The sequence below is a fragment of the Lates calcarifer genome, linkage group LG3, assembly GCF_001640805.2.
Source record: "Lates calcarifer isolate ASB-BC8 linkage group LG3, TLL_Latcal_v3, whole genome shotgun sequence".
Lineage (NCBI taxonomy): Eukaryota > Metazoa > Chordata > Actinopteri > Centropomidae > Lates > Lates calcarifer.
In genome coordinates this window covers 13,864,592-13,936,680 of record NC_066835.1, presented here as the reverse complement: position 1 = coordinate 13,936,680, position 72,089 = coordinate 13,864,592, and the positions used below count along the sequence as shown (strand labels likewise).

General features: G+C 40.0%; 4 protein-coding genes and 1 pseudogene across 4 annotated transcripts; 2 read left to right on the top strand and 3 right to left on the bottom strand.

Moving 5' to 3' along the window:
* LOC108879449 (kelch-like protein 10) overlaps positions 1 to 2,898 on the bottom strand; it is a 3,824-nt pseudogene extending 926 nt beyond the window's left edge.
* Positions 2,899 to 5,809: 2,911 nt separating this feature from the next.
* On the top strand, positions 5,810 to 8,769 carry LOC108879446 (E3 ubiquitin-protein ligase TRIM39). The gene is given in 3 exon segments (XM_018670723.2): positions 5,810 to 5,881; positions 6,571 to 7,702; positions 7,704 to 8,769. Coding segments are annotated over 3 exon segments (1,674 nt in total). The 5' UTR covers positions 5,810 to 5,867; the 3' UTR covers positions 8,232 to 8,769.
* Positions 8,770 to 38,602: 29,833 nt separating this feature from the next.
* On the bottom strand, positions 38,603 to 53,889 carry zgc:63863 (uncharacterized protein LOC393372 homolog). The gene is made up of 10 exons (XM_018670754.2): positions 53,332 to 53,889; positions 52,533 to 52,587; positions 51,459 to 51,589; positions 51,284 to 51,364; positions 50,311 to 50,497; positions 50,049 to 50,150; positions 47,444 to 47,585; positions 46,409 to 46,593; positions 45,018 to 45,127; positions 38,603 to 43,034 (listed from the first exon to the last, which is right to left on the bottom strand). The coding sequence occupies exons 1-10, from the start codon at positions 53,399 to 53,401 to the stop codon at positions 42,853 to 42,855; spliced, it is 1,245 nt and encodes a 414-aa protein (XP_018526270.1). The 5' UTR covers positions 53,402 to 53,889; the 3' UTR covers positions 38,603 to 42,852.
* A 946-nt stretch (positions 53,890 to 54,835) lies between these two features.
* On the top strand, positions 54,836 to 68,923 carry dgat1a (diacylglycerol O-acyltransferase 1a). Its single transcript, XM_018670739.2, has 17 exons — positions 54,836 to 55,315; positions 56,666 to 56,753; positions 61,456 to 61,496; positions 61,848 to 61,933; positions 62,131 to 62,183; positions 62,814 to 62,919; positions 63,202 to 63,330; positions 63,824 to 63,898; positions 63,983 to 64,086; positions 64,214 to 64,252; positions 64,447 to 64,488; positions 64,754 to 64,798; positions 64,990 to 65,102; positions 65,189 to 65,254; positions 65,485 to 65,572; positions 65,676 to 65,738; positions 65,895 to 68,923. The coding sequence occupies exons 1-17, from the start codon at positions 55,020 to 55,022 to the stop codon at positions 66,039 to 66,041; spliced, it is 1,581 nt and encodes a 526-aa protein (XP_018526255.1). The 5' UTR covers positions 54,836 to 55,019; the 3' UTR covers positions 66,042 to 68,923.
* A 104-nt stretch (positions 68,924 to 69,027) lies between these two features.
* Positions 69,028 to 71,508, bottom strand: cfap20 (cilia and flagella associated protein 20). Its single transcript, XM_018670740.2, is given in 7 exon segments — positions 69,028 to 69,202; positions 69,319 to 69,432; positions 69,554 to 69,721; positions 69,723 to 69,743; positions 69,888 to 69,999; positions 70,086 to 70,165; positions 71,097 to 71,508. Coding segments are annotated over 7 exon segments (585 nt in total). The 5' UTR covers positions 71,181 to 71,508; the 3' UTR covers positions 69,028 to 69,196.
* Between the last annotated feature and the right edge of the window lie 581 nt (positions 71,509 to 72,089).

Genomic DNA, 72,089 nt, shown 5'->3' with positions numbered 1-72,089 from the left:
CCACGTGTGCGTAGTACAGTATAAAGTGGAAGACAGTTGGACTCTGCTGACTGACTAAATCTCAGACAGTTTGTGTGATATGTGAATCTCAGCAGTGTTTTATGCACTTACAGCGTAGACATGGTCTGCATACGCAATAACTCCAATTCCACTGCGCCTGCTGGTCATAGGGGTGATCATTGTCCACTGGTTGGTCCCTGGATTGTAAAATTCAGCCGTTTGCAGGCACTCATTCCCATTGAAGCCACCACAAATGTAAACCTGAGGAGAGAAGGAGGGCCTGTAAGTAAACTAGCACTTTTATTGGTTTCAATGACTGTGTTTTCTGTATTGATACAAATAGTTCAGGAATATTTTGACATCATTGCAAGGTAATTACAGCTGAGATCCGAACAGAAGCATCCAGTGAAGAATGTACCAGTCCAACCAGTGGACCAATAAATTACATGGCCGATATCATCTGCCTGTGTTATCTCTATCACTAAGACATCAAGACATTGATAAGTGTCAGCTGATAAGTAAAAATTAATTGGACTATGGAAATACTAAATATGTGTTTGAAGTAATTTACAACTAGTATCACCATTACATAGTTGTTGGCAGTTTTTTTTTTTACAACTGCAAAAGATCAAAATCTGATGGTGAGCCTTGACTTTTATGTAATAGGTTTCCGTTTTGTTATTTTACAATGAGCCTGGACATAACACCAGGGCCACTGGCATGTCCAGTTTCCAGTAATAATTTCCAGATGCTCTCGTAATCCACCAACCTTGTCATGTAGTGTTGTGCAGCTGGCATCACTCCTCTGCTCGTGCATGGGCGCAATAAGACTCCACTGGTTGATTTCGGGCCTGTAGCGCTCTGCAGAGCTGAGTCTAGTATGCCCATCATAACCTCCCATGGCATAGATGTACCCATTCAGCACTGTTACGCTCACATAGCAGCGACGACAGTGCATGGGTGCCACCTCATGCCAGGTGTGCGTGTTCAGGTCAAACCTGCGCACACTGTTGAAATGCTCCACCCTGTCAAAACCACCAACACAGTACACATATCCCTTGAGGAAGGCAGCGCCATGATAGGCACGAGCACGCTCCAGATTGTTAGTCACGTTGAGCCAGCGGTCAGCGCGCACATCGTACGCCTCGATGCCGTTAGTCGGATCACCGCCGCTCCAGCCTCCAATGGCCAACAGGATGGCATCAGGCAGACGAGGGCGGGCAAGAGGGCTGCAGAGACCAGACACTGAGGGGCTGTTTGTGATGATGTGAGTTATGGCTTGCATGGCATCATGGGCCATTTGCAGGCACTCAGTGTTCTTTTTCACCAGCTCGTTGGACATTACATTGATCCTTACGTACTCTAAACTTGTCAGGGCAAGTCTGACCTAAGCAAGGACGAGAGGATAGTACAAAGTAGTAGAACAATTGATGGGGACTATTTTCCAGACCCAGAATTAAAGGCAACAATGTACAATGATTTTTATCCTCTGTCCTTCCTGTTAGGGTCTAATACTCAATCAGTCAACACCATCAGCTAAATACAGAGGATGTTAATCTAAACTAAATGCAGTGACAGAAAGTTATTGTACCTTAGAAAGAAGCACAGCGATGTGTCCTTCTCGTTCTTCAGGTACGTGGGCGATCCAGTGAAGGATGGCCTCAAACACAGTACTCTCCTTCTTCACATTAAGATCATCTCTACCAAGGATTTCAGCGAGTTCCTGCTCAGAGAGCTGCAGAAACTCCTCGCAAAGAACAACCTCCTCAAAGTGATCAATGATGTGGCGGAAGGCCTTGCAGTGCAGGTCAGGGCTGAGGCAGATATTTGTGAAGTGCCAGATGCCTGATGCAGTTGTCTGGGCAGATCTGCTCACTGAGGAAGTTGGAGCAAATTTGTACGAGGTCCATTACATTGAGCATATCGGCTGCTAGCATTAGGTCCTGTACGTTGTCCTCCGTCACAGACACAGAGTCGGTGTATGCAAACTCGATGATGACCTGCATCATGTCAGGAGACAGGCTGGGTATGTTAAAGACCTTCTTGTCTGCGGCTGACCAGCGTCTGAAGAGAGCTCTAAGGGTCAGGATAGAGGCACATGAAAAAGAGCAGCCATTTCAAGTGTGTGTGAGCAGATTTCAGATAAGACTAAATACCCAAAATCTACTTAAAGTTACTTACAGCCAAAATTCATTACCATGTGACTAATATTTGAAAAGTAATGTTATCAAACTTTATAAATGTAACTTAGAAAAAATCAGCATTCAGTGTACAACACCCTCAAATATGTGTGGAAGTTGTTTTAACTACATGGCACTTTATCTAAATCAATATCTGCAACTGCTGTCTGTGTGGAGACAGACAGGAATCCGCACCTTTAGTAAACTTCTGAAACAGCCCTAAACATCATTTGAAGTGTGTGATTTTCTCTTCCATCAGGTCTTTAATATCTCCTCTTGTTTCATACAGTTCTATGTGACAAACCTGTCTTTCTTTTTTCAGAAACACTCTATGAATAAATGTAACTCTGTTGAGATTGAGACGTTTCTCAGACTCAGATCATTAACCAAAACAAAACTATCTGTTTTTCTGCTTATTAAGGGACATAAACTCATCAGCCTCCCACTGAGATCAGATAACCAACTCACCGGAAGTACGGGCTGCATTTACAGAGGATGATCTTGTGGATTTGAAATTCAACATCCTCAACTTTGATGACTGCATCACAAAATTCTCCCTCCAGACGGAGATCATTATACACTGAGTTGGACTTTTGTGAAGAACTGACTTGGATACTCATCTTGGTTTGAAAACACGAGACCTTCCTCTCAGCTTTGCGGTGGTTGTTTTGTCTCAGCATGTGAACTCAGTGGACAGAGAATTGTGAACACTGACACATCACTGTGAGGTTCTAGAATAGAATCTTATTACAACATAATGACAAATGAACTGACTATTTAAACCTATGGACAAATATATTTTCAGGAAAAAAGTATTCTCATGTATTATTTACTCATTATAATTTTGTCTTTGTGTAATGTAAATCAGTCCAACAGTAGGTAAATGATATAAACTGGGCCCTTGAGTAGGGTGAAAGAATCCAACATACAGTTGTACACCAGCATTTGGGCAAATAACATATTTTGTTAATTTTTGACTTCACTGAAAATGACTGCATAGATCTTAAACATGCTGTGAGAGCAAGACAGCATAAAAATATCTTAGAATTTGAAGAGATACGCAAGGAAAATTCCTAAATCAAGAAGAGAGAGACTCTTAGCTGCTGCAAAAATCATTTGCAGGCTGTGATATCTGCCATAGGGGGGTTATAAAGTATTGACTTAGTAGAAGAAAGTAAAACAAAGCTTTATAATTATGTTGATGCTTTGTATAAATGCTACCCACATTGGAAACAGTCAAAGAAGTGAAATACACTTATGTACATCTTGAATATTATAAATTATAAGGTCAAGGCAGGGGGCCACCCACACTGATCCTGGTTCTGCTTCAGGTTTCTGCCTCTTTAAAGGACATTTTTCCTTGCCACTGTTGCCAAGTGCTTACTCATGGTGGGAAATGTTGGATCTCTGCTGAATAATACTACAAAGTGTATGGTCTAGACCATCTTTGTATAAAAATTGCCCATGAGATAACTTCTGTTATGAAGTATACAAATAAAATTGACTTGACTTGACTATAAGTTTGTCTGAAGCTATTTCACATGCACACTCTATGGCCTTCTCTTTACTTAGCCTCTGTATCTCCTCTCCCAGTTTATCTCACAGTCCTCCAGGGAAATGGAGCAATTCTTTTGACAACAGAGCAGTGACAAGATGTGACAACATTTCTATGGCTGGTGTCTGAAATCACTCACTCATTCAGTCAAAACCAAAACATAACTCAGTAGTGGGCATTAAATAGCTTTCTCTGTGCTTTAGCTCTTAATGGAGGTAAATGATGAATGAAGCTATGACTTGGAAGGAGGATTAAGGTGAAGTGCTTTGATGTATGACTTCTAGTATTTCACCATCAAAAGATTTCAATTACCAACTTCCTTTCATTGAAAGGGATACAGAATTAGGCTTTGTCCTTTGTGGGACTTTCTCACTTCTTTTGGAGGCTGTTAAACATACAGAGAGATGCAGTTTTTCATGTAAAGCTCAGACAATGCACCCACAGTATCACTGTAAAAATGGGGATAAGTGAAATCAGGTAAACAAATCACTGTCTATCAGGCTGTTTACTACTAAATTGGGTGATAAGTAAATTACAAATTTCATTTTCAGCAAGAACAGAACCCTGAATACATTGATATTGTATTACCTTAAATGGTAAGTGATGAGCACTTTATTCCATTAGCATTAAATGCAAAGTAAGGTTTAGCAAATTGTTAACTTTAGGATATGAAAACCCAGCCTTCTTTCCTTTTTTTTTTTTTTTTTTAATAAAAAAAACAACCCTTACACACACACAAAGACGCAGACAGTTACACACCAAATGACACATACATTCTCCTAAACACATGCATGTGCAAAGTGGCAAATTGCAAAAACACACAGATGCAGGCAGGCATTCATGTACACACAGAGTCAAACACACAGTTATTAGCCCACAAATCTGCACTCAGTGTGTTATTAAACCACTGCCTTCCTCAAGGGCAAACACAGCAGGTAGCCTGAGATCTAATTAGCTAGTTAGCCTTTGGTTGACTGAGTAAAGACTCCATCCAAAAGAAATCTGAACTCAGTTCACGACATTTTGCTCTGATAAAGAGGAAATGTGTGCGGCAGTGAACAGTAGGAGAGAGCATTGTGTTGATGAATGGCTGCTAAATACAGCAGCTTCTGATTAAACAGTATCTGAGGAGGTGTTCATCACAAAAGAGGCAGTGGAAAAGAATGACTGTAATCAAACAGATTTCATCAAACTGCTTGAACTTATTTACTGAGGTCACTGTGCTTGTTTTCAAATCACTGGCCCGCTAATCTGTCTTGAAGGCAAAACAACTCAGGAGTGAGATGTCAAAACATTCAGACACACAGCATGAGCAGAATATTTAAAAGGGAAATAAGTTTTTCTCTCCCCCAAAAGCAAAAACTGTGACTATAAATAACTGTGTGGGGCTGATAGAGCTGGTCATCAATACCAATGACTGAAAGAGCACTTCAACATGTGCTGAGATTCATGAGTTTCAAAAACTTAATTTCCAGATTTGGAATTACAATATTCTCTCTTTACTGCAGCCATTTGAATTTTTAATCACTGAAAAATGGATGATAGAGCAACTGGTCTATGTGTCACCCCCAGTTCGTCATATATGGACACTTGGTCAGGGCCGCTTGGCGTCACTTTTTGTGCCTAAACGTTGAAAAATGAGGCTGAATTAGTACCCAGTGAGTTAAAAAGTGACGCCAAGGGTCGAGTTTCTGAGTAAGAACATGTCAGGAAGACATGCCACGCTAGCACTGGAATTTAGCTTAAAGCACAGCTGTGTACAGCCTCATCGAACCACTAACATAACTGTATTTATATTTACTTGTTGGATATTTAAGGACCCATTTATTGACCCAATATTTCTGTTGGTTTATTGACTGATAGAGCCGTGCTGCCAGCAGGGCTAAAAGTGTAGTTTCAGGCAATGTGGCTGAACTTGAGAAAAGTTTCAGGTGAGGTGAATTTGGGCAGTCTGGCACATTACACCTGAACTCCAGGGTGTTTATTTTCTGCCTCTAACAAAATCTAGCCAACAGGCCTTTTACTATCGGTTTGACATGGATGTCATGTGACTGAAATCACATGACTTCATGAAAAGGTGAAGTCACAGAGCGGGGCAGGGAACTTGTCAGTCAGGAAGTTCCCCTGAGTGCATGTGCAAGACGAGGTCAGTAACATAAGATTCTGATAAGTTTAATCTTAAGGATAGAGTAGTTGGATAATGCTCATATGTAAGAAAACATTCCTAGTTATGTTTGTGATCTATTAAAGCAACAAAATAAGTGTTGAAAATGTGTTTTAGTTTTGTTCATTCAGGTTCTTTAAAATGGCAGTGGCAAGTGCAAAGTATGCACTCAGGCACTTCCTGAAGTAGCACACAAGGTATAGGTCTAATGCTGGTAGAGCCTGGGATATTGACCCTTCAGTGAAGAGTCAAAGGCACGGTAGACCACAATCACACATAAATCTCTCCTCTGCAAGAACTGTCTGTTCCCCGAGTAGCCCCAATTTTAATAGAATGGGGAAGTGAAATGAATAATCTGCCAGTCTGACTGTTGCTTACTGTTGCTTGCATTTCAGATGATTAGATGAGTTATACAGTTTTGAATAGAATGTTTTAAATGAATTTAAATGAATTAACATGGTAGATCTGTTAATCCTGTGCAGAGAGTATTTTTCCTGATATTTTAGTTCTTATATAATATGAAATAAAAAAATATGTTTTTCTTATATATTTAATTAATGAAATTCCTATGAATAGTATACATTTTCTAACTGAAATGAGTTACAGTCAAAAAGTAAAGAAATTAGTAAAGAAATAATAACAGTTTTGCTTTTTGATATTTGTGTTCTCAGTGTACATATGGCTGCTGCTATTTGTCTGCTGACTGAAGATCAGTTTTTGTGTCCCATCTGTCTGGATGTGTTCACTGATCCAGTTACCACACCATGTGGACACAACTTCTGCAAAAACTGCATCAATCAGCACTGGGAAAATGATGTCCAGCACAAGTGTCCCATGTGTAAGAAGATTTTCTACACAAGACCTGAGCTGCAAGTCAATATTTTCATCTCTGAGATGGCTGCTCAGTTCAGACAATCAGCTAAAAAGAAAGACAACAGCAGATCAGAGCAACAGTGTGCCAGAACAGAAGTTCCCTGTGACATCTGTGCTGAAACCAAACTCAAGGCTGTAAAGTCCTGTCTGGTGTGCCTGGCTTCCTACTGTGAGACGCACCTAGAGCCTCATCTGACAGCAATGGCCCTAAAACGTCATCAGCTGATCGACCCCGTTAAGAACCTGGAAGCCCGGATCTGTAAGAAACACAATAAACCTCTGGAGCTGTTCTGCAAGAACGACCAGATGTGTGTCTGCATTCTCTGTGCAGTTTTAGACCATAAGCCACACACTGTTGTTCCTCTGAAAGACGAATGTGAAGGAAAGAAGGCAGAGCTGGGGGAGAAAGAGGCTAACATTGAGGAGATGATTCAGATGAGACAAAAGAAGATTCAGGATATCAAACATTCAGTGGAGCTGAGCGATGAAGACGCACACAGAGAGAAAGCAGCTGGTCTTCAGGTCTACAACATTTTGAGGCAGCTTCTGGAAAGAGGCCTGAGTGAGATCACTGAGTCAGTTGAGGAGAAGCAGAGAAAAACCCAAGAACAGGCCAAAGGTTTCATCACAGAGCTGGAACAGGAGCTCTTTGCGCTGATGAAGAGAAGTGATGAACTGAAGCAGCTCTCGCACTCTGAAGATGACCTAGACTTCCTCCAAACCTTTCCACTCCTGACTACGTTGTTACCCACCAAGGACTGGACAAATGTCAGCATACCTCTACCAATATATGAAGGGAGTGTCAGGAAAGCTATGGAGACTGGTTTTGAACAATTGGAGAAGACTGAGGCCCTCAGGAAAGAGAAACGTAAGTTGTCTGAGGCTGAACTGAGGAAGGTTCAGCAGTATGCCGTGAATGTGACTCTCAATCCCTGACACAGCAAATCGTTACCTTGTCCTGTCTAATGATGAAAAACAAGTTAGGTGTGTGGATTTACGGAACCATCTCCCAGACAATACAGAGAGATTTTCTTATTGGGGTAATGTCTTAGGAAGGCATGGTTACTCTTCGGGGAGATTTTATTATGAGGTTCAGGTGACAGGGAAGACTGAGTGGTATTTAGGTGTGGCCAGAAAGTCAGTGGACAGGAAGGCAAGCAGCCCAATGAGTCCTCAGAATGGTTACTGGAAGGTGCATTTGAAGGATAATGAGTACAAGGCTTCTGATGACCCTCCAGTCTCTCTCTCTCTTAAGTCAAAGCCAAAGAAGGTGGGGGTGTTTGTGGATTACGAGGAGGGTCTGGTTTCCTTTTATGACACCGATGCCATTGATCTTATCTACTCCTTCACTGGCTGCTCCTTCACTGAGAGACTCTACCCATTCTTAAATCCCTGCATTTATGATGGTGGTAAAAACTCTGCTCCCCTGATCATTACTTCTGTTACGTCCACCAAGTAGAGCAGTATTCATCAGGCTCAGTGGCAATGTGCAAGGATTAAATCCAGAAACAACTGGTTTGTCTATTGTCTGAGTTGTAAATGTTTTTTCATCTTTTTTTAATTTATTTTTTTTTTATCAATAATAGATCAATAAGTCTTAAATAATTTTTGTGCAGAACTCATTTACCATGACATTACCAGACTGTATGTGTTACTAAAACGTTCTGGGATTATTATATTCTCTATGGGGAATTATTTTTTAAATTATTATCACAAAATGGTGATTGACAGCTATTGACAGTAAAATGTGTTTCTTTTTTAAGGAAATATGAAGTTTTCAGGGAAGATAATGTCACAGTCCTCATCTGCTAGTTTATCCTTCACCTCCAGTACCTTTCTTCAAGAGGTGAAAAGACTTTTTGTCTTCTTAGCAGATCATATTTACAGAGATCATATTTTTGTTTTATGCTTGAGCTATCTGCCTTCAAACTTGGCATCACTCAGGAAAAATTGTTGCCATAAATTTTACTCATTGCAATAAAATGGAAATAGAGTCATATTTGTCATTCGTGCCTCTTTCTTTCTTTCTTTCTTTCTCTGTTTCTCTCTCTCTCGGGAATGTTTCCTGCGTGAGGTTAAGCAAGCATATCCATGATTAACTGGAAATTTGACTATACAATCCTCTGAGCGTCTCTCAGTCATTATGCCTAAATATGACAGAGTGTTAATACTCAGAGATTTTAACATTCATGAGGGAGAAACAAAGAAACTGGAGCCACAAAGTGAGAGAAGAACAGAGATATGGCTGGACACTAATGAAGATGTATGATGTCAATACACATCACTGTGTATATGTGTGTGTGTGTGGTGTGTGTGTGCTCTTGGAGAAAGGACTTCATTGGGATCTAAATTGCCTCTAAAATAACATGATAAATGCAAGTAGAAAAAAAATAAATTACACTTGTCAGTTGCAATTTATTTAAATGGTAAAACCTCTATTGCTCTACCATCCATGTCATCTCATGTCATCTATCTGCCATTACTACATCCTACTGATTCAAAAATGATCCCCCACTGACTTTTATTTTTATCTCTTCTCTGTGTTATTGTAGATTTAAAGTGTAAGTTAAAATAAAATATATCAAATATTACAGAAAAACAATGTCCATACAGATTCTTTTATGTGTGATAATACAGCAAACTCTGCAAATACTCTCACTTCTGTCCTATCCCTGCTGCCTGTCACTAAAATTTGGACACTAACGTGAAAGCTCTTGTGACCTCTGACCTTTGTGTGCTTTGTGTGAGGAACAGCCTGCAGCCAGACTTGACTCTTTGTCCGCAACAAAGTCAAATTTAAACTGAGGCATAGTGAAAAATGTTGCCAAATATTTGAAAGAATATAAAGTCACATTTAAACAACAGCTTAGAGAAGTTGCTAAAAGAAGCAGAGTTTTAGCAACAAGTCATAAAAAAGGAAATTTCCTCTAACAAACTAAAGATAATGAGGCAAAATGCGACTTGTTTTCTAAAGAAAATCAACAGCATCGAATGTGCCAGCAAATATCCCAAAATAACATGTTTACATTTAGCAGCCCCAGAAATTATTATATATTGTGATGTTTGTGAAGTCTGTAAATGAAAAACACTGGAGACAGACACAGGAAACTGCTGTTCCTATTTCCAACTAAAACTCAACATTTTAAACAGGATTGTTCCCCAACCTTAGCCAAGTATTTACACAGATGTTGTCATCCTGCCAACAGGGGCATCAGATTGCCTCTGGAGGTTAATTACAAATGATTTATTTTGTCATTTCATTTGGTCGACCATAACAGAGAGAAACAAAAGCATTGAACCAGGACAAGGCAACACAAACAGGTGTGTGACAGTTGCAACCGAGGTTATATATCTTAAACCAGTCACATCAATTTAGCCATGAAATGTAGCAAACTGCAAAGCCTGAAGCCAAGTCAGCAGGAATGTCCTAGAAAATTTAGTTTCTCCTTTTTGAAACAAATGTAAAGATTTGATTCACCAATGACTGGAAAGTCCTTGGTAAAAGAAACAAACAAACAAACAAACAACAACAACAAAAAAACTGGAATACCAATGTTTATTTATATGAGTATATCTGTGCTCAGAGCAGTTTTACATGTGTCTAAAGGCTCTGGTGCAATATGCAGGGGTAGGAGAGTAAAAGTAGGTCTGTAGTGCTGCAATGCCTCTTTAAAAAAAAGAAAGAAAAGCTGATGGGGCAGAAAAAGCAGCACTCTGATCCATATTCATAATTCCATTCATTTTACCGAGAACTCTCCACAACTGTTGATTCATTTTGAAGAATCACTCGTTCGTTTTCAGGAGCGTGTGCAGCCGGGTTCTTTTGCATAATTATACAGTTACCTTACAGGGGTTTCCTGTGGTGGTGTGGGTGTGAGAGTGTGGCAAACATAGAAACACACACACATACACACACACACACACACACAGGTGAGGTGTGTTTCTGTACTGTGCTACACACACACGCTCCATAGCCTCCTGCAGAAATTACACATTCAGTTTAAGGGCCCGTTTTTCATTAACCTTTATTTGTCTGGGTTAAGCTGGCTGAGCAAACGTGCTGTTTTTCATTACTTTCTGTTCACACACATTCACACTGGCGAGCCTCGCTAAAAGAAATCCTCAGATGTATTCATTTCCAGCAACAGATTTATTCTCAGGTTTAGGAAGTCTAAAACACAGTGAGGATGAATTTGGTGACTTTAGCAGATGAGGTGCATCATAGTTTTTATTCAAAAATACTGAAAAGATCAACAACTCCAGTTAAAAGCAGCCCTTTAAATAAAGAACATTTTAAACTAAGTTTGAAGAGCTACAACCCTAAAAGGTTATTAAAGCCATTTATTGAGGCAACCAGTTAGCTGGTGGTTTTCCCTGCTTTCTCCTTTAATGTGTTCATATGGTATGTACATTCCACTGGGGAAACCCTTGCACTGACAGTCCTGATGGGTTGAATTTCAGAAAAGCTCTTTGAGGTTCCTCTTAGTTACCGTTGCTACACCTGGGTTCGGGGGTTGAAAACACCATCTCTGGCTAGCTTTTTAATGTTTCCAGTTTCCACTCATTTTGGAACAAAGATCTTACATAAATCTTAAATATGCACCTAATGGCTACATATATGACTATGCTACATGTCAAAGGAAAAAGGTTTGCATCCTCACCACTTCATGTTAAAGACTTGTAAGGCTGTATTGTTCATGTAGCATAGTGTCCTAGTGTGATGATGAAAAATGTAGGATCAGACTTATTTTCTTGTAGCATAACCATGGCTGCTTAGCTTACAGATATTGTTTTAGCATGCTTTCAGTTTTAACATCACAAGAGTTTTCCAGAAGACTTGTCAGTGTGTTTGGGAAATGTAATATAAATTATGCTGCTATTGGCGTCAACAACGTGTCCTCCTTCCGAGCCACAGCACGCTAACAATTACACCTTATGCAAGAGCAAATTTTAATACACTTTTGCTGTTGTGATTTTGGTTTCGGAAATGTCTAAAAAAAGATACGTCCCTACATTTTTTTTAATGCTATCAACCACTTCAGCTTGTGGAAAAGCGTAAAGCTGGACAGACTCGGCCTCTGCCTCAGTTATGTGGGGAAATGTGTGACTTAAGCATTTTAAATGGCGTAAACGATGCAAGTACACACCAAAGTATGTGAATCACATAGACATCTTGCTTAATTTTACAGAAATGCAGCTTGAAACATACAAAGCATACATTCATTCATTCTTTCCTGAAGCTTTTAGCTAAATAAAATCCTGCTGACTCATCATAAATCAAAATGCCGCCCTGGCCTCCAAAGGAAACGGCGGCAAGCTTTTTCCTCTGAACGGATCAATAACACTGTAATGAATTGCACTCAAACACACACAGGTATTTTTCATTATTCCTGCTCTGTGTTGCCTTTTGAAGTGTAACAGAGAGCTAATTTAGCTACACTGATGAGAGGAAAAAACCAAACAACAAACATTTGTAAAGGGTGATCTCTACTGATTTGAGCGCAGGGTTGTGCAAGGTTAAAAGGAAAGAGTCGGAGAGGCTGAGGTATGAGTGTGTGTGTGTGTGTCATGTGCACAGTCAGCAAAGTGTGTATGTGCAGGTGTGTTCTCACAGGTGTGTGTGTGTGTCAGATGAGGCTCGAGGGGATGGAGCAGCAGTTTCCTGCCTCTCTCCGTCGCTCCCTGAGAAATCAATTCCAGCTGCCGCAGAGCCTCTCTTTCCTCCTTATGTCCTTTCTCTTTCGCCCTCTTTTTTCTCCCTCCACTCCTCTGTCTCATTTTTCGTCTTTCATCCACATTTCTCTTCTCCATCGCTCTCCCAGATATAAAAAAATAAGTCATAACAGTTTGAAAAATAATCTAACATTACGTAACATTTTCTCCTACAAACAAAAAGAGCATCAGTTAGTGTTTCAACCATTGATCCCAAAAGCAACAGAGCAACTGGGAAACTTTTTATAGTGATCATGTATATTGAACATGGCACTGATCATATCCACGCCTCAGGAAAACTGCATTTGGATCTTGTGGTGTCCTTTTAAAGCCTGGAAACACACTGGAAGACTATGAAAAGACTTGGCAGGTTTTGCAACCAGTGGAAGGACCTAGATTTTGCTATTTCTATTCAGGTTCTTTGTCATTAACCAGTTCAGACTACAGGATCAAATCCAGATTTTCAGATTTGGATGGATGTCAGGCATTAAACATTGTTCATATATGTTTAATACAACCTGTCCAAGGTGACCTGTGCCGTCTTTATATATTTACAAAGTTACAGCCAGCCTTAAAGTGTTTAGAGCACTCTGGGCAACAAATCAGTGACAAAAAACACAAGGATCGTTTTGGAATCATTGAGCTTTTAAGATTATTTTCTTTTTTCTCCCACTTTGAGCATTCAACAGATTGTGTCTGTTGAAAACTACAATATTTAAGTCAGGGTTTGTGATTCCCCGTTGAGATGATGACAAACTAACACTGAAGAAATACAAATAAATGAAAGGGTGAGCAGAAAAAAGCCCATAAGGAAAGCCGCAATTAAATAAATGGAAAACACAAAGCACAGTATAAACAAGTTAGTAAGTATAATAGAAAACAATGAAAGCAGGAATGAGAGAGCCTAACCTAAACCTGAACTCTCTCCTTCACCTGTGTACTGTGTAATGATTTTTCAGCACATCCTTGTCCCTAAGCTAGCTAACAAACTGTTCCCAAGCCAACTAAGAAACTGTAACTCTGGCTTAACAGGCACAAAACAGCTGACACAACGACACACACACACACACGTACACTCTCACACACACACAATGCTACATTACCAGTCCACCAGGGAACTAAATTGCTTACAGGACACACTGGTAGGAGTCCTTAATGGCCCAAGGTGTGTGTGTGTGTGTGTGTGTGTGTGTGTGTGTGTGTGTGTGTGGACACAAACAATTTTCGTATATCTGCATTTCCACATGCTGCACACAATGTGGGTGTGTGTCGTGGTGTGTGTCTTTCTGTGCACTTTGTTGCATGCAGGTGTTATGTCTCTGAGCTGAAGTACATACCTGAGAGAGAGAGTGTGTGTGTACGTGTGTACGTGTGTGTAGGCGTGTGCATATATGTCTGTGTGTGTGGATCAATAAAGCTATAGCTGTAATAAGCTAGCTAGGCTGTTGTGACAGTATTGCTGCTCTCTCTGGAGAACGGATATGAGAAACTGTTGTGTAATTTACCTCAACAGCAAAATTCAGAACTGCTTAATTTCCCAACTTCTCATACATAAACACACACACACACACACACACACACACACACACACACACAAAAACACATTGTTTTCTTAGGACAATGGGAAAATGGGTAGCATAAATAAGCACCACAAAACTGTAATTAAATATCTTGACATGAGATTAATTAAATTGTGATTGGACAAAACCTTTTAAAATCTTGAGATAATCACACACTAACAGGAAATTATGTGCAGTCAATGGACCTAAAGATATAATCACACTCGAGATCTCCATAATAAATCTAGTTTTGAATTTGCTTAAGCCAGAAGCTGTTGTCTGCTCTGATGCAGGTGTATCATCCATCCATCTATCATCTATACTGCTTATCCGTTAAGGGTCGCGGGGGCCCTGGAGCCTATCCCAGCTGTCATTGGGCAAGAGGCAGGGTACACCCTGTATGGATCACCAGTCCATCACAGGGCCAACACATATAGACAACAACCATTCACACTCACATTTACACCTACGGGCAATTTAGAGTCACCAGTTAACCTAAGCTGCATGTCTTTGGACTGTGAGAGAAAGCCGGAGTACCTGGAGAGAACCCACACGTGCACAGGGAGGACATGCAAACCTTCTTGTTGTGAGTCGACAATGCTAACCACTGCACCACAAAACCACAATTTATCCACAGATCAGATTTCAGTTTAATCAAGGTCGGACACTGGCAGTACTGACACTAGCATAACAGAACTTTTATGCGAGTTTGCAGGCAAATCCTCTTTGAGATACTGAAATATCAAAAATCTGCACATTTTTTATTCCATTTACTTGAATTTACTGTACCTCATGCAAGGTCAGTCCTCCCCTACAGTGTGTGTACTGATTATGTGTGGTTGTGGTCTTGTTTTGCTCTGTGTATAAGTAGATTTGTGCACTTGTTTATCTGGTTTCAGGGGCACCTTGTAAAGTCCAATTCAGGGAGAACCTCAAGCATGAGAGCAGGAGACAGAGAGAGCACACACACAGATGATCCAAACATTGAATGTAGCTAATTGTTTTCCATTTAAATGAATGTTTTTGGGCAGCTGTTTAGCCTACAGCCTCTAATCCAATGGTGTTATTCTCTTGTCATGCACAGTTATCTCTCCTCCTCACTGATAATTAATAAAAGGAAACCATTAGCCTGCAGACAACATCATAGCACTTCCAGTTATAGTGCAGGTCTGAGAAAGAATGAAAGAAAACAAAACTGGATACTTCCTTACACACACACACACACACACACGCACACACACACACACACACACACACACACACACACACACACACACACACCTATTTGTTATGAATGTTCTCACCTGAGTGGAAACAAGTTTTTATGCTTGGCTGAGATGGGAGGTGATGTATCAAAATACAAGAATAAAACAATAATTTAAAAATGGTAAAATGAATAAAAGACAATAACAAATAATATTTCATATCTGTCTAACAGATAAAACACAAAAACACTTGAATACACATGCACAGATGAAAATATGCATGTTCATGAGTGTCTGTCTGTGGCCATTCATAGACAGAGAAAGCACATGTGCAACACCTGCAACAGATAACCGCGCGACAGACATAACAAACACGTTTTCCATTTTTCAGGACGAGTGATGGTTGGAGGGATGGGGAGGAGAAAGAAACCAAGTAGAAAATAATGATGGGGTGTTAGAAGAGAGGAGGAGGGGAGAGAGTAGCTGAGGTTGTGTGAGAAACAGGTGTGCACAAACTGACACCTGTGAGGAACAAAGATGTGAATGTGCTTACATACCCGTGCATGGAGAAAGAATAGCGCTTACATGTGAGCAGAAAAACAACACAGTGGGAGAGAGAGAGAAATGCACACACAGACAGTTCCCTGGACAAGAGAGATGAATGATGTAAGGATATGAAATTACAGCTCAGGGTATCTGATGGTCCGTCCAGACCATCCTCTCCTCTCCTCTCCTCTCCTCTCCTCTCCTCTCCTCTCCTCTCCTCTGTTTACTGTTGTGTTTATCCTCAGGCTAATCTTAGTCACGGCTGTCTGTTTGCATGTGAAGGCGAATCATCCATGAGCGGTTCCAGTGGTTTATTAAAGCAAAACCATTAGCTGTCTGTTTGACTCCATGTGCCTCTCTCTTTCTCTCTCGTTTACACACACACACACACACACACACACACATAAAGCCACTTCAGTTGGACTATTGTTGCTTCCCCCTGCTTTTATCTCTCATAGAATATACATGATGTTACCATTAGTGAAGAGAAGAGAAGAGAAGAGAAGAGAAGAGAAGAGAAGAGAAGAGAAGAGAAGAGAAGAGAAGAGAAGAGAAATCCTCATTTGATGACTCATAGTTTGATTAGCTTATTTCCTAGAGCATGTGTGTGTGTGCATGAGAGCGAGAGAGGGGGTTATGTATGTATTTATACATACAGCATATAATGCAGTGTATAAATGCACTTGTACACAAATGTATGTACGTATTCACATATGCATATGGGTACACTGTATATGCATATATTCATGTCTCTGTATATTCATGCATATACTTGTAGATACTGAATTTTGCTATTGACTTATATCCATTGCAATGGATTTCCACCAGGAAAAGGAAACAATTTGAAAATTGAGGAGTGATTAAAAAGAAATAGCTGAGTAGTGATAAGCCCTTTATTAATGGTAGCCTACAGTGACGAGAACAGATTGGTGGGAGCATGAAGAAAATTAAATCACATGTCCTACAGGATGGCACTGTTAGTGTTAAAGCATTTATTTGGAAAAATTAAGTCATTAAGTTTTTCAATTAACCACTCACATGCCTCACAAACACCTAAAACCCCAGCCTAAACTGTGTTGTAACATAATGCCTATGTGACATAAGTACCACACTGTACTACAACCTGCACTGTACTCTAACTGCAGGTAGTCAGTACATACTGGACTGTTGAATTAATTAATTAATTAATTAAATTCTGGAGTTACTGAGTTACTCCAATTTCAGCTTAGTTGAATTGTACAAAACAAGGTACAAGGGATTTTTTTTTTAAAATTGACTCTTGAACACTGTGCCATGTTCATCACTCTCCTTGAAAACACATTTTTCCCCACACTGAGAACGCCTTCAGTGAGGGCAACTTTGCTGGCTTAATGTTGTTTTTTACTGGTGATACTTTGATTCTTCCCAGCATGAGGGACAATTTTGACAGCCAGTTTACAATTACCACTGTTACTGCTTATAGTGTCTATAATCAGACAATATGGCAATGATGTCATAGTTTATCTCATTACGTTAGATTGAAAGGCACAGGCAGGTTTATCTGAAGGACCTTTTTGTAGGCAGGGATGTGTAATACTGTAGTGTTGGAGGTCTTGATCTTCCTAGCTGCTCACACACACACACACACACAGACACACACGGTGTGTGTGTGTGTTCGGTGCAGAGCACAGGAGACTGTTGCTGTTAAAAAATGCACATCCTGCTCTGTTGCACAAGCTGCTGCCGTTGCTGCATGGCAGACAAAGTGGGTCAACACACATACTCACACACACTCACACACACAGACACAGGTGCACACAAACAAACACTAACACTAACACACACACACACACACAGGAATCTAGGGACATTCACACACTTGCATTTATATGTCCTCTCTTAATAAGTATCTCTCTCTCACTCTCTCTCTAACAGACACACATGTACACACTCAGGAACGCCCTACGTTTCTCTCGCGTTTGGCAATATTTGCTGTGCTCCAGCTGTTCCAGCACTTAGAGCCTGTAGTGATAAAGACTATATGAGAGAGGAACAGACCTAAGATAGTACTGCAAAGAAACAATAGCAGGGATAATGAGGAAAGGAAAGGAAAGGAAATGTGGTAAGGATAGGAGAAGTGAAAGAGGAGGGAGTAAATGAATGGAAGCAAGAGAAGAGGAAAAGAAAAAAGGAGAGGACACAAGATAAGATGAGAGAGTAACAGCAAAAAACAAGAGAAGAATAAAACAGATTCTATTTCTGTAATCTTCCCTGTGTTCAAAGTGTGTTCAAAGGCAAACACTGATTATTTGCCAAATGAGCCTCTTGATTAACTTACCGTTGTGTAACGAAAAGGGCTGATGGCAGTTTCAGCGCTGTGTGTCCAGTATTTAATTAGATCACAAAGATGCCTTTTAAAGCTTTAGCACCCTAAGAGTGTTTATTGGACCATAAAAACTAGTGTTGCATCATCAGAGGAACTTAACACACATGCACACCCAAACACAGTTATATAGTGATCAAAGAGTGTGTGTGCCAAAAAATTCGCTGTGTGTCTCTGAGGTCCAGGAGGAAAAAGCAAAACAACTAATACACCACCAGCCTCCATCCTGAAAGACATAACTGGGTGATGTAGAGGCAGGTGTGATGACACCACATGCACACACACGCTGTACAAACAGTGACACACACACACACACACACACACACACACACACACACGTGTAAATAAACCAGACATGAACACACTTCATCCTGACACATTCAGTCGCACATGACACCATCACTCTCATATCCCTCTGTTGCTTTCCCTCTCACTTTCTTTCAAACACACACATGCAGACACACATACACACACACACACACACACACACACACACACACACACACACACACACACTCACTCTCTCTCTCTCTCTCTCTCTCTCTCTCACACATGAGCAGCATGAAAGCCAAAAGTCCCTTGTCCTATCAGAGCCACCTGTCAGCAAAAACACCAAAACAATCTGGTTTCATATCAATCACAAAATGGATGCACACTGGTGTTTCCACACTTAGCAGGGGACCTAAACACACACACACACACACACACACACACACACTAGTATTTCCCCACTAAACATTTTTTGGTAGCAGAGTTTAGGTCTCTATTTAAACAGAGAGTAAGTTTCCATTGAAAACAGCACTGATGAAATTCTTTGAAACCTTTTGATGCTTTATAATGCAGGTATTTAGTCCGTGTTGTAAAACATCTATCCACTGAATCCAGTGCTAATGAAACTCCTGGGGCTGGAGGGGAAACTGTACAACTGTGCACAGTAAGTCACAGACGCAGTATAATACATTCATGTATTATGGATTCAGTGTCAGAATTTTCAAAATGCAGGTTATCCACGTTCACTTAAATAATAGAGTGGGATTTTTTTGGTCATGCAGTAAAAGCTCCATCAAATACAAAAAAAGCAAAAAACAAAAACTTTTTTAAACACATTTTTCTCAAAAAACTGGTTTATGCACTGAGTTAATCTATTAAGAAAATGCTTCATAATAAATTAGATCATACATTTATCACAGATTATAGACTAAACTGGGCCCTTCCAGCAGATTAAACATAAACCTAAGAGACACTTACACAAAGGAACTGACTATTTGCAGTACATCCACAGTGTGCTCTACATGGCTTCATTTACATTTTTTTTTTTCATTTATTTTCTTCAACATGTAGATATATTCAGAGTCCAGTTGATGAAATACCTCTCACTGTGGTTATACTTTTTCAAAATGTGATGACAATTTCTTATGTTTTTCCTCTTCCTTTGTCCGGTGGGAGCCCGACATTTAAATAGGCCCGTCACTATGATACAAGCAGCTTGTACGAGTCTGAGAGGATTTTGTGTCTGTGAGAGAAGGCTGACTTGATCTGTCTGCTGCTAAAAATGACATTTCCAGTGCTCTTTCCTTCTCTTTTCATGTCTGCAAAAAAGATGGCAACGTGACGTCCTGTCCTAAGTCAGAGTAGAGAAAGACTGACATCCCCAATTAGAGGCCACCACTCCTCTATTTCTTTCTCTTCTTTTAGTTCATCGCCTTAATTTCCTCATCTCGTTTCTTCTTTCTATCTCCTCTACATTCATTCTTCATGCCTTTTTGCTTCCTTTCTTTTTATTTTTCACACACTTTCTTGGTTTTCTCCTGTCCCTCCCTGTGTTACACTGCTTGTCTATCTCTTTCACCCCCGTCACCACCCCTCTGTCATCTGATCAGTAGAATTAATGACTTTATTTCCATCGTATCGCCATGGTGATGAATCATGTCGTTAATCATCATATCGCCAGGGTGACGGATCATGTCATTAATCAGGATTTTTTTTTTTTTTTCTGGGCTAAAGCAGCATGTTAAAGAAAGCAAAACCACACGTTGGTGATTAGCAGTTAACACAACTGCAAACTCACACATACACACACACTCACACACACACACCGGAGGCACCCCGCAGAGCTGGAGCATAGCCAGGCAGCAGAGTGACTTCATCACTGTTGGCTTAATCAAACTGTCACTGCTAAGATCAGAGTGTATACACATGCATGTAAGTCCATGCTATACACACACACGCGCGCACACACACACACACACACAACAGACAGAGAGAGAGAAACTGACAGTGTGACTGAAAAAGACATCCAATGACTAAATGAACAACAGTGTTCTTTTTTAAATTATTGTGACAGGTTATGACAACATATTACTTTCATCAGTTTCATTACTGAGATCTGATGATGCAGTGACACTGTTAGACATGCAAGTATTTATAACAATATTCATTAAGGCTGCATTACACAGCCTGGTACCCGGGACAGCTGCCACAGGTTGTGAGATGAACTAAAGGGTCCACAAGATGATTTCTGAACTAGGGTTTTAAGTTTTTTTATTTTTATTATTTCTCTAATATTCCTACTGCTCGTAGTTACAGTATTTAACAGGGTGACAGCATAGCTATGGGCCTTGCGCAAGGAGAAACTATGGTGAATGTGCACCTCCTATAACCTGTGACTTTTCTTCAGGGCTGCAGCAGTTACAGAGACACCGTGTGAACACCACAAAAATGCGGTTGTGTTTTCTCCCACAGGTTTCTGATATTAGCAGAGATTGTTGAACAACATAAGGCGACTTATATAAAACCTCAGTGAGTTTCAGTTTCTTCAGCACCATGTTCACTTGTCTTTTAGCTCTGTTAGATAAAATACTTAAGGCCTCATAAAAGATCTTACAAGACTCATCTGACCGAGGACAAGTGCCCACTAGACAACGGGGCACACGTGGGATAGCTCATTTAGTTGACCCAGACATGTTTTATGAATTCACATGTCAGCAGAGTCATTATGGAGCGCTGCTGCCCTCCTGCTGTGGGGAGGTCGGCACACCCGCCTTTAATTGCTCCGACCTCATCTGGGATGTCCCGATTGTTATAAGACGTGTTTGATATTTTCATCAGAGGCCTTCTAATGTGAGCAGGTGAACAAGCTCAATTGTCACTCTGATCATCCTCAACAAAGAAATTAGGTCGGACAACATGAGAGGGAATTACTGTATCTCTCTGGGGCGGCTTGGACTTTCCTGAAGCGAACTCACAAAACAAATACTGACCTGAGTGTTTTCTCCTTGGAGAAATCTTCATCTCACAACAGAATTAATACAATTTTTTTCTAAAGTCAGATCATACCTGCCAGCAGACTGCTGTCTTTTTTTCTGTATACTTAAACCCCATTGCTCTGTCATCCTCTCCAGCCTCACTCACTTCCCGTCTAACCAGTCTGACTGTCTGTCTACCACAACTCTTCTCTTAAGGTGGGAATGGATGGTAAAAAGTGCGATCACATCTAAATTGCTGATTAAAATCAAAACAACAATCTGTCTCACACACACATACACACACACACACACACACACACACACACAAACACATACACACACAGGCTTTCTTTCCCCCAATGATCTCAGATGAATTTCATCTGAGATCATTGCTTCATTAGTGAAGCTCTAGTTGTTCAGATTGATTTAATTATCAAATCATCTATGCAGGCTGTGTGTGTGCGTGTGTGTGTATTATAGTGTGAGAGAGATTATGCAGTGATCTTGGCTGACATTGATCAGCCTAGTCTAATTGGGAGCATCTAGCCGTGTAATTGATTCTGCTACACTTCACAACTAGATGAGTTTAGCAACATCAACAACACTGATTCACACTGATGAACAGAACTACACTGAACCAAACTGAATCAAACTGAACTGAGCTGAGCTGAGCTGAGTGACAGAAATAAAGCTACAATCAGATAATGATGCTTTTTGTTTACCTCTATGACCACCCCATGCTGGTAAAATGTATTTATGTTAATAAAACGTGCACAAACTGGCACGTGTAATGTCCTATAAATGACTTAAGCTGGTATATTAGCAACCATGTCTCCAAATGTCACAATCAAAGTTTGTGATCTGCCTGGAGCTGCAGCACTGTCCCACATTTCATGTGTTCACTTCTATAGGCCTTACCCTACCATCACTTGACATCCATATATCCAAAATCCATGTTATGTCATTGCCTTAGATGCAGATTCAAACTGACCAGGGGAAGTGCATCCTTATTGTTGCTCTAAGTAATGACACATAGCTGTTACCATGCCACAGTTTCTCCATGCTGTAAAAAAGCAGGAGATAGAGTATTGTATACAGGCTGACAGCAACAGTGCTAACAAATAAAGACTGTTCTGACCCTAAAATATGAAGGAAAAAAAAAAAAACAATAATGTTGATTGTTCTGCCAGAGGCCATGTGCAAACAGGGCAATCTCCAACCTCTGTGCTTATGGAAAAATAATATATTCTGTGGAGGCCACTGGAGGTAAGGAGCCTTCATATTACATTATTTCATTATAACTGTTCATCATGGATTATTTAGAAGTGTAGGGGAATTTAGAGGGTAGGTTTTGCAGTATTGTGTGTTTTTCTTACTGTCAATTAATCACATGAAAAAGCAAAAAAAGTCTGAGTCTGTCTGTGGCTCTCAGCGCTAAAACCCACACAGTTCCTCCTGAAGATATAAATCTTTAAAAACAGGCCACAAACATATAGTTTTATTGATTAAAAAGTACAAATAATTTCCTAAAACTACATTTTTAGCTAGTGTTACTCAAACAGGAGTAAATATTGCATTTACTGGGTAACGCTGTCAGCTGTGGATTACAATACAACTGGCGTCTTAGTGAGCATTTAGAGCAGCAGGGCACTGTGTGTTTCACTTTTTTAAAAATGGAAAGTAACTATAAGAAAAATATAGGATTAATCACCAGACTTAATCTCTAAGGTTGACAATTATAGTGCTAACAAAGAAGCTTCCATCTAAAGACTATATGGCTACCAAATAAAACAACTGTGTTGATTACTTGCCAGAGGCCGATCTACTCCAACGCCTTAGGTTCATATCATGCTTTATGTTTTATAACTGTTCACTGTGGATTATATAGAGATGAAGGGTTGGAATGAGAATTAGCAGCTCTGAAGCCTTGTACTGCATGCTGTATGTAGTCTCACGTGGCTTTACTGCTGCCAATAATGCAGTAGCTGAAATGATCATGATGAAACAATGAATGAAGTGGTGGTTAGTGGGAATTTGATATCTGATGTCATAAATAGTCAAAACTTGAATATTTCAACATTCACATCTGCTTTGCACATTTGGACAAAATGCTGGAACTGCATTGTAGGGATGGGAGGGGAGGACCGAATCTGCCTTTTCAAGAGGCTGCCATCTTTATGCACCTGGTCAATTTGAATGAAAAATTACCTGGGCAGGAGCTAAGTATACTGGCAGGTCAGCACAACGCTGGGAAGCTGGTGTTTATAGCGAGTGCCAACTTCACTGTGTGTGTTTGCGTGTGTATGTATGTGTGTGTGTGTGTGTTTGTGTGTGTTAATCTGTACGTGTGTGTGTGTGTCCTGAGGATTAGTCATGCTCTCCTGCCTCTGCAGCACTGCCTACTTCCTGCTTCACATGCACACACTCACACAGACACACACAGACACACACCCACACCTGTATGCATCTGGCTAGTCCCCTCTGATAGCAGAGGTGTGAAACAGAGGAAATCAGTCGACTGAGGGAAGGAGAGAGGAACAGAGGGATGGTAGGGGAGAAGGAGGAGGAAGTGGGAAGAAAGAGGGGACATTAAAGAGAGAGGAGGATTAATGGACGGGGAGGAGGAAGAAAGGGTGAGAGAGGGGGAGTGAACGAGTGGGAGAGTGATATTAAACACCAGGGAGCTAACTGAGCAAATTCACCTGCCCACTCTTTCTTTTCCGTTGTCTATCCCTCTCCCATTTCCCCTATTTTACCCCCTCATCTGCCTCTCTTTCTTTCCTTCTGCCGCTGTCTCTCATCTGCTTCTTCTCTCGCCTCCTATTCCCCTAATTAGCTCCAAATCCTCTTACATCTCTCGCTCTGTTCATCTTCCTCCTCCTCTTCCTCACTGTCTCTCCCTACTCTCGCCAAAAAATCAGGTTGACCTTAATGAACAGATGAAGAGAGGAGGGGAGCGATTGCATCGAGGGAGCCCAGGAAAGGCTGGATCAGCGCTTTCTGGATCAGTGTTTGTTTACTCAGGACTCCCCCATGCGAAGCTGTCAGAGTGTTTTTTTTGCCATTTTTTTTCCTTCTGAAGCAAAATTATTAGACTTTAGGATCAGTTGGATGTTTTTAATCTTTCGCTGCTTAATTTAGAAGAAAGAGTGGGAGGGGAGTCATTATTGTTTATGATATTTCCTCAGTGTTTGACAGTGAACAGTGACAGGAAAGATGAGAGAAAGCGAGTGGAGATGACACACAGTAAAAATTACAAAAACACTTGTATCCACAGTATATATTAAGAACTGTAAATTAAATAGAAATAGCCTCATGTGTTACTCAGACACTCAAACATAAATCATATTACTGCAGCAAAACACCTGCAGGCTCTTATGTTGGAATTCCCATTTACAGAAAATATTCACACAGATGTGCCTGAAGTAGAAAGTGAAAATTTGTGATGTGTTTTTTTTTTTTTTAAATGATGCTCAATTCAGATGGGCTGAATTTTGAATTCCCAAGACCAAATGCAAACATGGAAAGGCTTTGAGGAAATACCTAGAGAACATCAGACCAATTAACTACAGCTGTTAGACACCTGCTTTGTAATTCAGAGGATGTGGGTTTGATTCTTATCCAGGGGCAGTAAAGTCCAAGACCAAATCCAAACTACTCAAAGACCCAAAGTAGCTGTATATCAGAATGGTTAGTTTAGGCCACTAGACAACTACTTCTTAACTTAGGAGGACAGGAGATCAGTTCTTACCAGGGGCAATTAACACTCAGAGGCTCAAAGAAATACCCACAGAACATCAAATGAAATAGCTTAGGTCACTAGATGTCTGCTTTGTTATTCAGAGGATGCAGGTTCAGCTGTTACCAGGCATAGTACAGTCCAAGACCAAGAGCAAGCACTCACGCGTTTTTGACAGATGCTGTTTAAAAATCCTGCAATCAAGCTTTGAATTCTTACCAAAAATGATATTCAATATAAAAATCTTTGAAATAGTTACTTCAGAATTTGGCAAACAAACAAAAAAAAACACCAGCTCCTATTCAGTCCTGCATTTGTTTGTCCATTTTGTTCCCTAGACATGTTTTTTGCTTTCTGTGGACAGCAGCCTAAAACTGATGATTTGACACAACATGGAGACACCTCCAGCACAGCTACGAAGATTTTAATGGTCAAAACATTTTCCATTTCTACCATATCATCAGTAAACACCAGAGAACAAAGATTTCTCTCTGGATTCAAGACCGTTACCAACTTTCACCAATTACAGGGAGAAATCGGTTGCAGAACCAGCAAAAACACTTTCACCACCAACATTTTGCCTAAAATAGACAAGAATTCAGTGCACTGACAGCTTGCATCTTTGTGGATCTGTCTTCTCTGTAACATGTGGGAAACAACACAATGTGACAGCATTTTTTGTAAAGTAATTTGGGCAACCAGGGATGGCATCACTATCTCACCACTCTCACTTTCCTTAGCTCAAAACATAAAGCCTCTCTTGGCTAATGGGAACTGCAGTCACTCGTTCATCCTTCTCTTCACTAGCACACACAGAGAAATCTGTTTTTGTTGTTTCAAGTCTTAGTGGGAATATTTGAAGTCTCTGACAGAAGCAGAAATGGACAAGGCAGGTTGATGGAGAGTGGGTACATCAAAACAAGCATTTAAAAACACGAAATAATCCCATCACTGCACAGATTGATGATACAGTGATTAATAATGTACGAATATTCCATCATACGTTTGTTACTCACATCCTAATTTCATTAGCTCACCAAAACAATCAAGGGAATTCAATTTCTCACACTTTTTTCTACAGTCTTTGAACTTAATGGAGCCTAAGAGGACATGAGAAATAACTTGTAGTATTTAAATGCAAATGCTGAATATCTACAGGTCTTACTGGGTCACAAAAATAAAGTTTAGGGAGAAAAAGGTGTTAACAACCTGGCTCTTATTGTGCAGTTTAAGAGTACTACATACCACATTGTAATAATTAGAAATAAGAACAAGTCATTAGTAGTAGAAAACCAACTCTCTCAATTGTCATTTGAGGAAGATAAACTGTAACATAAAGAAATGGAATAATATAACATGAATGTATAGGTGGAGCACATATACCTAGTTTTTAATGTTTAATAAGGATCCAGGAAATTATTGATTCTTTTAATCATGCAGTGAATGCTCAGTTGTTCCCCCCGGTTCTTCCACTGTACATTCAAGTACGAAACCGACGAGTATTTTACTGTTACCTGATTCATACAACAAAGTGACACTGTAAATTGTAGACTGAAATATAAAGTGTGAAAAGAGATTGATGCTATGGTTAAAAGAAACCAGCTTTGACTGTGACTGTGAGTGGTGAATGTTTGGGCAAGATTAAAACAATTTAGTGATCAAAGGTAAAAAATTATGGAAAGATTATCACTGCTAAAGTTGACAGTTTGTAGTAGACGGGATGCGAGACATCAGGGTCAATGTCAGACATTGTATGCGCAGCCATGTACTCTGACCTCCTCCACAAGTGATTTTGCAGCACTTTAACAGCGTCACCCTGATCTCATCTTTTCCTCTGAGAGACAACAGTTGTAATTCATACAGCCACTGGAGGTCACTTATCAGGGAAAAAACAGGTTGTTTTTAAGAACTGGAAAAAAAAACAACTGATGATGTCTTTTATTTTTTAAGTACAGTCTCTTTATGTTGTTTTGTAACCTTAATAATCAGACTTTTAGGGAGGAAACTGGCATTCAACCTAATATGTCGAACCTTTGTTGCAGAGTTTCTACTTCAGTCCTTTTCATGGCATGTTTACATAATTTTGTCTCCTTTAATTGTCCATTTTTAGGATTTTTATAAAAAAAAACCCTCACTTGCTCTTTCCTCTGAGTCATTCTGTACAATGACTATACCTCCTTCTTCTGTACATCCTCCGTCAGTCTGCAGTGTGACCTCGCTAAAGCCTGGCTAGTGAGATAAGCTTGCACCTCTCTCCCTGTCCAGCTCTCCTGCTCTCCCCCTTCCTTCCCTCGTTCTTACCTCCTTGTCCTTCCCTCAGCTTACAAGATTTTCTCTTCTCTGTCTCTCTCTCCCCAGCATTTTGTGTTTTATTTTTCACTCCCTCTACCCATCTGTCTTTCTTCTCTACTCTCTTTTCTGACATCTTTTTTGTTGCTCACTCATTCTCTATTTGTCTATTTTACGAGCCTCTCTAACAAAGTTAACATACAGGATCACCAAAGGGAATTATACCGGCAGGAGTTGTTTTTCTTGCCAACTGTGTGTGTCTGTCTGTCTGTGTGTGTGTGTGTGTGTGAATGCATGTGTGTCTGTCAGAAGGGGGGATTTGTGCTGACTGGTAAGGGTAAAAGATTCATGACCCAACAAAGCTTGTCAGGGCCACACACACACACACACACACACATACAACACATACACACACACTCAATTTGAGACCAGGTGAGTCGGCAGATTTTGCTCTTGGGGAGAGACAAATGGAGGGAGAGGTTTAGAGAAAATGTAAGAGGGAGAAAATGTAACAGGCTCGTGAGCAAGAGAAAAACAGAGAACGACCTGGATAAACAAAGAAGTAAAAGGAGGAGGAGGAGGAGGAGGAAGAGACACAGAGGAAAAGGAGGTAGCTCATGAAGCAGAAAGGTCTTTCAACCATTTAATACATGAGGGATTTCTTGGCTGTGATGACACATCAGAAGAAATAAACAGAGAAGAAGAGGGACGGAGGAAGCACAGCAGCAGGAAAAGACTGACTCACCTTTCTACTCACGACTCGTGGTGTGCCTTCAGCTGGTTAGATTTGGGAAATCCCAGGTTAATTTCCTAGCAAATCCTGGTGGACTGATAGACTATCAGTAGTATCAAGGTCAGAGCTAGAACGTCAGTATAAGTTTGAGGTTAGCTTCCTTGCAGTGCACACACTATAAAGTTTATCTACAGTAATCTTATGGTTTAGTTTGGGAAAACCTTTAACTGTCTTACAATAAATGATATACAGTGATGCCCGACAGCTGGCTTTTATATAATGTTTTATATAATCTGTCCATTTCTCTTTGGATTTTTCTTTTAGGGCTGTTTTACCTGATTTAGTTTCAGAAGATTAGGTTATAACACACTATAGTTTTTCATATTTCTTAAATTATCCCCTGTGGACATTTTGATCAGGCCCAACCAGGATGAGTCTGGCATTTTAATGTAGTTTAGTGATAATACACTGCAATATGTGTGACTATATAAAAATAATGGACAAGAAGGAGGCAATGTCACAATAATGCCCATCGTTTTCTGCAATGAGAAATGCTGGAGTCCATAATCAGCTACTTATCAAAGATAACAAAATACTGAGACTGAAAACTATCACTCAATTTTCTGGCTAATGTGGTGAGTATATTTCAGTGTAATTGTTAAGGTTTGTTATGCTGAATGCAGAATGAAAATAAAAAAGTCAATGAAAGACGTAAATGGATGGAACACATGATTCACCGAAAGTAGTATAAAATCCTTTTGAGTTGAAAATGGAAAAATCAGAAAAAGGAGAGAATCTGGAGGAAAATACTGGAGGCTTAAACAGATGCTCCCACCAACTTCCTTTATACATACAGTATATGTTAAAGAGGAAAAGAGAGGACATGTAACTAATAACTAAGACATAACCTAAGACATACAATAATGGCCCGACAAACAAACACCACCTCCTCTCTTGCGAGTTTGCGAGAAGCGACACAGCCAGGGAAGAAAGAGAGCCATGCTGAACTTCACAGCTGGATCTCATGAGTCCATGCTCAGTGTAGTGGCTTATGTTTTTTTACAACTCAACCAAATGTAAAAACTTTTCTGCAGTATGTCGCCTTTTTATTCAAATTTATTTCTCGTGATTTTTTTTATGTGCAAATTAGATGTGAATAAAAACAGGTGGATACATAATGTCTGATGTGTGAGCCTTAATAGACGGCTGCACACCAATCAGAGACAAGCAAGAGAGACGCTAGATACAGATACACTATAACAGTGCACCAGTTGCATGCTGCTCTGTCGTGGTGTGTAAAAGTAGTCGTTTTCAACCTTTTACACCTGTGTGCATGTACATGTAAAGTTTGACTGTGTATGCACTTGAGATGCACATCCAGCCCTCTTCTGGCTCACCTGACGACAGCAGCACAGAAGCTCAGCGTAGCGTGAGAGAGCAAAGCGTTATTTTATCTAAATACATTCAACTCCCTCTCTGTCTCTGCGCTCCTACAGAATCAATAGTCATTACACTCAGAGTGAATTGATCTCTCAGCGCTGTTTGCTGATTCCTGGGACTAAACTAACACCAAATGAATCCCAGGTCCTCTGTGCGGGCTGATAGTATCAGGTGAACGAATGTCAAATGTTGGGCGGTCGGCAGAGAAAGTCGGTCAGAGAGGAGCGGAGGTCACGTGTAATAGGATCTGCTTCCTTTCAAGCCGCAGCATCAGTTTTCTAAGATCTTTATGTGTTTACTTGGTCAACCAGCGTGTTGGAATCAGGTAGGATTTGGTTTACCCAAGAGTTATGTGGTGGTGATGGAGGAGTGAGCATCGGGTCAGAGAGGAAGAGCTGAGATACAGATGAAAGGGAATGAGACTGAGAGGAGGTGTGAGTGAGTGGGAGAGTGAATATGTATAATTGAGAAAAGACATCAAAAGAAATCCTACCATGGCACTTGAAAATGGTCATATTTTCAAAAGTGTAGATTCTTGCTAATGCACAGAAACCTTGCTTTCTCTAATGTGTCATTACTGCCTGTGTCTCTTTGTGTGTTTTCTTTGTTTAATTTGAATAAATAAACCTATAAAGTCCTCCATATAGTCCCTCTTTTCTCCAGTGAACTAACACTGTCTTAAAAAAAACAGTTCAGTATTTTGGTAAGTATGCTTTAAGACTTGTTTCTGAGAGTTAGATCAGACGATCAATAGCCCTCTCATGTTTCTGTGTCAAATATGGAGGTATAGGGGTGTGATTAGCTTAGCTTAGTATAAAGAAGCCTGAGGGCAGCAGGAAAAAAAAAAACTAACCTAGAAATCTCCAAAGTAAACAGAATACGCCCACTTACACATCTAAAGCTCATTTGTTTGATCCATACACAAACTGAAATGTAAAAATACAATTTTGGCGGCCACTGCTGCAACTGTTGATTGTGTTGATGAAAAGACCAAACAACTCAACACAGTGGCATAGAAACCACACCGCCAACTAGTGTTTTGGTGGTGTAATAGCAGTGATGCAGACAGCAGTGTACAATGGTGTAGGCTCTATGTCAGTCCTACACAGAAGTATAAAGTGTCTTTTGCCAGTATATGAAAACAACACATCCCCACGAATATAGCCCCTTCTGTTGTTCCACTGCTTTCTGTCTGAACATCTGCTGACACACAAACATCAGACTGATTACTAACTCTAAGAAACAAAGAGAATAAATGCTTATTTTTCTGGTTATTAATGATAGGGTTTTTTTGTGTTTTTTTTATTTTGACAGTACAGATGAAAGAGAGAAGACATGAAGGAGGAGAAATTATATACATCACATACAATAGATCCACCCCTCTCTATGGTAGGAGGAAGTGTGTATGTGTGTGTGTGCTCCACAGGATATTTTGTCAGTTTTCATTTTCAAACAGCCGTAAACAGAAACATTTAAATTTATGGTGGAAGGCAACTTAAGCTGATAGTCAATTCCAGCTCGGAGAGGATCTGCGGTGGAATGAGATTGAAACAGGATTTCAAGTAATGTCACGTCCAAAGTTGTGACAGTGTAATCAAACATCGACATGCACACGCTCAGACGCACTTATTTATAACATAATCTGTGGTCATGGATATGGGCTTATAGCTTTGGATCACACACACGCACACAAACACACACACAGACAAAATCCTATTAATACAATGATAACAGTGACTTTTCTGCATGTGAAGAATAATTTGTGTTTTTCCTGTTGGAGACCAGCCCGCTGCTGGTAAAAAGACCAGTCCGTGATAGATCTTATCCCTGACTCTTCCTCTCTCGAGGCGGTTTAATGTCCTTTTATCCTCTACCATCTCCTGTCCGCTTTGTTGACAGGACTGACACCAAAAAACTGGAGCTTTTAAATTGCTCCTTGCAGCATTACTTCTGTTCTGCCAGCCCAGCTGGTGCAGACAGAAGAAAAGGACGAGACTCAACGCATCCTGGTGTCATGCACCTACATGGTCAGTGTAGCATAACTGCTGAACCAAGAGATTAGATTACTCTCTCACAAAACACATTATTTGTTTTGCGGTCAAGCTGAATGTGGTTTATAAAGGAGTAAACATGTTGAAACTGGAAGCACTGAAGCACCCAAAGGCTTTTCTGGGCCATGTATAAAAGACTATAACCCTTTTGCTTGGTAACCAGGGGCAGTGAATAATTTTTAGCTCTCAGCCTTGACATATCTCCTGTTGATGTGTCTTTTGATGGATGAATTTTTAGCCCCCTTATGTCCCAAAGTGCTCCGCCTTGGTCATCCATTTGATGTCTAATGGAGTGTGGACCTCATTTTAAAAGTTTAGGAAGTAGATCATACAGCTCTTGTCTTCTCACAAGCAGTAAAGGTGTAATTTGTTCACCTTCTCTAGGGCCGTTTCCATGCTAACTACGCAGGGCTGCCCTTAAAAAGAGGCGAAAACACTCGCTGAAAGCTGAGGGTGCTTCAGTCAAGAGTCACCACAGCAGAGCCACCCACATACAAGTTTCAGACCACAGCAACAGTGTCACTCTACACCTGCTGCTCTTGTCTTTTCTTCACAGCTTTCTTCATGGAGTACACATCTTCACATTTACAGTGGCTAGCCTTGATGTGTGAACAAAAGTTACAATCAAGAAAATGGATGAATACTACTATGGTTTATGATACTGAACAAAACCAGGTTATCGACACCTTAACTATCATTAACTATGGTTGCATGAGCATTAGGTAGAGCAGACACATTCATCTTGTCTCAAAATATTGCAGGAGAGGTCCCAACATGTGGCCTGATACTTCAAGGTTTTAAAACAAAGTTTTTCTACGTGCATAACAGAAATCAATTCCCTCTTTCGGAACAAGGCAGGGCTCAAGGGAGGAAGTTAAACTATTAAATATGGAGGGACACACTCCTAAAAGCTTTTCAGTGACCCTCTTCTGTGAAGAGCTGAGAGAAGAAAGTGACAAACGAGTACGCAACAAGCAAGTTCATCCTGGATGTAGTTAAACAGCTACTACATTACTGCACTGCTTTCCTCTATACTCTGTTACACAAACTACACACACACACACACACACACACACACACACTCTTTTTCACCATGACAGTTGCATTAGAATGAATGAGAATCTCCGAGCCAATCACTTTATAGCTTTATGGATCATCTGTCAGCCCCACCATTAGACTGCCAACTTCTTGACATTTACCAACAAATTCATATTTCTCACACACACCCACACTTGTAGGCACACACGCTCAAACACACGCAGAAAAAAGACGCACACTCAGTCACCCTGTTGGTCCTCACAGCGGTAGAAGTACGCTCGCAGACACCCACACCGACACACACTGAACGCTTGTTGACATTTGCCAGCTCTACACATTTTTCTGCCAGGCATTTTCAAATGAAGGACATGAGATAGATCCCTGTGACTTAAGACAGATTGATCCGTTCCTGCCATAAAACTTGTTTCACAGCCTCTGAAGATGTGCTTCTGAGCAGCGTGCGCGCACTTGACACAGACAGATCCAATTCGAGCGTAAAATTTACTCGCCGTCTCTTGTTAGCCCCTTCTCTGCGGAGTGTGTGTGTGTAAATTAGATTACGCGAGGTTGATATAATGGATGGAGGCTGAGCAGGCCTGAACCACTGAGAGCTAGTCTGAAAGATTAACAAGACATCACGACTTAGTTATGACACATCTTAAATTAGTCAGTGGGAAAAAGAGAAGAAACTTTTAACCAAATGCCAAACTGTGAAATCAGCCAGCAAAGATCGGCTGCTGTGAGACACCATGAAACCACTCGGAAAATAACTTTTACACAGCAGCCATTCTGAACCCTGAGGACGAGGAAATACCCTTAAGAGTGAAGAAAAATGTTTCTTCAGCATTAGTCAGGATCAGATGTATATACATATAGAATTTATGTTTTACTATCTCATGTCTAATCTACCTCTTTGTGTGTCCTTATATTATCTGTGTGTCACGTGGTTGCTGTAATACTGCCATTTCTATCTCTCTGTCTGACATAATTTCAGCCCAAAGGCAAAGATATACAGTTTAAGAACAAGGTTGGACAAGAAGTCATCCATCAATTTGGAATATTTGAGCTGTACATGTTCTTTTAAAGTGGTAAGCTTTGAAAATAGGGATGAAAAGCTTGACCTTATGTGCTTGCCCTAAAATTTCCTGTCCTTTCCTTACCTCCCACCTGCATGGTTGTTTAGGTCAGAGGGCTTTTTGATACATACCAGTCAGTATGGCCTGAATGAGAGTCTGTACTCTGCAATAAGTGAAAGACTGTAAATAATCTGAGCTTGTTTATAGTTGTTGCTTTCCTGCCTGTGCCCTTTTTAGACCAGTTCACTGTCTGCTTATCTGTCGCCAACCTTTAAAGGCTGCCAAAAATTACAATGAAGGATGTGCAAGTGTCGAATTTTAGCACATTTCCTCATTTTGCACCTGAGTGTGAAAGATGTGCATGACTGTCAGATTGTTGGTTTTGGATAGATAAATAAAACCACGGGTTAAAATTCGGTATCACAAGATTTTTCACCACTTTCAGACTTTTAGAGGAGCACATCTAAAGGAGCACGTAAAGGCCCTTTAAACCCAGAGAGTTAAACTATCTCAGTCTGCTCACAGAGACACAAGACTCGTTTGGGGCACTTCCTAATTCCTCTGGTGTCCATGGAAACAGAGGTGAGGTCAGGAGAGGTTGGGACGAATGGGAGGCGGGGACCGGGAGGACAAGAGGTCATGTGTGAAAGGCACAGGGGGTCAATCCCAAGTGTCCACATAGACACACACCAAACACACATACGTACAGAGTAATGGGTTTTAGGTATTAATAGCGCTGTATGGACTGGGCCAGGTTTTAGCTAATGAGGCCCGAGGGTTATCAGAGATTCACAGTAATATGACACTTTCTTTGCTGTGTTAGGCTGTAAAAGCAATAAGACAAAGTTTCACTTTGCAGACTCACACCTGTTAATTGCTGTTAATAGTTTTAATCCTAGTTTATTTCAACTTTGGTCAACTTTGGTCTTACTTATGTACTTTTGGCCATTGTTTTGGCCGCTCAGAATGTATATCTACATGATTTTGATATCTATATTCTATTTCTTACATTGTAACTGTATTTGCTTTGATTTAATGACTTTCTCTCTTGTTAAATGACATTTACTATATATCTGGTGCTCCAATAACGCTATTTTTAGCCACACTAGGGAAGTCAATGTTGATCCACCACAGACCAAAATATCTCAACAACTTCATGGTCCTAAGATGATGAATCCCTGAGACTATGGTGATTCCCTGTGTGTCCCATTGTGTCTAAATACAGCCTCACAGAGCTGCTAACATGTCTTATTATTCACACTTCAGAATATTGATCTACCATAGTATTTTTATATCTATATTTTGCTATTCATGCACTAACATTTTGTTAACAGCATTTTCTTTTAACCAGTGCCTTTTTCTTGTTTGTTTAGTTTGATTTTGTATATTCTATGCTTTGATTTTTTTCCTAACTTTTTAATGGCACTGCACCTGCTTGGAGATAACGACTGCAATTTTACACAAGGACAATAAAACCCTCTCATTCCTTTCAGTAATAATAACAATGTACTTGCCAAGTTAATTGCAGAAATCTGGCAATGTGGCAACATCTCTCAAAAGGATCATCCAGGCTTTAAAAAACAGTTTACTTGTGCAGTAAAAATTATTGGCAATTCAGGTGTGCACGCTTTCTGCTTTACCTTTAAAGTGGTTTAGATTATCTGGTAAATCTGTCCTTTGTTTACAAACTCATTTGACTGTTCATGTTTTTTGCCCCACCGGACTTTGCTGTAGAGTAGGGATGCTGATCTTATTAAACAAACCTTGTGTCAGCCAGGCTTGACACTTCTACACGATACCCTGAGATGAAGGACCGCACAAATTATCAGAAGAGAAAAAGTTGCTTCAGTGACATAGTATAAAAAAAGATTTCCATATATAATTTCACTCACTCAATATCCTTTTTTCATTATGCAGCATCTAAACGTAAAAGCACTGGTTCATACATCTCATCTTCAAAGTTGTTTCAAGGTAACATTTGAGGTCACACAATGTCAGAGCACGCAGGGCCACACATCTCCTGGTGGGCCTTCACAAAGCCTGTGCAGTCACAGCTTAATGTCCTCACACCACACACACACACACACACCACACACATACACACACAAATCTACAGTACAAGGTTGGAGCTGTAAAGTCACATAAGCATGCAGGGACATGCTGCACGTGTGTTGCCTGTAAAGCACTATGGGACATGTTCTCTGATCCATGACAGAGTGAAGGGCTGAGTGGGAGGGAGGGAAGGATAGAGCAGGAAAAAGAGCTGCAGACAAAGAGAGTTTGTGGGTTGTATGCATGTGTGTGTGACTGTGGCTTCACATGGGGAAATCCAGCGTCATGAGCTTTCACTGCGTTTCACTGCATCAGTGTACTGCCACTCTTTAACTTGGTGATCTGAGGAATGAAAGCAAAACACACTCTATGTTTACAATGGATTAAATAATGTAACTAGTGATGTGAAAGGTAGTGGTCATAGTGATGGGCCTCCAGGGAATTATCTCAGCTCTGTAGTTCCTCTTAGCTTTACAAAGCGTTTTAGCATCTTTCAGCTCATTGTTTTGGTTTTACAGCCTACCACTTTACTATTTTGAGCTGGCTCTTATCAGTACTGTTTTCAGGCTGCTCTTTCAGTGAAAAAGCTTGGATAAACCCACTGTACACTACTTGACTGGAGGCAAACGTCAGACAGACAAAGCTAGCTTTATCTCAGGTGACGGTGGGGTCCAAAAACAGAGTTTTAAAGAATGATAATGATGCTCCAAGCACATTCACCATAACAAGTTATGACAGTTTACAGCTTGTTTCCACCACTGCTTGACAACTAACTGTAGCTCTATATCCAAATCAAACTATAGGATTGAATTACCTTGAAAATTGGGGGTTAAGTGACATGAATCAAAAAAACACAAGTGTTTTCAGCCACTTCTTCTTCATTAAACCTGCAATGTTGAACCTTTATCCGCGCCCCCCCCCCCAACGGTAGTGACAGTAATTACACAAACACTGTCAATGTGTGCTTAAGACATATACCTCACCCTGTCTCTATTGCTACAACTGTGATCCTCTTAAACTCTGGCAAATCACTCACTGCAAACCAATGTCGCCACAGACTTCAGATTTCAAACTCTGGTATTCAGCAAAATACAGCGAGATTTATCTGGCATTGATAGGCTTAATCAGCATTTTGTGAACCTGTTTAGTAAAGGCTTGAATGTAACAGACGTTCATTTACATGTATTTCACTGATGTGACTGCTATTAAGTATCAGGAATTAATCTACCTGCTCAAGCTCTGTTTTCTTTTTTTATCTGCATGAGAGAAACTTATGTGATAAATTTCTCTTCATCAGGGTCTGGGATCATCCCAAATGTCACTTTTCTCAAGATAATTACCATTGATTTTCATGCATTTTTAAACATTAGCATGTCACCAATTAATTAAAGGCTTGGCTCTGTTCCAGGGTTACAGACCAGGGGGATGAGATCAACTCAATCAATTTAAAAAAAAAAAAACCCAAAAAAACCCACACAAATAAAACAGGCAGCATGGAGCTTATTTTGTTTGTGCAACTAAGTCCAATGAATGAATTAAAATTAAAGTCATTTTGTCACGGCTCAGTGGAAAAAGTCGAGGTGCTGCCGCTCCTGTTATTGGTGGCACTGAGGCTGTGTGAGTGCACACGTCTGTGTGTGTGTGTGTGTGTGGTGTCACCAGAGGAAAAAAAAAAAACATCAGACAGACCCCTGGAGCAGCTGTTGTCCCCAGCATGCCCAACGTTTCACACACATAGATTTGCAGTATTTTCATTCTGCCTGCACTCACTCACACATACATACAGTACCTACTTTCTTTACCAGCCTCCGCTCTGTTCCTTTGTGTTTTTCAATTGTGTGCTCTGAGCTAAAGTACACACATGCAGTTCATGAATACACACACACACACACACTCACACACAGGCTTATGCAACCTAACAGAAAGCCAGAATTAAAGCCTTCATTTACCAACGGAGGATCAGATGCATTGATTAGGGCGGGTGCCCACAATCACACATGAAGCTTCAGTGAAAAGTGTGTGTCTGTGTGTGTGTTGAGGGATCTTGGTCATTATTTAGTGTTGAAATTAGGGCCATAACACCTCCAGACAGCTTCCAGTAGAAATTCAAACCATCCCTCTCCACATCTGCTCTCAAGTCTGATCAGACCGACACTCACGTCCTCTTCAGCTCATTAGAAATCCTCAAGGGGCTTCTTTTAAATACACGTTCTCAAAGGCCTCAGCTACCTCGAACACGTCCACCAGATGTCTTTTTCTACAGTATTAATCTTTCCTCCTTCTCATCCCTTGCTCCTCTGTAACCATTGCCTTTCTGCCTCACCTCATGTCTCTGATTTGCTCTCGATCTCTAGTTGTCTCCCTGGGGGTCAGATGGACAGATGCGCAGCCTTGTCCTCCACACACACACACACACACACACACACACACACACACACCACACACACACACACACACACACACATACATTTCTGACCTCATTTCTCCAAGGAGGGCAGTTTAACAGACCCTATGAAAAGACAACAGCTGTACAGTATAAACACACACATGGGGGGGGGGGAATCCTATTTTCTTCCTCTTTTTCTGTAAAACTGCACAGACATACTAACAGCTGTTGGATTCTTCAGATCACTCTACATACTGTTTAACATTGTACTGTTATCCAAAGTCTCTGGGTCCTCACAAGCATAGGAAAAGTTGGAAAATCCTCTAAACTGAAAACAGTACCGTAATACAAGCAGCTGTAACAGTAATAGTAATAGAGTCATGTTAGGTAAAGTGGATACTGAGTCAAGATTTGTTTTTATTTATTCACTGTTCTACTTCATAGACAGAAAGAGGCTTCATTTACACACATTACAATACAATAAGTACAATGTGCAAAGAACCTGATATGTTCAAAAATACAGTTTGTATCTCTTAGTAACCATCATGAGAAACATGCACTAAATGCCCAAAATGTCCACAGAAATCATATATATACACACACGCAACTAAAGGCTTGTATTTGCAGTATTTGGTGTGATCAAGTCTTTTGGGAAATAATCCGGACCTGAGGGGAAGACCGAGAGTCATCAGAGGCTCAACACAAGCTCACTGGGAGTTCAGCATCAGGCTCTTCAGCACACCAGAGTGAATGCATAATTTGGCATGAAATCCTGAAATTTTTTGATTTGCTAAAAAGCCAGCTCCTTAACTAACTTCTCAAAAGTTTTTAAATGTTCTCATTTTCATTCAACAACTGCAAATTAATGTTTCAAAAGAAGCATCTCTTATTTCATAACCAATATAAAAACAGATTTGATTTGGTCAAATTGCTATAACATTGCAATGAATCATGTCTGTGATTTTGTTTGTTTTGGCAAATGATTCTGATAGACTGGTTAGTGGGTGGAGTGCAAAATAGCCTCAAAATCTTTGCAGATGTGAGCTGATATCAAGTGAGACAAACCAGGTAGTAAAAACAATGATAAAATATGAGATATTTAACTACTCTCAACAGGACTAATCAATAAGAGTAAATCATTGCACTACAGTGAAATTAAATTATCTATCCTCTATTTTCTATGTTTACGTCCTCTAGAATTAAGTGTATACGGTGTGTTTCACTGATTTTACGGACCTGTAACAACTTCTATATTTTGCTTTGGTTTCACACAATCCAAGTAACATGCTTCAATCATTTTTCATCTAAGGCATCTGCCAGACTGAGACCAGTGCAGGTGCTGGTGTAGGTGTTTGAGTGCGAACGTGAGGAAAAAAAAAAAAATTAAAAAAAAAAAAGACAAGGAGAAAGTGTCTTGAGCACACCAAGAGCCAGGGGCAGGAATTAAATCCTCATTAAGATCTGGCACCACCAGCTCTCTCTGCCTGTACGGGTATGGGTGTGTGTGTAAAACTACATGGCACAGATTTGACTTATACTAGACTTATGCTTGAAGATCACAGACTCTGGTCAAAGGGGTTTTCCCTGCACATTTACGAATGAGGCAGCCAATTAAGTGTAAACAAAAAAACATGCAAAAATGCTTTGTATTGATAAAGCAGTTCTATATGAATCAGCTGTGACCAAGCACCATTGATGCACAATTACATACAATCACTTTAAAAGTACAGCGAGTGTTGACTGAATTAACTTCACTGCAGAATGAGCTGTCTGTGTAACTGAGCAGGGTACAAATCAATGCCAGCCATGCACCATACAATACATGTTCCCTTTGTATTATTTTAATCTACAAAATGAAATGGCTCATGAGCCAAACATTTAAAGGGATAGTTCAGTAGTGTGGGAAATATGCCTTCAATGGCGGTATCAATCTTTTCATCTAACTCTCTTTAACAAGGTAAATAAGTGCATTTCCCCCCTAAAAAATATTCCTTTAACTTCTGATCTCTTTTCTGACCAGGACAGTATTTTATATGTAAAATAACTGGATCACCTTTAAAGATATAAACCCTCAGATTTCTGATAAAACCATAATAATCAGTTTTCAGCTATTTCAATTACACATTTATACAATCCAATTAGCATTTACCCGTTATATAAATAGCCAATCAGATTGTTGCTCTTGAAATAAATAATTTGATTTTTGACAGTTAATAAAGCACCAATACGATAAATAAATAAAAAAAACAAAAGATGCCCAGAAAGCAAATAAAGAGAAAAACAGACCTGTGATTAAAGCTACTTTTTCCATTTTCCTCACTCTCACACACACACGTTACAGTACATGGACACACATATTGTTTAATGTGGTATACAACTTGTCAGACTGTAGCACAGGTTATTGACCAGGCAACTACTTGAGTTACATGGCCACTGATTGATTGACTTATTGGCTGTCTAATAAAATGACTGATTATCACCAATCAAATTTGCACAAATTGATATTCTAACTGTTTGACTGACAGGCTTGTTATATATAATACTCAGCTCTACAAATGTTGCTAAAAACACTCTCCAGATCCATAAAACTCATTTACTCCTGCTCTGTACGCTGTAATTTTGTACACAACAGACCAGTACCAGTTGAATTCCTTTGCTCTGTAGCAACTAAAATCAACAGGGCAGACTGTACATCCAGCTGTGTGAAGATATGACACATTTATATCTGATAACAGAGGAAGTGGAGGAGGGAGAGTGTTGTGACTCCGGTGAAGATGTCTTAACAGATGCAGCAGCCCGGCTAGTAAAAAGCTGATAAATATTTCAGAACAGAAGAAGTCGACAACCAGGGCATGCATTGCTGTTTGGATACCCCTCCACCCTCCACCCCATCCCCCTGCTGTGTACATACGTATGTACCTCAGGTGGAAACAGCTTGTATTATTAATATTCACTTTTAAGGTTATGGAACTCTGTGATTATGTTTGAGCCAAGAATATCTACAGTGTGTGTGATGCCCTTTGAGGACATGCACGTAGTTAAAAAACTGAATTTCTCCTGTGACATGTTAAAATAATCAGACCGACAGTCCTCAAATTGTAGCCGTAAAATCATTTTAAGCACAGCAGTGAAATTTTAAAGAGAAATATGATGTTGAAGAAGAACTGAGTCCGTGTACTGTGGCTCTGTTGACGGCTGTTCAGGGTGGATGTTGGCGCAAACCTGTTAAATATTTTAAGAATGTAAAAGTACTGGTGTCTTCCCCATATTCTTTCAGCAATGGTGGGCCAGACAGCTAGAAAACGGCTACAGGAAATACAAAAATAACATTAAAAAGTATGGACTCCAATACCTACTGCAAAATGCAGAAGGCCCACTGCTTGTATTTAGTGCTGCATTCTAACTGTGTGTGATGTTCACATTTTGGGGTGGCAACAGCTCGTTTTGTGTGTCAAACAATACTATAAATGCAATTCACTGACACCTGGAGTCAAGCAATTAATAAAAAGCTCACAGGCAAAATCTCTCCCTCCATCACTCCCTCTTTCTCTCTCGCTCTCCTTCTTTCCTCATAACTGGAAGCTTTCAACAGAAAATACTGCTCTTTAATAATTTGTATTCATGTGTCATCGTGCTGGCTACCGGCACTATTGGCTCTCAGATATGGCTGCTGATCCAACAAGCGCACTGAAACACTTTTAACAGAAATGCAGGGAAACAAAGCGTGATGGTCTAAAAATGGGCTATCAGCAAAATAATCAACTAGCAGGAAACACACACAGACACGTGTAAAAATGGTACAACAAATGGTAGCATGTGAGCAAAAGCCTGAAAGAGCAAGATGCGTTAAGTGTCTTACATGCATGGGCGGATTATGAGACAACGGGCCCCTGGGCACAGAGGTATAAAAGACCTCCTCCTACATGGGAGGAACACCCTACAATATGTCTCTTTGAGGTTATTTTGCATCTTTTGTAGTCATTGTGTCTTTTAATAGTTGCTTTGTCTGTTTTCGTAGTTATTTTATGTCTTTTGTAGTCACACATAGTTCTTTTGCATCCTTTTGTGGTCATTTGGCATCTCTTTGAGGTCATTTTGCGTCTTCTTGTGGTCATTTTGTAGTAGTTTTGCATCTCCTTGTAGTCATTTTGTCTGTGTTTTCTAGTTTTAGTAGTTTAACACATTCCTCTCCAAAGTTGTTTGTGGTTGTTTCATTGACAACAAGCAATGCTAACAGTCACTTCAAACAGAGGCTCTAGCCCCAGAGCCTCCTTAGTGCTTGGACTCCTGGGCCTGTGCCCAACAGGCCCGTCATTTATCCATGCTGACATGTAGTATGAGGTCTGGCGTACATGTTCAGAAACATATAACACACATATACCCACTCACACACATGCACACACACATCCTAAGGCTGACCAGTGGTTACAACATGTTCATGGTGGTTGAGTAGCAACAACCTGGCACTGACATAGCTAACCTCCTGTTTTTCTCTACCATCCCCTCTGAGCACGAGACAAGCTTCAAGCCTTCAGCGTCTTTGTTTGTGTACGCATGTTTGTGTGCTGTTGATTCATCTGAGAGCAGATGTGTGTCTGCTGTCACCATGTGTCAGTGTGTCTAACAGTCTATATCCCCGCCGCCACGTCAGAACAGTTGTAGTAACACCTCAGGTCCCCAATCCATGGCCGTCTGAGCCACAGCGAACACGGCCGCCCCGAGCGTCGCAGACAGCCCCCACACTGCCATCTTCACAATCCTGTTCCCCTTTCCCCACAGCTGGCCTCGGTCCCGGGGCAAAGCTGCTTCCAGGCCTGAGTGTCGAGAGGCTACGAGCACGAAATAAGGAGGAGGGGTCAGACAAGTCAAGGAGAAGAGACATGGAGGGGTCAAGAGGTTTCATAATGCTTGAAGCTGAACCAAAGGATCATCAAGCTGCATTTTGTTGGTTGGATTGGAAACAAAAAGGGGGTCAAGGAGTGTCAAAACACTTGGAGTGGAGACAAGGAGGGGTCAAAATATCACAATCTATTAAATATAGAACAACCAATCGTGTACCACGATCATTGCTTAATAACAGCAGTGCTCTAAATTCAACTAACTTGAAGGCCAAATGATTAATGACTTTACTTCAAGTTACACTCAGCTACCAGTTTACAAACTACACCTTGCTCAAACTAATGCAGTCTAAAACAGCAGTGCAATACGTCCTGTCTTCAGCTGCAGACGCGACACACGTGCGAAGGACGACTGTGAAGGAAATTGAACTTTCGAATACGGTTATGGGTTAGATGTAGTGTATTTTTTTCTAAAATATCGGCAACATTTTAGTCTGTATTTGACCGTATGTTCAGCTCTTTTCAGCACTGACTGCCTCACATTTTCCTCAATGGTGGCCACTGCCATTTGCATTTACTGGTAAGTTTTACCATGCTACAGCAGGTGACAATTCATTACCTGTGATTGGCCTGGAAGTGTGTCACTCTTAAGTCAATCACAAGAGAGACTCAGAGTCACAAAATGCCTTGTTCACGGTTGAGCTCCAGAGAGAGGCATGACAGAGGAGATGTAAAACTATATTGTAGATGTTTCTGGTTCTTAAACCCACAATTATATGTTCTTATGAATATAAAAACTAAAATAATAATAAAAATAAAACAAGAAATAAAAAAATAAAACACAGGAAAAATGTAAAATATGGGACCTTTAACTATATGTGAAAGCTTTTGTCTTCTGTATCAAATCCAATATGTGCATGTATCAATTTCTGTGAGTCCCTTGTGAGTATATGCAAATTAAATCCTGCGCAGGAGAGGAGGATTCTGCCAGTAACAATAAAATGTATTTTGACAAAACAGTCTTAACTAAAGATTCACTTTCTTAAAGCTTTAACCAAAATCTTCCACTGCATCTCAGAGCCTCCGATCAGCAAATGAAGTTTCTTCAGTTGAACCGTTAATTAAGACTTATTATTATTTTGTCAAACTATTACTCCAAAGTTCAAGAGTGAATTGTCACACTCACTAAATACATTACACACTGACGGGCTCCTGCTGAAGAAATTCAAACATACACTGTGGTGGGGGTTAATATAACGTACATGTTAACTTTCAAGTCCACTAGTCAGTCAATATTCATGTCTTTAAGATTAACATGCCAGCTTGTCTGACAGGTCATTGACTCCAGTTCACTGTCTGCCACAATGAAATCAGGAGGTGCTATATATCGGCCCTCTGTCTGTCCATTACACATTTCATCTTGGATGCTGCTAATTGAATTTTGATGAAACTGCGGGGAATGATGTGCATCAATTTTAATATTACACTGCGTGGCCTGAGGGGAATGGTACAACATATTTTTGATTGCCTGTACATCACAGATAATATGTCAGACACCGCTGATCAGATTTTCACAAAAACCTACGGGAATAATGCATCCCTTTGTTCTGTTTTGGCATATTTAAATTTGCACTTGATTGGTCTGATGGGGGTGCTACAACATTTGTTTACCTGTTATTGATTGGCCCAAAGGGGGGCAGCGTTTGTGGGGGATGACATATTTACTGTTGCCTTGTTTTCAAGAATTGTGTTCCCATGTAGAGCATCAGAAAAAAAACAAAGAAATGTGGAGCCATCAAACAATTTTGGTTGGGCAGAAATGTTTGTTCTTAAAATCTCACAGTCGATATCCATCTTTTCCCTAACTTCAAAGAGTACCCATTTTCTTCACTCATCTATTGAAGTGCCTGCACTGTCTGTATGTGTGCAGTCCTTCTTCAGAGTCAGTAATAAGATTACAGTTACTATTTTTACCATGTCTGGAGGTGGTGGAGCCCTGGGCCTTGGTGAGGCGTTGGAGAACAGAGTCTGGCCTCTGGTGGAGGGTGGAGAGCTGAAACGCCTGGAAGGTGCTGATGGACAGACTGGAGAGGATGAAAAAGAGAGGGAGAGCGGTGTCAGGTCTAAGGTGAAGCATGAGCAGCAGGAATGACATGAGGAGATGGATGGATGGGTAAACTGACAGATCATGACAGGTGAGGCAGAGAGTTAGAGACGATTTGAAAGAACTGCAAACTCAGTAGCTCTTGTGTATAGGAAGCTATGTATTATGGGACATCAGTATATTTCAGTATCAGTCAGTCAAGGACTCATGTCAGTGATGTCACTTCCTGCCCTGAACAATGGCTGTAAGTAACACTGAAGGACACTGACAGGGAAAGGGAGAGTGATAGACTGTGGGCACAGAGAGAGAGTGTAGTTGTGTCTCTAATGCTTCCTCCTCAGTAATAAAACATGTGGAAAAATACACACAGACACAGACACACACACACACACACTAAACAGCTCATGTGTGTCAGCAGCACCACTGAGTCTTGATGTGTTTTTGTAGCACCCCCTCTTGGTTACTGAGGGCATTACATCAGATTACCTGTGGCTAACGTACATGTAGAAACATATTCTGATGAAGTTATTGAGCACAAATAAAAGAAAGTGCAGGGGCTGTTATTCAAATAATTGAAAAACAGATATCTGATATTTAAGTCAATTACCAAGCAAACATGTTCATTGTTTCCTGCTTCTCAAATGTAAATATTTGAAGCTCTTTTCTGTTTAATATCCTTGTGAATTCAATATATTTAGATTTTGAATTGTTGGTCAGACATAACAAGTGATATGAAGACATCTCTTTGGACTCTGGGATATTCTAGCATTTTATAGACTAATCACATAATCAGTTAGTCAACTGGCAGATTAATAGTTGTGGTTGCATCCCAAGAGGCATAGCAGTTGCTCAGGAGACTATGATGCCATACAGATGGACAAGATGCTAACACTGCATTTTGTGTTTTGTCCGCTTGCTTGAGTCGTTCGATGTGAGTCCGACTACAACAAATAAATATATTTTTTATAGTCAAAATTACAAATTTGTCCTAGAGAGCTTCACAATCTGTATAACACAATTTGGAGAAGGAAAACCTCGAACATACAAGTTAAAGTGTTTCTTTCACATCTCATTCAGCTAATACGAATGCACACTGTACCAGCAATAAAAAAAAGCTATTACACTGAAATAGAAATTAAGTTGTTGTGCTCATTTAATTGCACTGTTGTTAAGCCTGGAGTCATTGTATGTGTTTATTTAGTAGTATTGCCATTATTATTAACTATTTTTTACTTACTATATTTTTCAATTTTTGTCTCACCTCTTTCGAGACTGCAGTGCTGCCCGCTTGGCCAGTAATGATGGAGGGTACTGGTTGAACAGGTCCTGGGACTGAGCGATCAGAAGTTCATATGGGAGGTCCTGAGGGATGCGGGAGAGGAGGTGGTGGACCATGGCCATGTCACACTCTGTCTGCTTCACCTCCTTCTCTCTGTGCAACACAATCTGAGAGGGAGAGGAGGAGGAGGTTAAAAGTTTTAACCCTGAAGAATAACACTGTGGTAAAAACAAGAAATAGATTCTACATATTGTGCGGCAGCTGAATTAGTGCACAGCAGTGAAATAGGCAGATGAAGAGTTAACCCCCCATGCTGTGCGCTGTACTCAGCCTTGGAGGAAACATGAACTACATTCTGCTTTGTTGTTTCACACACTTCAAACAGAGCTCTCCCTCTGCCCAGCCCCTACACACACACACACACACACACACACACACACACACACACACACACACACACACACACACAATCATCCACAACTGCAAACAAGCAAAATGCAAAAACAAAAGGATACATGCGCACACACAAAAAATAAATAATTTCAGAGAGCACACATGCACACATAGATGTTCCAGTGGCAGACATTTGTGCCAAGCAGTAATTATAAAAGCATCCAGGACACTAAAGAGGCTACTCCAGAGTGGCACAACTGAAAAAAAGAAATATAAAAAACGCTTTACTCTGTAAACTGTTTCTCTCTTCCTTCTCACACATCAGTCAGCTATCCTTGTCATTGTTATTTGATGCAGTCTTCATCTTTTCCTTCTCTTTCCCTTTAATATCTCTCCCTCTGTCCCTACTTTTCTCTGTAGCCTTCTGTCACCCTCTCTGTTCATTAGGAGGTATCTAATTAACTAGTCCAGTGACTTCACAGTGCTCTGCCTCGCTGCGTGAATGAGTGTCTGCGTGAGTGTGTGTATATGGTAGCAGGTACTCATGTGTGAGCATCCTGGATTACTGACAAGACAAAGTCACTGCCTTTTGATTATTTCCTGTTACCTTCAACATCCTCTTACCGTGGCAGCAAGGTAGATGGGCATCAGTGGATGTGAAGCCAGGAAGAAATCGTAGAGTCTGAGAGTGTGTTTGAATTCTGACAGGACGTGGCCGTACCATGTGATGAGCCAGGACAGTGCAAAGATAGTTCCCACCTCTGACCTAAAAGAAGAGGTAAGAGAGGTCAACAAAAACAAACTAAAGAACACAATTAGTGTTAAACGCGTTCTTGGGTTTACTGAAAGGTACTACATAATAACTACTAATAAAGTTATTATTATTATTATTATTATTATTATTATTATTATTATTACATGTACGTTTTTGCTATCGCTACATAGCCAACATTAGCATCAACAGGTGTTTAGTTGCCAAGAGCTGCAGCCATTATTACATTTGGTTACAGAGGTTAGAATATGCTCTCTAGGCAACAGGAATGAAGTTTGAATGTGACAGGTAAGCAAACAGCTGTTAATACTAATGTTGGCTATGTAGTGACAGCAAAAATGTACATATAGCACCTTTAATGCCTTTTTATTTTCATTTTTATCTAAACTTTATGTAACCCCCAGAGCCTCATGAGACAGTGTTTTGGCCAAGAAAGAAAGCATTGGCATCAAGTTGAAAAGTAATAACAGAAAACAGAAAATAAATAAATAAAAGTGGCAATAAAAACCATATAAAAATAAATGGGCATATAAGACTTGATTTTCTACCTTCCAGGCAGCCAGTGGTTTTACACTGGTATGAAAATGAACTTGCAAAAAGTAAAAACTTATTTGATATAGGTAATCCATCAGAGGGTGAATTTCTCTGCAAGTTGGTTTTCATACTGTAGTGAAATTAGTGAAAACCAACAGCTGATTGGAAGACAGGAGATTGTTCTTAAAACTAATGGTCCACTTGGAGAAGCAGTGATATAAAGTATATGCAATTTATATTCAGCTGGATAAAATGAGAAACCAGTATGATCCTTAAAACTTAAAACGTTCCCATTCATTCTTTAGCTGGAGGGAGGTCAAAGTCATTGATCAGGAGGTGGTGGACTACCACAGAAGGTTCAAATAGGACATTCGCATCCAATGTCACAGACCATCTAGTTTGACTTGAGACAGGGGTTACAATCTCCCTCCAATAACACCTGTTAATGTCATTTTCACACTTGAGCCACATAATGACACCTGAGCCAGCTCCATTCATTGATGAGATGTGGTTGAAAGCTTGGAAAAAGCTACAGAGTAAACCTGTGAGTTGATATTATTTTGTCAGACACGCAAGTTCAAGAATGAGCTCAAGGCGATTCTCATCTTCTTTATAGTTTGGCTTAATCCCAGTGTCATAAAACACCAGGGGCCACAAAATTGTTTCATTATACCCCACCAACTTCTAAAGTACTGGCCTCGGCAAAATACATTTTCTTTACCTTCACCTAGTGTTTATAACCCTCCCTTTAGCTGGCTGCTTACATAAATAGGTATTTATTTTAGACACAGTCTCAAGTAAATTGGAGACTCTGAGAGGTTGTTGATAAATATTAGATAGGAGCCTTCAGGGATGAATAGAGGAAGGGAGTGACAAGTAAAAAGGTGTCTGTGGGAGTGATGGACAGGGGAGGGGGAGGGGTAAAGAGAAGGAGCAAAGGGCAAGGAGCGTGTATGATGGGATGGATAAAATGGAAGGGAAGAGAGAAAAACAACAAAAGAAGAGAGTTCAAGATAAAGGGGAGGGAATGAAAGAAGCAGAGATATGAAGGAAGATGAGGGTGAGAGGAAGTGTGCACTAAAAAGAGCTTTCTAAACTTTGAAGTGGGGTGTTGTTTATCCTGCCGTTTTTCTGCAAGTGCAATGTCTTGGTTTTTTTGTGTTTGTGTGAGCTTGTACAGGTAGTTTGCAAATATGGAGGTTGCCAACACAGCATCAATTATGAACAGGCAACAAGACAGCAAAGGTACTGGAGATGCAAGTGTACACGCACATGCATGCACCAACACACACACACACACACACACACACATTACAATACCTTAGAGAACAATTCACTGACATGAAACAAATTACAAACCCAGTCCTCACTAGACATCCGATCATTAACCTACAGTAACTGGTTGTATCTTAAAATGCATTTATGTCTCTGTGGTTCCAATGCCCCTACAAATGCTTCATGTATCAGTTTTGGCTAATTATACTGTAGGACATCACAAATAAACGTGATGGTGCGCACCTTGGTGGGACTTGAACGCCTCTGAAACAGCTGTTGGACCATCTGACACCAGAGCTCCCCAGTGAGACCACTACAGACGCATTTTCAATTTTTGCAATTCAGCCACAAAACACTCAGGCAATTTGTCAAACTGTGAAGCTCTGAGGTGAAAAAGACTTTAATGCCCTCTAGTGGTTATTACTTACATTACATTACCTTCATTTGGCAGACAGATCTGTCCAAAGTCACTAACAATAAGTTTCAAACTTGAAAGGAACAAGTAAAAAAAAAAGCTGCAAGTGCATTTCATCTCTAAACAAATAACTAAATGTGTGTTCAGTGCTGCAGTAAAAGTGCTTAGGGTTTTTTTTTTTTGTTAGAAACCACTGGTAGCAGAAAGAGCACATTTTTGAACTGTGTGTGTACCTCATCATGAAGTCATGTAGTTCTGTGTCGACTTGTTCCAGTATGGGCATCAGGTAGTTTAAAATGTGTTTAGTGCTGTCCATGGTAGGATCCATGAAATCCCTGCCAACAGAGAAGATGGACAGACTTTATATAAATATTACAGCTAAATTATCTTGAATATGATTGGTTAGTTGGATCCAAACTGTGTTTAATTGAGATCATTAAAAATGCAATAACATAAAATTCTAAATGAGTCGATTTATCAGTAAAACTGTACAACCTGAGGTGATAATTGGAGAGTGTGTCCAACAGGGCGATGGCCATTCGCTCCCCAACTACCAGCAGCAGAGTGACAGCCACATCGTGGTAGCCCTGGTAGTAATGGAGCTGAGGGTTGCGTTTCAAAACCTCCAGTATGATGTCAATCAGCTGCTCCTGAAGGACGGCTCTTTCTGTGGCTGGCATACCTGAGGGAGAGGAACAAATCAGCACGTTAAACCATAAATAATACTGTTAACCTTGGAAACAGCAGTAGGTTCAAGCAGGTAGCCACTGGGACATGGTCAAGAACTTCATGGAAACAAACTATGTAAAGTTGCCCCCCACCCCTCCACTTTACTTTGTCTTGTTATAGGAGTAAATACATTAAATCTTTACAGGAAAAACAACACATCCAGACATAAACTTGGACCCTAAGTCTAAATGCCTGTGTTAATCACTGTTGCGAATAGTTCGTCATGGATTATTGAACCCAGTCTGGCTGCTTATTATCAGGGTCTGAAACAGCTCAGTTGTGTGTACAACATAAATATGCTCTGCATCTTCAGATTTGTTGAGGAGCTCAGTATCCAAACTGACATTAACATAATTAAGGTAAGTCTAATATGGTGAGCCCAGCTTTCCCTCATTCCCCACTGTTTTTTTCACTTAGTTTTCAATTAGTTTTTTTTATTTGTTGCTTCCTCTAGGCGGAAAAGTTTAAATCATCAACATCACAACTAACTAACTTAAATCAACACCCTCTCAGTTAGATAAGAGACTTTTCTCTGTTGCTCTCCTAGCTTTGTGATTTTGCCTGACAGCACAGGCTGTCTTGAGACACAAAAAGTCTTCCCTGGTGCAGCTTTTAGTTCATTAATTATTAAGCCTTGCCAGATATCTGCATCTTGCTGTAAGTACAGGGGTACAGGTTGATAAATGGCGCTTTGAGCTATGCTGCTATCTTTAGAGATAACACACGCACAAACACAGACCTTTAGGGAACCGCTTCATGGACCTCCTGACATCCAGGAGGACCTGGTTATAATCCTTGTGGTTCTCTCTCACATCTCGACCTGCAACATAAGAAATGTTATTATAACTTCTATTAGTATCAGCAGTAATAGTGGTATTAATCAGAATTCTACAGCTGGTAAATCAACCACTAACCAGGTTTATGTGGTAGATCATACACGTTGATGTTCAGTAGTTTGGGCCAGACTTTCCTCCTCAGTTCATCAGTAAGCAGTCCTCCTCTGCTGGCTGCTGCTCTCCTCAGGGTCTCAATGTCCACTGGATCACTGCTCATTGAAAAGTTAGAATTAAGCTATATTCAGTGTAATTCATTACTTTAAAGTCTGCCCATACAACAAAAAAATCCCTGTGTTACACATGAACTTACTTCAGGAATAAAGTTCCATTTTCTTGATTCTAATGCAGTAATCCTACACTCACATCCTACACTACTACACAGCTGCTAAACTCTGTCTAAATCTTCCCGACACGGTGGCATCTGTCCTGCACTGATGGCAGCATGATATGAGTCCACGTGTCTACCATGAACTGACAAAGACAACTGTTTATTTTTGTGAAATTAGTTTCACTACTTTTTGGGCTTCGTATGAATGCATGAATCTTGTTTAATTCTGCATGAGCTTTCCTGTGCCATCTCACATCAAGTCTCACATTCCTCCTGACACTTAAGTCCTCATGATAATTGTCATTCTATTCCTCTGGGTGCATGTGAGTAATCTTTATGTGTGAAATTATCTTAGCGGGGAGTGATGAAGGTCACTCTCTGTGGATAAATGCATGCCCTCTAACTGTGAAACAGCGTCTTGGATCCGCAGAGGGAATGGCATTCCCAGTTGGGAAAACACACCATGTGGCCTTTTTAAAACCTTTCAGAGCGAACATTGCATCAGCTGGGTAACTCTGAAAACCCAGTGTCTTGTGTTCACTGAACAGGTGTTTGTGTTGTACTTCATCACTAGAACACCATACCTCAATTTTATGTGTCAGCACGTCCATGTATCTAGGTCGTTCTAAATCAAACATCAGAGGGCCTCATTACCAGTAAAACTGCTCAATAGTGTGTAACTAATGCAGTTTCAAATAACAAAATAAAATTTGCGTTAAAACGGCTTAAACTTATACGCCTTCCAAACTGAGACGCCGTTCAGAGAAGAATAAAGAGTTAGCGTGCTTAAACAGGCAGACTGTAAATGATAAATTAATTTTAACCTGATCAAAGCCTGATGGATCTCAGCCAACTTCTGCTTCCTGCCACAGTCTGGTTCTGTAAAGGAGGAACAGAGATGAGAGGATGAGAGAAAAGAAATACGTAAGACAGGAAGAAACATTAGATGGAAAACAGTGGGAGGGAAACACAGAAGGAAGGATGAGGGAATGATTCTATGTATTGACCTCACCCATTTCATGTCTGTCATGCAAACAATGTCATTACAGTGAATCAGTGACAGATAATAATGGGTCACATCTATTACTACAGAGTTTTGGAAATCATAATCAGTGTTTGATGGCTTGAAAGGGAAAAACAACAACATTACTGATTGACTAAATGAATAAAGGTAACAGTTCTCCTCTGGCACAGTGAATAAAAGAATAATTTCCATCTCCTCCCTGCCTGGCTGTCAGCTGAAAGTTTCCAAACTGTCCAGGTTGGCTGACAGGCTGCCACGCAAGCACCAGTTAAAGATATGTGGCTAGAGTTTCTACTCACAAAAGCCGAGTAAAAACCAAAACAGCAGGCAGGTTAGATGTAGGTTAGAAACAGCGGACAACTTGTGATTAGTTTCTTACAGTTTGTGTCAGCAGGCTGCAGTAATTGTATTAAGCTGTCTTACTTTGCGCCACATAGTCTAGACCGGTAGAGTTCCTGTCTCCTCATACAGTAAATCAAAATAAGGAAATAAACAGGCCGGTTTTAACAAAGTAACTAGTATCGTGTGACTGGTCTGTGTTTACATTTAGTGTACGTTTATTAAACGTTACTTAGCTACTGTATCTGCAGTGAACTTACCTCTTGTGACAGGTCCATTCCCATTCACCCCAACTCCGGCGTTTTGTTTCTTCCTCTTGAGCCTTTTCATCCCCTTTAAAAACCGACTACCGAATGACGAAGCTTGTGTTGTGCCATAAACGAGTCAACAGGTTGAAAAAATGTGTCATTAAATAGGTAAAAAACAACGATAATGCCAGGCCACAACGATAACGTCTAACAGCTGCTGACTAAAGGAAGCAACCAACCGTGACATCACCCTGCTACGCTGCAATTGGTCAGAAATGACATGTGACACAGCGCAGGCGTTCTATTGGCTGTCCTGCGACTCGCACCGCAAGCTGACTTGATTGTAGTTTTGTAGTTTCGTAAGAAATGTTTGTTTTACTTTTTATTATAAACGCGTACGCCCAGCTCAGTTAAGTAAGTGGGTAGAGACACAGTTATGTACTCTGTACCTTTTCCGTTAAAGGAGAGAAAAGCGCTGTAGGGCAACTGTAAGAGACGTTTGAAGATTATTAAGCTAAATTGACAAGTCTGTGGTCTTTTAAGTGCATGTGTTGAGTGCACTCTCTCTCGTCTAACTGTGAAAACTTACTAAAATGTATAAGGAAGAGAATAAGACTGATGTTAAGCACAAAAACAACAACACAGACAAAATAAAATATACCATATACCGTTTGGTGTGGCAAACTGGATCCCCGAAAGTTGTTCGTGGGTTCGTTTTAGGACACGTGTGAGGTGACATGAAGCTGCACTGCCCTGAGTTTTGCCTCTTAGGTAGCGCTTGTTATACTAACAAATTGCCCGTGGCTGGCAAATCAAAACCCCAGCTATGACAATGACCCCAACCAACATAATATCATAATATATAATCAAAATGGCAAAGACTGAAGCGAGCGTGATTCTAGAGGCAATATATCTTGAAGAAGTATTTCTTATAGGTAGACCACATAGAACAGGGAAGATTTGACATGGGTCATGAGATCCAGCACTATTTCCCCCTTAAAACTGTGCCCCTACTACTCCACTCTCTATATGTATTCATACTATTCGGGACAACATGATTAGATGCTCACTGATTGATTGATTGATTGATTGGGCTTATGTTGCCTGAGAAGCCAAACTCAGGGAAATTTACCAGAATAAAGACTCCTCTACTTTAAACACTGTATGTGCATTCAAATGTTATATTGGTTAATTAATGATGTAATAATGAAGAAATAACTAAATAAACTATTGGTACATGTACTTGAGGTTAAGCTGAGGTATATTTTCCCCACTTTAGCCTGGTAAAGGATTATGGGACCTGGTTGTTGAAGGTTAATAATCTAATAATAATAATAATAATTAATAATAATAAAAGATAATAATTTTATCTCATGTAGCTTTGTAATGGCAAATAGTTCAGACTTGACAGTGACATACGCCCATTTAACTAAGAAATGGGCAGGGGACCCCGGAAATGGGCTAAGACGTAATTTCGATAGGGGGATGCCAGCTGAAAACACAAACCTGGCAACCCAAGTTGACAATTGCACCTTGATCTGTAGCTACGATGATCCGCCTTCCTCAGTGCCAGCACTGACACGACTCGGGGCACTATTGAGTAAGCCCTTTTATAAAGCCAGGGTGAGGGGCGGGAAGGCTGAGTTTAGTCTGACCAGCAATGGCAGGAAGGTAAAAACTGCGCGACCGAAGCCGCTGAAATGAGCGACAGAGCCGAGATGAGAGGGCCCGTAACCCGCCGGAGGAGGACGACCATCTCCGGCGGTGGCGGCGGAGCGGTTAACGTGAAGCAAGCCAACGGCAGCAAGTGGCACGACACAGGCGAGAAACCGCCACAGTATCCCGCTAAAGCCAAAACAGAAGACGAGGTGTACAGGCATGCAAGTACTAACAACGGGAAGATGGGCAGAGAGATGGGGATGTCAGGGCAGCAGCAGCTCACACACAGTCCGAGGAAACAGAGGAGTGCAGCGGAAGACATCAACGAGAGACTCAGGTAACCGCAGATCAAAAGATACTGAAGTAATCTTCCAGTTTTCACATCTGAAACTGTGTTTTACTTAAAACAGCCTTTAGCTTCTCTCTCTCTTGGTCCAGGCACATGGCAAGTGTAGGTACAGAGGTTTTTCATCCAGACCCAGTATGATGTGACCTAGATGAGGGAAAACAGTGAAATCAGCCTTTTTTGTGCTTTCACAAATAAAATAAAGACTGGATTTTAAACAGGCTTCAGCTTCTGTGGGTTAATGTAGTCCAGATTTGATAAGTCTCGTTATGGTGGATCCAGACCTTGTCTGATGTGGACTGGATTTGATGAGGAAAGCAGTGAAATAGCCCTTTTTGTGTTTTCACAAATAGAAGAAAGTTTTAATAAATCTGAAACTGTGTCTTGTGGATCTTGATTTAGACCTTGCCACCAAAGCCCCGTGTTCACTGTATATTTGAAGAGAGGCTGCAACTAATGATTATTTTCATCATCTATTAATCTGCAGAAAGACCAGAGTGACAGATGATTTTTTTTCCCCTACTAGTCTCTCTCAGCCAGATCTGTCTCCACAGCATTGTGTCAGTGCTGGAGAATTTTTTAAACTAAAAGACGTAAAGACCTGCACTCTGCCGGTTAGCTTAAGTACGTGTGGAGTGTCACTTCCCTGTGTTCTACCCACTGAGAAACAACAATGGCATGCGCTTTTGCAATACTGTGCCCGCTGCTGACTACCTCTACAACTGCATGTTCCCTTGCTGGTCTGGTCTTGCCACATGTGTGTCCTGAGGACTCACTGAGGAAACACTTCCACTTTTGATGACTTTCTCCTTTTTTTCCAGTCTCCTTACGTCTTTTCCAATTCTCCCTCCTTCTCACTATAGGCTCTTTCCTTCCTGCTCTTTGCTGTCCAACCTCTTCTCTTTCATCTCCCCTCTCACATATAGTTGTGTAAAAATTCTTGCCTAACGAGTAATCTTAGTGTTGACAGTGTTCAGTACCTTTAACTTTGGTTTCAGCTGCAGTTGCATGAGCAAAATATGTTCCATTCATTTCAAAGTAACATATAAAAGAGAAAATAACAAATCCCAGCTTGAGTTCATTTCCCGTATGGTCAAAATAAAGACTCTGCTGTTTCCATGGTGCTAAATATGACTGTATGATTGACCACTTCCTTACTGGAAATGCTGCAAAATTACTAAGTGCTTGACAGTGCTGGTCATGTATAATTTCAACCAGGAGATGTTCACACAGTGAGCTAATCCCTGAGTTTGTCATTATGCAAAAGGCAGGAAGGATGATTAAGTGCTCAAAATACCCAAATGTCACCAGTAAAATTGTTGGCTCCATGTTTTCTGACAGTTGCCACGTCCTTCAGGAGTCTCTCTTGAGCTCAGCCAGCGGTTACAGCAACTACAGAGGAATCCTCAACTGGTGTGTTGTCATGCTGGTGAGTAAAACCACATGTGCAATTAGTTCTGAAAACGTACTGGACTGTGGCTTCCAAAACTGCTTACCATTAGCAATATGAACCCTGACACAGCTAAATATCACCTAATGTCTTGACATTCAGATGTTTGTGAGGCTAAAAACGACTCCTTGGTTTTGAGTGAAACCATGATAAGAGAACAAACAGAGCTTAAACTTTTAATGGACTGTCTTTGGCCTTTTTGTACATCAGCACATCTGTTGCTCTGACAGTAATTGTTGTATCTCCCTCTCTTTGTGTCTCGCTCTCTCACACACACATATACAGTATATAATACAGCTGAGCACTACAACACATTTCAACTTACAGGAGTTTGTTTGGCAGTTGTTTTAACAACAAAAGCAGAAGTGCCAGCCCACACTTTTATATCACTCATTCTCCTGGGACTTAGAGTTTCACCTACTACAGCGACTTTCTGTGACACATAAAACTTGTGTGTCTGTGTGTGTGTTATCTGTGAGGAGGCAGATAAGTTGCTTTTTGTGTTATCTCTGTTCACATTAGTAGATTAACCACATATTCATTTAAAGTAAGTCAACGGTTGGGTTTGGTGTGGCCTGGTTTGCCATTTCCTGTACTTTTTCATTTCAAAAACTTGAATTAAGGGGTTAGTTACAGTTAAATCTCAGTCCAAGGCATGCTTTGCATGATAAATATGACTGCAGAGGAGGAATTCTCTATTATTTCTAAGTTGCAGGAGTGAGGTGATTATAGGGTGCAACCCATGTTACTTAGTATTATATAATTTTACTGTCAATTCATTCCTGTTTTTAATGGTCACACATTGTAATAAATTATAAATATCACTGGCCTCATGCATATTTTCCTATAAGTTCTGCTCAAAGTGGGTTCAACAGACTTGACCACTAAAGTTGATTCTGAAATTCTAAAATAAAACATTAATCAAGAGACAAGTTTGATTATAGCCCTTAAAAAGTCCTTAAAGGCATCACAGTTCATGCTCACAAATCTTAACTAAGAGGATCACTTGAAAGCAGCTTGAGAAGCTGCAAAAACACCTGAGAGATGCACTCTAAATGACAAGAAAATACATTTGCAGGAGCTGAAAGGCTATGCCACAGTGTGTGTGCACACACCATACACACATGCAGCCACTCTTTTAGATACCGTTGAAAATATTTTGGGAAATAAGACAGTTTCAGGATGTACTGTGGTTGCATGATGAGTGAGATCTGTGTCAGATTGTCAGAGATTCTAATTTTGGCCGTGGCTTTTCAAAATATTGCAATCAGTTACCAACATGAACATCATGAGCACCTGCCTGACAACACTGTCTATCAATAAACAATAAATTAGTGAAGTATCAGTCTTGTTTTAGATGCAGAAACACAGTCTCAGTTCAGTTGCAATACTGATCACAGATGTGTCACAGTTAAATGTGTCCCCCCTGGGCTAAGGTCACTCGAGGACAACAAGGCCTCCTTCAGAGAAATGAACTTTCTGCCCCGTTCCAATGGCTGAATTCAAATATGTGTGTGTGTTTATGTATGTGTCTTCAGAGACATTCTGCACTGCATCTGAAAATCCAATCACTGTTAGTATTATGATAGGCGTGGAGGATACAGATATCCAGTTAGCTGTAATCCTAATGAAACTGAAATGGACCCAGACTATAAATAGAGCACTGAACATGTGTGCAAGTGAGTGTGCACATGTTTCTGTCCAGGAGCACAAACATGCATGTTTTGCACATGTGGAGGTATATGTATTTGCATGGTTGCATGCACAAGGATTATTATCTGTCCCTCTATTTGTGTATATTATATGTGAGTGCCTGCAGAGGTTTGTGTACATGCGTTAGTGTGTGTGTATATGTGTGCCTGCAGTGTATCTTTGTGGCTTTTTTTCCCCAAATCAAGCCTAATTTTGCAGTTGTCTGACAGGATTAATCCCAGCTTTGAAAGTTTATATTGCTGTGACGACCACGTCCTGCACTCTGTGGTCACCAGGGACAGCTGACTCTGCTTGGTTCAGACTGTTTTGAGGAGGGCTTCAGGATTAGGCTGTAAGAGCGTGAGGTGGAACCACTGAGTCTTGTGTGTGTGTGCGTCTGTCTGTGTCTGTCTGTGTGTGTATGTGAACAGTTAGAAACTTTATTGTGTAATTTGACCGCTGTAGCCAGGACCAATATGTCAGCCCCAGAAGTGCATGTTTGTAGAAATGAGAGATTAGATGTGTAATTTTACCTCCTTCATCTTTATATTCTGAATGGGGAATACATGAAAGGGGACTAAATCCTGTTCTGATGTTAATGGAAAAAGTTTTTAGGCTGATTTTCTAAAATGGCCTCATATTTTCTGGTTGTAATGTGACGAATTATCATCCTACGTAATGACTCCAAAGAGATGGTTACCCATTCCAAAACAGATCTACGAGTCATTGCAGACAATGTTGAGTAGATGCAGAATTGTTGCTACTATATTTGTGCTAGTAAATCAACAAAAAGAAACTTTGTTCAGTGAACCTTGATGAGAAGATATTTGGTATGAGACACAATGTTGATCCCTGACAAGCAAAAATCATCCCAGGATGCAGTGCAAACAACTGATGCTTCAGCTGGTTCATATCAGCGTTCCCTCTGATGTGCAGCCAAATAGATCGTGTGAATAGCATCAGTGACCACAGGCTGATAAGGCTGGTGCAAAGCCAGCTGCAAATTTGTTTCAGAGCGTAAAAAAAAAAAAAACAGACCGTTTAAACAGACAGAAAATGTGTAAGAAGTAATAGTTTGTTTTGTTGGCCTTTCTACAGCTTTTTTTGGATCTTGAGGTTGACTGGTTATGTAGGTGCAGAACATATAGTAGGTCAACTGCCTGTTAGCTGAATTGTTTGTGTTGAAGGAGGCAGTGCAAAATGTTAGATCATTCTGTCTTTGATGGCGGTAGCAGATAGTTTGTCTGAATCATATCAGCGCTGTAGTCTGAAAACATATTAAAAATAATTCAAGGGTGAAATAAATAGCACTTATATACAGTGAATTTTGTATTACTGGGATATTATTTGACATAAGGACATGTTTGTGGTGTTAAATGACTGTCTTATCATTAGTGTTTTATTACTTAGGAAATTGTAAATGATAAAAACAATTAGATAAGAGTACAAATATCATAGTCTTTAGGTGTTGGAACATGTGACAAGTCACACAAATTAAAGAAAAGAAACCCTGCATTCTCATCATTCATAGATGATGTGGACTTGACTTGATTTTTTTTAAAGATTTGACCCAAAACTGCATAAGCATGCAGGTCACAGTTTAAACAAAGTAAATGGCTTTCTTGAGTTTTAGCAAATAGTGGATATTACATAAGACGGATAACCCATTGCATAAAATGTTCTTAACTGCAATAATGTATTACTGGACAGAAATGGCCTGGGTTTAGTTAATTTACCCCCTGTTGAAGTGTCTTTGAGCAAGAAACTGAATTGCTGCCAGCTCCTGGGGTTTTACTTTAACTAACTTTGAACACACTGACCTGTGGACAAAGATGAGAGAAAAGACACAATTGCAAAAGCAAATTTTGCAATGTTCTCCTTAAATGCTCTTACACAGGCCACTGTCCCACTTACTCTGTTATACGTGATGGTACTCTTTTGTCCATGCTGAAGGTTACTGAGGCAGAGGTTAGTGGTTTGGACAAAATGCATAGTTGAATCAAAACCACATTGCTGCAGGTTCTTGGCAGATCAGTGAGCTGAGGTGTAACACATAATCACTACAGCATGACCTTATCATGTGTCATACCCTCACAGTCATCTTTAACTGTCTCTCTAACTCATGCACTGAACATGAGTGTCATAAATTTTATCTAAAAAAATGGATATATACTTTATATATGCAGCGTTCCCACTCTGTGTGTTGGCTCAGTGTTTAGTTTTATCTCAGAGAAGCTCAGATAACTGACTAACTGAGATAAAACTGGACTGGGACCTTGAACTTTAATACATAATATAATAATAAACCTAACTTTTAAACAGAGTGAGCAGCAGCAGGTTGTGATAGCAATCAAGGTGTGATAGAAACAGGAACAAATTTAGGTATGAAACAGATCTGATCTATGCAGTTGAAAACAGATATGGCTCAGAACATAACTTTTGTATTGTTGGTATCCCTCTCTTGCTAAACTGCTCTACATATGAACAGCTTTCACACAGGACAGGTGTGTGTATACATTTTAATCGTATAAAGCCACAGTTATTTTTGAAAGGCACCAGCCTGTTCCCATTTCATGAACAAACACATTTAAATCTGCAGACTAATCATGAGCAGAGCTCAACTGCAAAGAAAATGATAAGCCAGATTTACAGCTAAGCATTTTTAGCATAAACAAAGGCCAGATTCAGTGAATAGCCAGATACAAAACAACCTTAAAGGAGCTACATGCATTCATTCCTTTACTCATCAAGAGCTGTCTCAAGCAATGCAAAGTAACGGCAATATTTTGCTTTCCGATACCAAGACATTCAGCGTTCAGACTGACTGAAGAAGTAGCGCTGCTCAGAGGACTTATTCTAACATCTTGTATTGTAAACGCAACGATAACTGAAGCCCTTTTAACGTGTGTTTCTAAATATTTCTTTTGTATGCTTATTGTTGATAATGCAAATGATGCTCATTATCTCTCTCTTTTGTCCGCTCTCTCAGGTGTTGAGTAATGCACGTCTGTTCTTGGAGAACATTATAAAGTGAGTATGAACCTGCACACAAATTTACATTAACAGCATGTAGTATACATACATGAGCAGTTGCTGTTACAACTCCTGCCTCCTCCTCTCAGCCCACCTCACCACGACCCCCTTCTTCTACAGACAACTTAGCAATACGTCTTAGCTGACAGTTCTGGAGACCACTCAGTGTAGTCTTATTTCAACCTTAAACACTAAACTTACTGAACCATCAAGCTTTAATCTCAACTACATAAGATAACAATTTCAGCATATACTTAACTCCGAGTTTTATGATGTACTTAATCATAACCAATTTTTAAATTATGTCTGGTGGTATCAATAATTTAACTTCTTTCTTTTCTCATACAGGTATGGCATCTTGGTGGACCCTATCCAAGTTGTGTCTCTCTTCTTAAAGGACCCCTATAGCTGGCCATCAGCTTGCCTCATTATTAGTATGGAGCCTTTTATTTTACTGCTGTAATATCATCTGATATCAGCCATTTGTTCATCTCTGAACTTGTTTGCTCAGTTAAACAGTTAACTGTTCACAAATGAACAGAGTAATAAAATGAAATTAACCCGTTAAGGTTCACATCTACAGTCTGTGTTGCTTTAGTTGATTAATCTTTTTCTCCGTTCTGTGTTTCAGCATCTAATGTGTTCATCTTAGCAGCTTTGTACACAGAGAGACGTCTGGCTGTGGTGAGTCTTTACAGTGATTTGCATACTTCTACCTAATCAACACAAATGTTCATTTACATTTTGTGACCCCAGTTTCAGCTATTACAGACACTGCAAATTGATGTATTTCTTCAATTACACTTAACTGTTCTTCTTTTTGAGATTTGCTGGTGAATTGCTAAAACCTTTGACTCCACCTTTGTTGGATCCCAAAGATCTAATGTTGACATTATAAATTTGTTTAGGGATTTTCTCCGAATTATTGCTACACATTGCTACACTGTTAGATGAACTGTAAGAGAGTGTAGGTTTGTTTTCAAGTTGAGCATTCAGGTATCTCCCATCAAGGATGTTTGCTTGAAACAAGTTCTTGACATTTTGACACAGTTACAGCACCTGCCCTCTTTATACCTGCTTTTAACTCTGATAAGAACACTACACTACCACTGCTGATCCAGATCAGATTATATATGATCCTTCTGGTAGATAAAGTGTTATATTTGTAAGAAGCACATAAGTTCTAGAGCTGCATAGCCAAAAGACTTTGTTTCTGTGCTCAAAAGAAAAAAAATGTGAAAAGATATCTATAGTCCCTGATAAGATGTTTCACAGTGACAAGACTCATTTCTGTTTTTCTTTTCATTTTTCTAGGGTACCATTTCCAAAACTACAGGACTGATCCTTCACATTTTTAATCTGATATCCATGTTGATCTTTCCTTCAGCCACAGTGCTCACTGTGACCTCCATAACCCCAGGTACATATACACAATAATATACATGTTATATTTATGTGACATTTCCAAGTCAAGAATCTTGAATAGGAGTTTATTCATCTGTATGTTTTGATGCTATCACAAAGAAGATGGTAACTGATGTGAAAATTGAGCCAATAAAAAGTTTTTTATGAGTTTCCCACAATACATAAAACACACAAACCAACAGTTCCCCTTTCTGTCATTTATTGCTCTTAGTCAATAACTGTGTGTGTGTGTGTGTGTGTGTGTGTGTGTGTGTGCGTGTGTGTGTGTGTGTGTTAGTTGGTGGTGTGCTCTCCCTAGCTGTCTACACAGTGCTGTTTCTCAAGCTGTACTCCTACCAAGACACCAACAGGTGGTGCAGAGAAATCAGACAAGCCAAAGCCAAAAGACTCACACGATCATACTCATGTAAGTATATGAACACACACACACACTCAAACACACACAAGCACATGCAGCAAGTGTTGAATCATCTCTTCCAAGGCCAAGAAACTGCTCATTATTCTGTGAATAAATTAAAAGAATGGATTCTCACACACAAATGCCTTTGCACAGTAAATAGGATTATTTTAAATGTATTGCTGTACCGCTACTACCACCTAGTGGCGATATGGTAAACTGAAGCTTGTGGATGACACATACACACACACACACACACACACACACACGCACACTTTAGATCAAAGTTACCCATCTTTAACAGCTTTAACACTGTTTGTGGTTAGGAGCTATTATAATCCTGAAATCTGAATGCAGCATGATGACTTTTCTGTCAGACAGACGGACATCACACACAAATTCAACATGCTGAATGTTTTATTTTAAACAATTTTCTTATGAAAATTAGCTCATTAGACTGAGACTGATCAGTTACTTAACATCTGCATTTGTGTGTTTTCAGGTCCGTCTGTGGCCCAGTCCAATGGTTCAGCAGTTCATTCTCATGTCTCCTACCCAGGCAACCTCACCCACAGAGGTAACCATGAGCTGAACTGCACAGTTTAAAATAAAAACATTTTAATGACAGATGCTAACATGTTGCCTCTTTGTTTGTCTTTAGACATGTACTACTTTGTCTTTGCCCCGACTCTCTGCTACCAGCTCAACTTCCCACGTTCACCTCGAATACGGAAAAGGTTCCTGATGAGAAGGCTTTTCGAGATGGTGAGAGGGAACGTACACACGCAAACACACAACGTCCCACCATCCCAGTTAATGTTATTTAGATGACACAGACAGGACCAACATGTGTGCATGTTCTCTTTCAATCATAACTTCCCCTTTCTTGCAGCTTTTCTTCATGCAGCTGCTGGTGGGATTAATACAGCAGGTATGTAAAATATATTTTACACACCACAGACACGCTTTTGGAACGTGCACTGCACACACACATAAAAAAAAAACAAAACACAATGTTCAACAGAGTTATTTGTTGTAGAAATATTTGCCCTGTCTCTTTGAATTAACATCTTTTCACAATTCAAACAACAAAAAAAATTAATTATTCAAACTGATCTCTTCCAGTGGATGGTACCAACTATACAGAACTCAATGAAACCATTTCAGGTGTGTATACTGCACGCACACACACACACACACACACACACACACCCCTTATATATTCTCTATATACCAGTTTTCCACTCTTACTAACAGCATCTGCCCTAAATTGAATTCATATAATCCTAAACCTGTAGTATTTCAGTATCCATAGTAAATGAACATAAAAGGCTTTTTCGACAATAAACTGTAGACTGTAATTGGAGTTCTCATAAAGATTAAAGATTGATAACAAAAATCTTAACATTGTATGCCTCGTGTCTTCTCACAGGAAATGGACTTTTCTAGGATGGTGGAGCGCCTGTTAAAACTAGCTGTGAGTATGATGACATAAGCCACACAGGATGCACAACAGTGACCTTTTATAACCCTTTATAACCTCATGACAGCAAAAGAAATGTTGACCTTGCATTGTGAACCCTGAAGTTCTCTCTAGGTGTCATTTTACCAACCCAGACATTTTGCCTGACTTCTCCCTTGACACTCTCCTCTCCTCTCCTCTCTCAGGTCCCTAACCATCTGATATGGTTAATATTCTTCTATTGGTTTTTCCACTCCTCCATGAACTTTGTGGCAGAGCTGCTGCAGTTTGGAGACAGAGAGTTCTACAGGGACTGGTGGTGAGCATAGAGATCACACAGTAGCCATATTAGTTTACACACAAAAAATACTCACACATTTAAAGACCCATTTTTGTTTCTTTCAGGAACTCTGAGAGTGTCACCTATTTCTGGGCCAACTGGAATATCCCAGTACACAAGTGGTGCCTCAGGTGAGCACTGTTTCTATAATGAGTAACATTATAATAACATTAAAATAACACTGACAACCTGTTTGATGTTTTGGTGTCTTGTTCAGTTTCTTTACTAGTGAAATAGTAAAGAAATCAAGGTGTGAACTTTGATTTACTTGAGCATATTTTCAGCCAGATTTAAGAGAAAAGATCAGGGTAATATGTCAGGTGTCGCTGTATGAGCTCCTCCATTTGTGTGTGTGTTACAGACACTTCTATAAGCCAATGTTGAGGAAGGGGGTCAACAAATTTCTGGCTCAAACTGCCGTCTTTCTGGTGTCTGCCTTCTTCCATGAGGTAAACCAATAGCATTCAGTGTCCCTCTGCTACACAAAACACTGCTAATGTCCACATATTGTTACTGTTATTGTTATTGTTCTGCTCTCTCTGTCTTCTTCAGTACCTGGTGAGCGTTCCTCTGAAGATGTTCAGACTTTGGGCCTTTATGGGAATGATGGCTCAGGTGAGACACATTGAACTGTTCATCTCTTCTTCTCCTCCAGCCTCTGTTTTTTGGTCAAGCTGTCTAATCTATACTCTGATCCCCCAAACTCTGCACTTTTAATCAGATCTGTACACACCCAAGCACATTTTGACCTAGCAACTTTAATCTCTGCAGGTCCCTCTGGCTTGGTTCGTGGGTCGCTTCCTGAACGGAAACTATGGAAACGCCGCTGTGTGGATCTCGCTCATCATCGGCCAGCCTGTCGCTGTGTTGATGTACGTCCACGACTACTACGTCATTCATTACGGGAGCACCACATAGCACCAGACGAACTCACACATGCTCCCGCAGTCAAACACACACGGACACACACACACACGCACCAGCCTGCAGTGAGTGAATGGAGAGAAAGTAAAGGCAATAATAGAAAACGCTGCTCAGCTGCAGTAAACAGCAGGAACACTGTCTTGACTTTTTCATTTTTGCACTTAAGAGAAATGGACCACAGTATCCCAGGAACTTATCCTAACACCATGAGAAGTGCTTGATTCAAAGTGATGTTCCACTTTGGAATGACATACACCTTTTTAGTCAGCTGTCAGTATTGGCTAACCTTGGGAACCATCATCACTACCAGCTCATCATCTGTATCCAGCACAGGATGTTTAAACTCTAAACATTTCAAACAAGACCCGAAGTGAAACAGAACTTGGATTTCTGTTATTGGAATTGAAGATTTTGTCAAAAACAAAATCAAACTTGTGGTGCTAAGGTTTCCCAGTGTGGCCGATATTGTTGGCCAGTGATGAAACTGTCCTGCTTAAGCTTTAACAACAATTTCTTGAACTTCAAAAGCACTTAGATGCATTCAAAAGTGGGAACGCCACTACCAACCGAGCACTCCTCTTGAGTTGTGGGTACTTAAAAATGCACACACATCGTCCTGTGCAGCAAACATGAGCCACTGCCGAGCGAGCACAAGCCAGACCAGGATCCTGCCTCCATAGAGCCAATATGAGAATGCTAGTTTGTTTCTACAAGTTCAGGCTTAAAAGTTATAATAGCCCGTTTAAGATGTCTCCAGGTCCTCAAATCAACCACAGTGGCAGTTTTTACATATATTCGGTGTATATATCCTATACCCTACTCTCTTTGATGCAATGCAGTTATCAAGTATTACAGACATTTATATTAAAAGGATGTTTTTGTGACTGTAATAGCGCAGTCATGGACCTACAGGCAGCCTCCTCTCTCTCTCACTCTTTCTCTCTCTCTTTCTCTCACTCTCTCTCTCTCTCTCTCTCACTCTCTCTCTCAAACAACATCAATGCAAGCTCTGAGTGTAACAGTACATGCTACAGGTGTGTTACTTGGCTTTATTTGTGTTGCACTGGAGTTATCAGATGGTGATATGGTTTATTTTATATGTTGTGTAATTTTATTTGTTGACTGCAGTTATTTTGTGCTATCTTGAACTTATTATTTATGTTGGATTTTATGTTAAATGAATGATTTAAAGCAGTAGCTGATTTACTGATCTGAACCAATGAATGTTTTTTTGCACTTTAAAGAGATGCATGCTGTTAAAGCAATAGATTTCTATGAATGTATTCTTTAAGTTGTATCACTCACGTAAGGAAATTATGTTTTGTTGGAATAATTTGTATATTTTGTGATTTGCTTGTTGATAGTTTGTTGCATATGGTCGGCTCTATTTCAGTTTGTTAAAAAGTAAAACAGCAGATGCAGTGGTAATATAACTGCTTTTTCATGCCATAGTTTTTTCAGTATTCAAATCCTGAGGAGAGTCTTTTTCTTGATTTGATCTTTTGAGTTATTAGAGCTGTTACCAATATGGACATTGCCATATAAAAGTAATATCAGAAGATGTTTTGTTATTTTACTTTATCTTTAATCTAGTTTCTAAATACACAATGAGAGCTGAGTTAACATGTTAAATCCGAGCCTTTTAATTTTAAAATGAGTCCTGTATTCCTTCCTCATTGATCACATTTCAGGGAAAACGCTGTTGTTAAATCGTAACACCAGTTATCAGAAACACTGCGTGTTGACATTCCTCGTTGAAAATTACAAGTGCCTGCTGTAAAAATATGCTTAAACTCCAAATGTAAACAAACAGATACATTAATTGTTTTACGTAGAAAAACACAGAGGCCAAATACTTAAAGAAAGAAATTTCCTTCACCTTATTCTATGTAGCCAGTAGATTCACAATGCATTTATATATTTGTGGTGTGTTGAAATATTTGGGAACCTACAGTAAAACATACTGTTCAGATTTTTGTCCAAATGTAACCTAACCCTTTAGCAGTATGAAACTTTTCAAATGTAAATTTTTAAAGCAGTGATTTCTGTTTTCTTCACAGTGTTATTATGATGAAGAGCTTTATTTAAGATTTATGCATAAATCTTACCACATTATTGGTATTTCAGTCCAGAGATGACAGCTTTAATATCTGTTAATCTGTCTGGGGAGGTTCTCCACAAAATAAAAAATGCATGGTTCAGTGTTTTCTATTTAGTTGGGTGGAAAGACTAAAAATATTGAAGTCAATCGTTGTCAAAAAGTGCTGACAAATGATTGGCAACTACTAAAAAGAACTTTACTTAAAATTGAACTAAGATAAGTTAATTCATGGGTAAACATAATTATAAAATTCTGAAATGGTGTGGATATAAATTTTGAATAAATGATTCTTTTTTTTTTCATTTGCATGACCCTCATGAAAAAAATATTTCCTTTGGAATTTGAATGGTTTATTTTTAATTCTGCCTTACTTTCTGTTTTAAGTGAGATTTTGTGAAAATTGAAAATATGAAGTGACAGGATGGAGTTATCAAAATGTTTATGAGAATAGGCCTAGTTTGCCTTCTTGTGTTCCTTTATTTGCCTGAACTTCCTGTTTCTACATTAGCACTGCACTGAGCCTGCTTTTGGAATATGAGTTTAAAATACTAAAAATGTCAATGCTAAAATGCAGCTTTAAGTTGAACTGTCTGTTTAAGATTTATTTAATTATTGTAAGATGAAACATGTAAAATGAATGTATTGCTAATTTGTTCATACTGTAAACTGAAATCCAAAGTGAGACACAGATTATATGTTTTGGGAATGAAAATAATTTTAAAAGCCTTTCACTTGAAATTATTTGTGTTGTTTGATAAAGATTGTTTATATTAGATGACTGGACTCCTTTATTTTTCTTTGTCTTCAGTTTACTGTTGTGTCCATTGCAAATATCATCAGATGCTGTCATCTTTTAACAACTACACATTGAAAACTATATGTCATTTACATCCATAAAAAACTTTATTGTGTAGAGAGCAACACAAGACGCCACTTATAGTTCGAAAATTACAATATTACAAAGTTAATATTCATCATTTGTCTAGACACAAAAAATCTTACAGCTAAATGTCACATCAGCTCTGAAGGAACAGTGCAGGTTGAAGCTCTATTGCTGCAAGAAACAAATACACAAACAGACGGGTGTTAGCATCCATTGTCTGCATTACTGCACTATATGTCCTGCACAACTACTCTACAGTTGTCTGTGTGTGGAGGTGTACATCTTACCTTGGCCTTCTGATTCTGGACCGGCAGATAGAGTTTAAACTCTGCAGGAAGCTCGTCCTCAGAGTACAGTCTGTCTGAGAAATAAACCCTCCTTATTCGACAGTTAGCGTGGATCTGAGAGGAAAATGGAATCAGACATTAGCAACAGAAATATTTACTACAAGACCTTATAAGTCACGCTTGTGGAAATAGCATCTAAAGTCAGCTGGTTCCTAGTCTGTCTCTGTGCACTGACCTGTACACGCAGTGTCTCAATATAATTAGTTCCGTAGGCTCTCCTGGTGAAGTCCGACAGGTTGAACTGTATCTGGTTCCAGCCGTCATCCAGCCTCATGGGCATGGTGCAGATGAACGGCTTCACTCGTGTTGTGCTCTGGTAGTTACTCGCCCGAAACCGTCGTCGGAACGTTTTTATCATCTAACACCTGAGAGTTGCAAAGACAGGGAGAAAGCATGAGTGACCATGAATCCCATCACTACGAGGAACAAAACCCAGACTAAGCATCATTCTTGAGTTAACGTTTGAATTTGTGAATACAAGAACATGTATTTGCAAGAGCCTTCCCCACCTGGACTTCAAAGGTGAAATACTTCTTCAGGTTCTTGATGATCATGACCAGGAAAGGAAGTTTGATACCCAATGTCTTCTTGGGGTCTGCAGGACATGTTATATAGGTGGTACTGTGTGGGTCAGAGGAAAGAAGGTGAGCTGGGGTAAAAATGAGCTGCCCTGAGCTGAAGGATGAGTTAAACACACAAAAACTCACCTGACGTTTGTCCCTTCAACTTCCAACACCAATGAGTGGATGTCATTGTCTGTGATTCTCTTGATGTGACCATTTCTCACCTGTGAATACAGAAAAAATACTTTTTCTAACTGTATATTGACAAAACACCTGTCTCTTTCTGATAAAGGATATGGCAGATACTACGGTAATTTGTTTCAGATATATCTGTATTGGTGTATCTCATGACTAAAAAAAAAAAAAAAAAACAACAACATTTTTTCAATTACAATTGTTTATGTTATGTTGATGTTACAATTAACTATCAGCTGATGGTACTTTTAACATCTAAAATCCTATATCAGTCGGGTTGTAACTGAAACGCTGATGTGGGAGCAGTTAGTCAGGATGGTGAAGTGATGACTTTTACATCTTCAAATATGTTGTAGTTTACCATCAAACTGTCTTAAACAAATTACATCCTCCACTGTTTCTATTATTAACTGCTGCTTAGCAACGGCGCCTTCTGGCCCACCCTGTACCCTGCTACAACGGAGAGGGACACATTCATATTTAACAGGAACCTCTCTGAATTCAACATTCAACAATAAAAAGCATTATTATATCAGTTTTCTGTATTTTATTATCGCCACAAGTCCCCAAAATTCCATCTACATCAATATTGATGCTTTGAATCATAACTATAAACCGTGTTTAGTTTCAAGTTATCAACAACAATAAATATTAATTGAGAAGTCTGAAAGTGTTACAGAGTAACAGCAGTCACTAAATATCTTAGGGAGTTTGGTTTTACTTTTGATTTTTATTGGAGAATAACCCCACTCGCTAAAATGACAGCTGTACCAAACGTCATAAGTTCAACCTTTGTGAGCTGCCAGAACACTGGCTTCTAGACATAATCCACCAGAGATTAAAATTAAGTGTAATATTAACAAGCATTAAGAGCAAGACACGCATTGTTAGTTAGCTTTAGCACGCCAAGCTAAGGAAGCTAAAGTGGGTGCAAGGCGTTCACTCGGAATCGCTGCTTACCTTTTTATCCCATATCTGAAGAGGTTTGCTGCCGATGCTGTATAAGATAGACAAAAATCCACTTTGGAATGTGTTTTTAAACATCTTCTGTGTTTAGCCCGCTTGTCGTTTCGCACATGTGTTTGGATTCACTACTACTGTTGCTAACAGGCGATACGTTTGTTTACAGATTTGGTTTCCGTTCCCAACGCTACCGCTTCCGTTGGGTACTAGATAATCCGTTCCGCTGCCGAAAATTAAAAGATGTTCGGATTCAGTATTAGTCAAACGCTTATTGGAGTCTGCTAAATTTGTCGTATATTGAGATGTCCACACACTTCTCTTGTAGAGAAGCGTAAAAAGAAAGGAGAAGAACGGTTACCTCTTCATTATTTTGGTGTTGCTAGGGAACAGAATCGCTCGGCCTAGTTTACACCGACTCTTAAACGGTGACGCATCACGGTCGCCGTGGCAACATCATGCTGGAGTGTCCGACACATTCAGCGAGTGGAATTAAGAATTTCTTAATTAATTCACTGAGTCTTAATTAAAACTCACTGGCCATTATATAAACACTCAAGTAGGGCTTTGGGGGAGGTTTGGATGAAATGGCAAACAAAACTATCCCAAGTCCACTGTTTACCACCAGGAAACCCCACAGTAGGCCAGAAGGACCAGTATCTGAGGGGCTGTGCTGAACCAGCCTTCTCTGAGTCTCAATGTGTGGGCCTCATACTAGAGCTGGCTACACCTCACACTTGGCCTTTAATTACCTAAGCAGCCCCTGACTAACACACCTGTTTCCCCTTCTTCACCCAGTTCATCCTACTAGGACTGGACTACTACACCCTGCAGACTACTATTAGGAAACTACTATATTTGGGCATTTCTTTGCTAAATCTACTGTCAAGTAATCAAGTTGATTTGAGGTAGCAGAAACTGGAATACATCAAATTAGCATTAATCAGGCGCACAGGTGCTCCTAATTAAGTTCTCAGTGAACGTATGTAGCCT

Bases quoted from the DNA above. Each gene is read 5' to 3' on its own strand.
- dgat1a (XM_018670739.2), top strand. From the start codon at position 55,020: ATGAGCGACAGAGCCGAGATGAGAGGGCCCGTAACCCGCCGGAGGAGG. The intron at 62,920-63,201 runs GTACATATACAC...TGTGTGTGTTAG, and splicing joins TGTGACCTCCATAACCCCAG to TTGGTGGTGTGCTCTCCCTA. The intron at 64,489-64,753 runs GTGTGTATACTG...GTCTTCTCACAG, and splicing joins ACTCAATGAAACCATTTCAG to GAAATGGACTTTTCTAGGAT.
- zgc:63863 (XM_018670754.2), bottom strand. From the start codon at position 53,401: ATGAAAAGGCTCAAGAGGAAGAAACAAAACGCCGGAGTTGGGGTGAAT. The intron at 47,586-50,048 runs GTACACACACAG...CTCTTCTTTTAG, and splicing joins CTACATGACTTCATGATGAG to GTCAGAGGTGGGAACTATCT. The intron at 43,035-45,017 runs GTAAAAATAGTA...TCGTGCTCGTAG, and splicing joins CTCCACCACCTCCAGACATG to CCTCTCGACACTCAGGCCTG.